Genomic DNA, 60,948 nt, shown 5'->3' on the forward strand with positions numbered 1-60,948 from the left:
AGAATAGCAGATGGATTCAACCCACTGCAAGGTAGCTACGGACATTACTATTTCTCTTCTAACTTAGTAATTGATGGAAAGTAACCGCCCCCCCCCAAAAAAGAGAGTTTATTTATAAATTGCTTTGGTCCACTTGACAAGGTCAAATCCATTCTTTTAATGATGAATCTCATCTGTTCTGGTGCAGAAAGAAATGTTTTCTTTCACTTCTACGTGTTGTAAGAGCTCATTCATCTCTGTATGTCCTATAAGAAAATCTAGCTACATCAGAGGGAAAAGGAGTAACCAAAAGGGCAACTGATGGCCAGGAAGATATATTAAATTCACTTTCCTGGGACAGACAGTCAAATGGTAACAAGTGATAGAAAACAGGGCTATATTTCAGCATGATGTGTGTTCTCTCCCTTATAATTAACCCCCCCTCCCCTTGTGGGCCATCTGCATTTAATGAGTCCAAACTACTTTGTAACTGCAGATTTTGTTCCCTTCTTCTCCTTCTTCTTCACAGCCCTTATTTATTTGAGAGGAGGCCCAGTGACACCCTCAAAACATACAGCCCTGCCAAAGGAATTTGAAAGAAAGAGCAAATGAATGAGGCAGTGTTGTTTTAAACATTTAGTAGTATAAATAGGAAGTGTGGATAAATACAGAGGTTTAAGTGGCTCTCTGAGTAGCTTTGTTATATCCTTTGCTGACAGTCCAGAGGAGAATTAGGTCAATTAATGTATATAATATTTCATGTTGGCTTTCAACCCAAAGACTCAGGGGATATAGAAATTGATTAATTGAAAAACTGATATTCTCTGTTGGAATAGTTTTTTAGTTTTTTTTTTTAATTTGGAGATTCTACCTGCAGTAAAAGCATACTAATTGATAATCAATAACAGGAGTAGAAAATATGGCTGTAAATTTCTATCGTTGCAAGATTTAATTCAACAGCTATATGATTGAACTATTAGAATTTGAAAAAGCAAGAGAGGAACAATATTGATGCTTTTAAACTTTGATTTTGATGAAGATTCCTGAAATCCTGTGGACAGCCAAGAAAACAAACAGATGTATCATCAAACAAATCAACCCAGGCACAAATGACCTGACTCAAATTCTCCTCCTTTGGACAAATTATACAAAGATCTACCAATCTGGTAAATGCTGCAATACTGGGAAAGGTGGGAGGAAAGAGAAGAGGACAACTAGCAGCAGGATGGACTTAGTTACAATGGTGAGATGAGTATCATTGGAAGACCTGAAAGACCAGGTTAGGGACAGATTGTCATGAAAAAAACCTATCCATGTGGTCACTAATTTGATAGTAAATATACTATCAATCAAATGATTGAACTATATGAGAGCAAATGAATTATAACTTGATTGCTATACTAAAATATATATGCTATGCTGTCGATGACTGTTAAATGTGTTATATCAGGCTTTCACTCAAGCCTTGTCTCTATAACATTTATATTTCATACAATGCTGCACTTTGATTTGTAAAGTTGTTATTTGCCCAGTTTTGTGAGTCCATATTTTCAGGACATCATTTTTATTGCTTTATTAAAACTATTGGGAAAATATCCTATTCAATAATGTCCTTGTTACACCATGAATTGTGTTGAGAATGAGGGGGAAAACAGCATTCAATCTGCAAAGATCTTAAGTTTCTACACAGGAGATAATAGTCATATATCATTATACAGATAGAATATATAAAAGGCAATACAGTAATTGAAACTACAAGCCTCTGAGCTGACAGTTGCTAAAACAATCACATAATTGATTGCAGAGCAATACGTTCTGTATATTTTATAGCATCATCACCTACAAAAAATACCATGGTGGTTGGAGAATCAAGAAAATGCTGACAGTGTAAAGACATGAGGTTTCTAATTGGGTGTCCAATTAACTTTTCACTGTTAGGATACATCCAGTGAACCAGAGAGGCACCAAGAAAATCTAGATTCAAAATTCTCAGCAACAAAGGTCGGTCTGTGACTTAGTTCACAAAGTGCATCATCAATCATTGTAGTTTGGTTTGAGCTTCCTACATCGTGTGAATTCAGGATTATCATTTTTAAATTATAGTTTAATATGTAGTCTATTGAGTACACTCAGCTATCTGCAGTTTTCAATAAAGTATGATTAACAATCAATTTTTTATTATGAAACTGAGCCCAAATTTCACATATCTCATCAAATTGTAGTACATACAGCCCCTTGAGCTTCTAGAGAAATGCAGGATACAAATACAAGAATCTTCTTCATCCATCCCAGTCTCTTTGTCTCAATTTGTGTTGTTCCTAAATTATAGATCAGTTGAAATGTTACTTCTCATGTTCTGACTAACCACATTTTGAAGTTTAGTTACTAGTGGAAAATTCTACAGGAGTCTGGAACATCTGGATACAGCAGATATAAAGGACAATATGGTTCCAAGGAGTAATTAGTTTTATCCTAACAGGCAGAAATAGTTGAACAGAATGTCCCTCATCAAGGCAAAACTTTATGTGTTTCTTTTTCAAAGTCAAAGGGAAGGATTTCCATTATCATCTCAGCTTTCCTCCCATAAAGTACATACTCGATGTCTCCTAAAAGGCCAGTGAAAGCAATACAGACATATGCTTTATGTGTGAGCAAATTGGAGGAAAGGAAGGTCAAACTGCATACTTGTTTTACAAATCTAACAGGATTTTGGCATTGCAATTTAATTTTTCCTGGCCCCAAGTGATGGCTTTCATGAGAAATGTGTGGGCCAAACTGTCATCAGTGTAGCTCTATGCTGCTCACATTCTTCACCCGCTTCAGTTATCAGAATATTGTATCTTTATAGAAAGTAGCATCCTGGATTATGCAGTATTAATGATGCATTAAAAGTCAACCTCATTTGCTTTCTGCTGGAAAATACAAGTCTTAAACTGCTATTTTTTGCCAAAACATATTTAGCTAAATGTTGCAAACCATCCAGAGACTTCCAGACAATTTTAATTCTATCATCACTAGCATCAAAACAATGGAAGAAAATCATATTTTTACAAGTCAATAATCATCATTCAATAGATATCCTAGAACAAGCTAGCACTGCAAAATTGATGAAATTGTGTTATTGATTCTAGTGAAAAATCATGAGATCCTCATTTTTTTTTACTGTATTTTAAAAAAAGTCATCACTGAAGGACCTCATGGTAGATTTGTTAGTATTGCTTGCATTATATTCTGATTTATGGAAAATTTGTTTTGAAGAGTGAAATATTTTTTAAATAAATATGTTTTGTTAAAATGCCACTAGATGCATCGGCTGTCATTATTTTAAAATATAAATAGTCACCATTACATTCCAACATGATGAAGTTGGTCTTGTGAGAAAAAAAATAACACTGTTTTTGTAGTCAGGCAAGTGTAAGGAGACTGATAAAATCGGGTTGTTTTTCAGCCAAATTTTAGGGGAATAATTTTGCTCTATTTTCTTGGGGGTTAATGAAAATAAAGGTAGTCCATCTTTCATGGATTTTGCAATCCAATTTATTTCTGTAAAACAAACATGAAAAAAATATGCTACTAAAATTTAGCCATTTGATTGCTAAATTTTGGCAACCTGTTTTAGAGTGCTTTGAAAACTAAAACTAGGTTTTACAGAAACTCCATGTTAGCTTTGGGAAATAAGTTGCCTATCCTCATTCACAGAAATCAAAAGATTTTGAAAAAATGAATAAATGATGTTCCCTTTTCCAGTTTTCTCTTAGCAACTGCCTGTGAGGTAGATTAGGATGAGCGATGCTGACTGGCCCAAAGTTACTCAGGGATCCTCTCTGGCTAAGCTTAGACTTGAATCTGAGTCACCTGGATCCTAGTTGAACATCTAAACCAGGGATGTAAAACTTGCATCATCATGTGACATTTTCCTCTTCACTAAACTGGCGGGAGGGCAAGGCCAGCAAGTGACGCATCCGTGCCGCAAGTCATGAGTTTGACACCCCTGACTGATCTAAATCATATCATTATACAGGCACCATAATGGGAGAGAAAAAAGAAAAAAATCAAGGGTGCAAAGTTTTCAGTGCTTATCTGGAAGTAAGACCCAATGAAATGGTAGGATTTATATTTGAAACAGGACAAACAAGGTTTTATTTCAGGCTGAAAATCTATACACACCTAAATAACTTAGATCTAAATAGGATTACACAATGATAGTGTGATTTATTATCATCCTCATCCTGAAAAAGCAGAAGAGTCCTTTATCAATGGGGCTCTACATTATATTAACAGTCAACTTTTGACGAAACTTTAATGTTTCCCAGTGGGCTTTGCTATAGCTTAAATATCTTTTTTATATTCAGTATCCTGGTAACAAGCACTTTGAAACAGAGTCCAACAGTGCAAATTAGGCCTTGCCATTATAACAAGCATCATTATTCCATTCCTATCTGAGCTGACAGGCAGACTAGCAATTGACAGAAAATGAGCATGTAAGCACCTTGTAGCCTGAATCACACAAGCAACTATTCACATGAAATAACCCTTCAGTGATTGCATGGTAAATGATCAACCTATGATTCCATAGTTAAGAATTGATCATTTTGAGGTTTGGAACAGGCTTGGACAGCCTGGAACTTCTGAGCCTTTTTTTTTTTTTTTTTTTTTTTGCAGTTCCTGGAACTCTCCTGGCCATAATCTTTTCCCTTTTTTCAAAAGCTTTTTGAAGGAAGGGAAACACAAAAATAGGGCTATAAACCCAAGAATATATTCCACATAGCAGAATAAAATAAAGAAAGTCTTCCCCGAGAAAACCAGAAAAAAGCCCTGTTGTTTTACACAATTTGCTCACCATGTCCTCAAAATCTCCCAAAGTCTTCAACCACATAAAAAATTTTCCATTCCTGAATGAGGCCCATTTTCAATATCTAAGTTTTCAGATCAATGAACAAGACACTCAAGCACGTATTGTATCAGTGATTTGATTCAAAAAATGTGATTCTTGTCTTATGACTCTTTAAGGTCATAAAGACTAATCTAACATAACTCTGCAATCTAATGGCTTCAAACCGACATGGGTTATCTGGTTCCCCATTCATCATGTGGAAAGCTGCCTCGATAGACTTTCATTCATTGCAGCTACGGAGCTGTGTGCCGAGGCATGACAAGTTTAAAGCTGTGTCTGTGTCTCATCACGCTTCTGCTCCAGCAAGATCGTGAATACCTGCTTGTCTAACTGCATCAGGGTATGCCTGCAGTATGTAACCAGAATAATTTAAAACCATAAACATAGTGGGGGAAAGTTTAATTTAAACACAGTCTTTCCAATTAGTTAGAAATGGCAGGAAATTTGCATCCACACCCTCTTCCCCTCAGTTGAAGTAATTTTACACAATGGTTGATTGGCTACAAAGACTCCACTACTGCGGTCTATTGGTAGGAATTTTGCTGTTTAGAACTTATCAAGATTGCTTCGTAAATAATACTAACAATAAGTAACATTTTCTGGGAATGATCAGAGGATATTCTGGCTTTAAAACATTGGAGACATTGGGAAACAAATATTGCTATCCTGTTAATAGTATTGAAAAAAAATTATCTGAAAATATACCTTGAACAAGATTCTGTGGAAATTTTCAAAAGAAAAAAGAAAAACATTTTCAAGAAGAGTTTTGCTACTTAATTGCAAAATGCTTGTATTTTCTCTTCTTATCTTCCTCAATGCAGGAGAAAATTCTCACCAACAAATTCATAGAAATATTTGGATTTATAGCTCAGTAGCACCACTTCATAATAATCATTTATTCCCTTGCAATATGAAAACATCATAAACTTTACTAAATTCTGACATTTTACTTTACATTTTTTTTAAAGTAATTTTATCTGCTACTAATCTGGAAGGATTTTTTTTCATACCCCACCTTTTTCAAAGTAATTGTAGACATGCTTTTAGAAGAAATAAGATGGCAATTAGCAAATGTTTTCAAAAAGAATGCCAATATTGAATTGAAAATTGCAAGCAAAAACAATACATTTTTCTGATAAATAAGTGATTGTGTAAAAACTCATTTAAAGTGCATTATCATTAAGTAATTTTTAACTTGTTTTTAAAAGAAAAAAAGTTCCAAGTTTTCTTGATGAAGAAGGTGACTAATCAGTAATTCTTTAGACAGAACATATATATGTATATATCATTGCAATGAATGAGGATGAATCATTTTCAAAGCAAATCTACCACCTGAAACAATTTGTGTGTTTCTGAACAATATTCTTCCCTAGTATACTATATTATACTCCTCTTCTCTGACCATATGTTCAGTTCTTCAAGCCAATGGACACAAATAAGGTTCATTGCAATCACTGATTCATCAAAGCACTTTCTTTATTGTTTATCGTCTTTTGCTGATTGTTTCAAGAACACGAATGAGAATTAATATAACTTAACCAATTTCTACCTAAGCATGCTATTTTGAGATAACTCCATAGATTTTTGTAATTTTTAACCAGCTATAGGCAGGAAAGAGTATTTCAATGTGTTGAACATGGTAGTGATAGTATGCCTTAAGGTAAAGGTTTCCCTTGCACATATGTGCACATATGTGTTAGTTGTTCCCGACTCTAGGGAGTGGTGCTCATCTCCGTTTCAAAGCCGAAGAGACAGAGCTGTCCGTAGGCATCTCCATCGTCATGTGGCCAGCATGACTAAATGCCGAAGGCATACAGAGCACTGTTACCTTCCCACCAAAGGTGGTTTCTATTTTTCTACTTGCATTTTTATGTGCTTTTGAACTGCTCGGTTGGCAGAAGCTTGGACAAGTAATGTAAGCTCGTTCCATTACGCAGCACTAGGGATTCGAACCACCAAATTGCTGACCTTTCTGATCAACAAGCTCAGAGGCTTAGTCACTGAGCCACCGCATCCCCTTAGAAATGAGCAAATATGCTTCAAGTTTAATTATTTTAATTCAGACAAGAACTATTCTAACATTTAAGATCTGCACCATGAGCATGCATATTTTCTTTAGATTTGTGGTATAGTGAATTGTATAGTTTATTCTACTTTAGAAAAACAAATTTCCCTCTAAGCAGTGAGCTTCTCCCCACAAAAATCCTTCAATAAAACAAGTCCCCTAGTTTATTATCTGTTTTTGTTTTAGATATATATTAGATGTTTTGTCAAGGCACATGGTATGCCCCAAATATGGGAGGGAGCATACTGCTTCTCTTTTGCCTTTCAGCTCTACCCTAGGAGCCTTCCAGGCTGAAACATTTTATTTTGGATTTTTTGCTGATAAATAAATGAAGGGAGACTAGTATAGATGTATTTCAAGCTATTTAGCCCTCATCAGCTAGCCATACCCTTACTGAGATTTGAACTTAGACTGTTTTCACATGTTAGGCAATTATAATAACCTCTAAGCCACAAGGGGTGTGTGTGTGTGTGTGTGTGTGTGTGTGTGTGTGTGTGTGTGTGTGTGTGTGTGTGTGTGTGTGTTCGTAGATTTTCACGGGTGTAGGTATGCTGGTCTTGTTGTATTTGGGTCTTTTCCCATGTAAGATTGAGATTGTCTGGCAACGTTTCAGTGAGGTCTCACTCACCAACTTCAGGCTGGGTTTTGGACTTTTATATATCCACTAGAAATTTTTATTATATTGTGAAGTGTACATGGATGTTGGGGTCTAAATTCCTGTGAGTGAATTCTCAAAGTTTGTGTTCAGTTATCAGCATACATAAGTCATCACTTTGTTTTCATAAGTTTGCATATGTTTAACAGATCCTCAAAATAACTCCAGCTCTCTGGAAAAGGGTGTAAAGTTGAGAAAGGCAGAAAGAAAGGAGACAACCAGCTACCAGGTGGATGGATTCAGTTATAGTGGTGGTGAGTGCACCATTGGAAGACTTAAAAGACCTGATTAAGAATAGGTAATCATGGAGGAAATCTATCAATCCATCCATTAGAACTTGAAAACAAAAGTTATTTTGTATTCAATAGCTACTGCATGTGTCGGGGGGGGGGGAGAAGGGGGTAATCATGGTAATGACTCAGTACATGTAACTCTTCTTCTAGATTTAATATGGCATCCCCCATTCAAACATAATACGTAATGGGTGACTTTTGGTCAGTTGTCATTTTTCAATATCAGTTGCCCCATGGGGTTGATTATTGAAATAGCGGGATTTGGAGGGAAGGCAAGAAGTAAATATAACAAACAAATCAACTATAATATAGCTCTGCAGGATTTGAACCCCAAGGACCCTGCATGTCCCCCACATTTTAAAGTTGTCATTAACCTTAATGTGACAGAAGAAGAATATTATAGACATGAGATTGAATAATCAAATTAGCTATATTGAATTATTACATTTAGGTACTAATGTAATCTAGTAATATTTTTCACTACATTTTTAACTGTGGCCCTAGTATATACTTGAAGATGTAAGTTAAGTGCTTCGGCCGGCATTCCTGCCCTGCAACCTTCTTGCTGCTCTTACCAGTGTGTGGTGATAATATTGGTTTGTTACACTAATTTTGAATTACATTTTCTCTTGAATTTTCTATCCAAAGGTATTGGAAGCTCCCTTGAGTTGAAGGTAAGATGTAAAAGTATGTAATAAATCAAATAGATTCAGAGTGCCACATCTAGCTGATCTGTTGAAGTGAGGAAAGAACGAAGTCTGAGTTGGAGAAAGGTGTGGTCTCAGATTGCATTAAAACATCAACAGGTTCAAGCTGTAAATTTATGTGTATATATGCACACATGTTGTTGTTAGTTGTGAAGTCATGTCTGACCCATCGTGACCCCATGGACAACGTTCCTCCAGGCCTTCCTGTCCTCTACAATCCTCTAGAATCCATTTAAGCTCATGTCTACTGCTTCAGTGACTCCATCCAGCCACCTCATTCTCTGCCATCCCCTTCTTCTTTGGTCCTCAATAATTCCCAGTATTAGGCTCTTCTCCAGTGAGTCTTTCCTTTTCATTAGGTGACCAAAGTATTTGAGTTACACGCAAGCAAACATACTCATAAATAATCACAGGAAAAAGACAGAAAAATCTGCCAGTTGCCATTACCAATTGAAAGGCAGCATTTACATTCTTGGATGATGCTCCAGTCCAGGAATATTTCAGAGTTCTATCCTGTTATTTAACATCATTATGAAGTTGTTGGATAAGCTAATAATATGCTAGGAGTTGGGATGAGATATCAATATACAATTATACAATCTCATTCCAGGCCAAACTACAAGGGTTATGGAAAGTCTGAATCAGTATCCAGAAGCTGTTAAGGGTTGAAACAAGTTCAGATTACATCCTACCATGATCAGAATTTTGCAATAAACATTGTGCTAATATTGATTCTGACAAATATACTATCTGGGGACACATTTCCTCCTGAAAGATCTGGTTCATGGGGCAGAGCTGACTTCACAACTCTTGCTAAACAGTCTCTGGTTTCTGTGCCTGTTGTGGTTAAGATTCTCTGGCAACGATAATGTATGCTTTGATCACTACCGCAATGCAGTCTACATGGGGTAGCTTTTGGAGATAATTTGGAAATTGCAAACTAGAATGTAATACCAATACCAGTTAGATGGCAGAGCACTCTCACCAGTTCAGGTTAATCCCATGTTGAGGTCACTGTGCTTTTTACCAAGAGTTTCCAGAAGTGAAGACAGTCAGTTTGAACATACAGTACCATATCCAATCAAAGACAGTAAAGGCATCATTATGAGATATGTCATGGCAATCAGGAAGAAATAGTGTGTGTCCTCATTGGCTGCATTGGCTGCATTCAGGAGAACCATCCAAAAGAGTTTTTGAGTGGAAGATGATTTAGCCTCTCTATAATTCTAGCCAGACTTTCCTATCACTGAGCTTCACTGCAAACAGTTTAGGCAGATATTTGCAGACAAAACATTTTAAGCTCAAGTGGGTTTTGTGTCATTTGGGCAGTACTGTACCATACCTAGTTTATGCAACACCTCATTTAATAATATTCATTTGTATCAGATATATATTACCTCTCTCTTGAGGAAGTAGATAAGGCTTTTGGCTTTGTTTGCATCCATATTTGCATAGTTGATGCTGTTTTACTACTTGGCCTACAAGGATCCCTAAGAATTTCTTCCTACCAAAGAATACAATTCACACACATTTTTTTTCCAGGCAATCTTTTTCAGCATCTTAAAAGAAGTTATGCAATGGTTAAAGGGTCAACTTTGAACCCAGTTCATTAAACCTATGTCCATGTTTGGCAATCGGTTAAAGAAGTGATGGTTTTGCAGTTCCAGAAGTTTTGAGATGAAATGCATTGTTTTTATCCTTTCCAATCTTGGTTCATTCTTGATTTTGGCAAGGAAATATTGTGAAATAGATTATTGTATATTGGGAGGAGGAGGAAGTGCAACCTTGTTGATAATCTGTTTTCAAAAGCCCTCAAATATTCATCTTATGAAATGAAGTGTCATTGGAGTTAAAACAAATCTATTTTTTAAAATAATAATATTATTTTAGCTTTGTGTTTTATACCTAACATGCTTTTAATGTTGTTTTTATGACTGTTTTAACTGTATTTTTTCAAGGCACTCAGAACTAATAAGCGGTAGGTATCATATCAATTTTCCAAATAAACGTATAGGTAAAGTCAATGTGCCTATATTTGCCTTCTTAGTAGGAAGCATGCAAATAGCAATTTAAAGACCCAATGCTTGGTTGACAGTATATTAATAGTAGAAGGAACTACTGTACCATAATGTGGTAGTCAGCAGTCTTTGATGCAGTGTCTCCTCTTGTCCTCTTGTAATTTTATTGCCAAGATTTTCTTTCTGCAAAGAGATTGTCTTCCCTTCCTGTCTGAAGTTCAGGGGTTGTGAGAAAAAAAGCAAGAATGAGCAAAGGCTGGCCTGTATCCTGTTCTACTCAAGGCCCAATCTCAAGTATTCCTTTATTTCAATTAAGTTGTATTTGCCTTTCTGAACTTGGGAGAATGTTTCTTTCAAAGAAGCGAATATTTCGTTCATCTGAAGGAGTCCGGAATGTGACAGGGGAAAGGGAGGAGAAGTAAATCAAAGCAGATAGCAATTCACCAGATGTAAAGTATTTTTCTTCAATGCCCCCTCCCTCTTCCATCTTCCCTCCCTTCATCCCAACACACAAGCCTTGTTTTTTTCTCTCCTACCAGAAGTTTCAGAATGTTTGCTGACAATTTAATTCCTTCATATAACAGAGGCACTGACATCCTGTAAAGGAGCAGCAGTTTTGCCTTGCTCCTGATGAAAAGCCAGAGGGAGTTTTGCCTTGAATCATCTGCAACTCAACATACCACACAGACAAAGCTTGACTAAGATGGACTGCAGTCAGTTTGAAAGGTCAACTCAAGTTTGAACTATTATAGATCTTCTTCCAACTTTGCAAACTCATTTTTCAGCTCAGTAAAACTCTGGAATTGGCAACATTTCCTGCATTTTCTTACCTTACCTTAGGATGCAGAAGAAAAGGGATTCCTGAGAGTTTTGAGTCATTTCATCAAGATGCCTTTAGTATTGAAGAATGGCTCCCAAGCATGAAATATATAGTCAAGGGTTAGTAAATAGTACATGATGAACTGGATTGAGAGCCTTTGAGCAGAATTTTACTCAAATGGACTCCCTCCCTCTCCCCCCCCTCCATAAAAACAATGGTCTGGACATGGTATAGGAGGCTGCAGGGAATAAAAGAATGGATGAAACTCTTTTGCCTTTCACTGTCTTTCATGGGTTGTGACCTGCAAAACTCTTTGTGAGTAGAAGCACACATAAAAAGACTACCTTGAATTTAGATTCAATACAAGAGAGAGAAGGAACGGGTCTCTTTAAAATGTGAAAGGGGATAAATCAAATATTTACTCAGTTACTACGGACATGTATTGTGGATGGAAAAAACAATTTCTACAGATACTGGGAGTATTCATAGTGTTTTATGTGCAGTATAAAATCCAGAAGCTTTAAAAATGTGGGAACCACCAAAACTGAATTAGAAGTGATATAAATGTGTAAAGAAGAGGAAAGAGTGGGAAATGAGTAATAGTTGACAAAAGTAGGAAAGTAGGAAGCAGAAATTCATGAATCATTTAATCATTTCATTTTTTTTTCTTTCTCCTAATTTATAATCTTATCCCAATAACCGGACAGATCCAATCCTTGACAACAAAATAAATATCCATTAAATATTTTTGAAAGTATATTAAAACTTTAAGAGACCCTACTTATTTATTGTTTTCAAGATCCCATTGAAAAAAGGTACAGAATCTCTTTTTCTAACTTTTCTTTTAAAAAAAGCGTGTCCCACAATTGCAGAAGAGCTATCAATGGAAATAAGTGATATCTAGAACTCCTTTTTTCTCCCTTTTTTATATTGATGCTATTGGTTAATAGAGGTATCCTACTGTTGAGAAATAATTGGGGGGAAAAAATTCCTATAAGAAAATCAGAGCAATTTTTCTTTCTACACCAGGGGTGTCAAACTCTCAGCATCACGTGGTCATCACGTGACATATCATGACTTTTTTCCCTTTTGCTAAACGAGTGGGCATGGCCAGCACGTGACACATGTGGCCTGTAGGCAATGAGTTTCACACCCCTGGTCTACACTCTTAACAGAAAGTTTGTCAAAAACTATTTGTGTCTATGAGTATTTGGACTTTGCATTTTCATACTACCTGTACCAAAATAAGTTATAAGTTTATTTCAAAATGTACCATATTTTTCAGCTGTCATTACAAGTGAATGGATTGTTATAATAAAAATGTCTGGTTTTGATTGCTACTAAATATTATATTAAAACATAAAACTGAATTATTATAGTGCTTTACACAACTGCCCTCAAACATCTTATGAATGTGCATATCATTTTAGATTATCAATCTCTCCTGATTGTCATTAAATAACTATATAAAAATTGTATTTTCATCTTTCTAGAACCATTAAAATTAGCAGAACCTATGTAGATTCAATGATATTTTTAAAAAATCCATTGTATCTTTATATATTGAAGTACATGTTCAATATAGAAGGCCTATTAAGAAAACAAATATGTTATAGATAAGTTTGCCATATATACTATCACTTCTTAATTCCTCATTACTCACAAGATGTTTAATATAAACATATCAGTAATAATATTTGATAAATTTGATCAGTAACTTGGACCAATGGGGAAGAATGCAATTCCTGTATTAAAACACATCTAATTCTTTTTCTTTCTTTTTTTGCTCAATCTATCTCTTCACACTTAAATAGCAAAGCCAGTAAATATGCAATGTTGCTTCTGCACCAATTTGTCGTTCCTCTAACACTTCCTTTTTTCCTGTGGTTGTCTCCCCTTTTCCATTACTGAGATGCTCCTTCAATTGAGCTATATCTTTTTGCACTGTTAATCATAACTTTGTCTGGGCATATTTTTGTAACTTAAGTAGAGTCTTCTACTCACAATCTTAAAAAATATTCAAAAATAAAATTTATTGGGAGGACTGCAAGGAGTGACAGGGGGAAGGAGTGACAGGGGGAATTCAACAGCCAAATGATTTAAGTGTGAAGGATGAGACAGTTGTGTTAAAATGCTATCCATTATTCCTCAGTATGCAAAAAAGTACGCCAACATAAAATTTGCCTGAGATGTACCCAGCATCAACAGCAGCCATAGATACTTAAAATTTGAATGTGGACCAGGTAAGTGAAGCAATCGATGCATTCCTTTGACTTTGTTTCTTTCCTACTATAAATTATATGCCAGCAGGAAACCACAGCCAATTGCTCTTCCTAACTTAACTGGGACGTGTAGATAGAGACTTGGAGTGGTGCATTCAGCACCATGCCAATTTGCCCAGAAAAAAAAAGATCAGAGGTACTCTGTGCCTGTGACCTGTCAACTGGTCAATGTCTCAGCACTAGCCTGCTCTTTTTTTAAAAAAAAAATTACAGGCTCAGAAATTCCTTTAAAAGAACTCTAAACCTGTGTCTAAAAATAGCCTGGCTGACAAGCCACAGATGGAGGAGCAGAGCAGGGTGAAGCGGGAGGCAGTAACTGATGTGTGTGCTTTATTCACATCTACCACAGCAAGAGAATGATAGCAAGTCCCCATGGTCAACAGCTTCTGAAAGGAGCTCCTGACAAACCCCCCCTCCCCCAAATAATAATAAGAAATTACAGTTGCACTGTACTTTTTGGCAGAAGCAGTCAAAAACATGTAAACCAATCAATGGTGACAGAACCAGCAACGTCCGCCTGACAGAACCAACCTTCTTTACAGATTTTAAATCAGCCTTTTGTGAAGCACAGGACTAGCATTCTGTCAAGAAAGTCCTGCTTTTTAATCCCATGTCTAGGGTTCTTCCAAATGTCCACTGAAACCATATTTTTGAAAACAAACAAACAGACTGAGGTAATATTCTTTCAAAAAATCACTAAATTTATGTGCCTAAGGCTCATGATTTGGAAAGGACTTTGGAAAGCCCTAATCAGGTGTCATGCATATAGCTGCCTCTCTGGAAGCCTATTTCCCATTTCTTCTCAGCCCAGACCAACTGGTCATAGAGGACCAGTAACCAACATGGCCAATAGAAGCTAGGCAGATTCTGGCACTTAAATAGGTCATCATCAAAATCAAGGAGATTGATTGTAGATCATATTAAGGCCTACAAATCAGCAAATAACTCATATGTTTAGTGGAGATGAGACAAAAGCAGCATCATGAAGACAAGTCATATAAAAAACAGTTTGCAGGACATAGTTTGTGCCACGGTGGGCCCTTCCTGTTAGATAGAGGAAGCAACCTAGATAGCCTAAAAGAAAACATGGCATCTGGTAAGGCATTCAAATACAATATTTCTCTTACTGAAACATTTTGCTGCATATTTTATGTTCATATGCAAAATTATACCTACAAATGTAGTTTGATATACTTCCTTTATATGTAAATATGTTTTATGTGAAGCATTTCCTGCAGATCTATCTTTTTTTTACCTGTTGTGTTACACAAACTTTCTTAATGTCATGCAGCAAATATAGACTTTTTATAACATATAAGGAATTGACATACATTGTAGCTGTTCAGAGGTGCAGAAAATTAGCTCACTTGAAAGAGCAAGATGGCAAATTTGAAGAAACAGTAAGAAATTGCCCTAGTGGTACTTTTGTACTATATGCCAACAACCCTGAAATTGTATATATTGTAAAGCAGATATCTTTTAAAGTTCCAGAAAAACTCATCATGTTCATGGGAAATAGTTTTTACAAAGGATGCATTATCAAATAAATAAATGCACAACTTCTGTTTGTTAAACAGAAAGCGGAAAACATTTCATTCAACACACCACTTATTAAAAGTTTCCTTTAGAAAGGAAACTTTTCTAAACATTTATTGTAACAAATGCATTTTTCTCTGTCAGCCCTGCTTATGAGTAAGCCATCTACCTTGATATTGCACTGATATCAAGTAATATGTAGCACACATAATTGTTTAATAGGTTTATTATTTTTTGCAGATTTTACAATTATATTTCATCAACTGGTACAACAAAACATATTTTGCTATTTTAAGAGGGCCTTTGGAGATTTGCATGTGGTGGTTCCATTCATATACATTGATGCTTAAATGCTAAATAGCATATTGGGTATTTATTCAAGCAGGCTTCTTTGTACATCCTGATCACTAGCAATTCTTCACACAGCAGCTTATTGTTGAGTCCTTTAATTATAAAAACAAGAATGGTGGTGAAGGAGAAGAGCTTTTTTTATGTCTGACCTTGAAATGGAAAGAGATTCTGTTATATTACATAGCCCAGGAAATATTAGCAGTATGTTCCTTGGCTTTCATTCGTAAAACTGCAATACTGGAAGACCTCCGTTCAAATTCTGGCTTGGTTTCAAATGCATGTCCATTAGTTCCAGAAAGTAAAGAGTCAGTAAAAAAGTTATTAAGGGGAACATGGCTGAACTGGCTCTGATGATTTGAAAAGCCAGAGTACCCGGAATCTGTCCGAGGCGAATGGGAATAAGGGGTCATACAAGAGGAAGTATCCCTTGGAAGCATGCAGGAAGTCACCGAACTGCTAGCTGCATTTCCTGCCCACAAATTATTCTGAATCTGGAACATATAAACAAGACAAAATTAAATGTATATTTCAAACATCTTTTTCTTCCTTTAGTTTCATTTTTCATTGAATCTATTGTCAATAGTGCTGGCAATAAAATAATATTAAGTTTATGCAATTTAAAAATAGAAATTCAAATGAGAACTGTACTTTTCTGAAGAAGTTGACAAAGTAACAAAGCTGATTTTAGATATTCTGTCTTTCACTAGGGAACTGGGTATCATTTGATGACTTGCCTCAGGCTGGAAAATAGCTTTGGCCATGTTTGGTCATAAGTAAAATTCGACAGTGAATGTAACACTAATAAGTTTGACTAAATACTTGGTAGCCATTCATGGAATGTAAAAGCACTTGTTTTATTGCCCCCAAAATTAGGGCCTATGTTTTCTGAGGAAATCTGTATTTTGCTTACAGTCCCTTCACAATAGATTGAGATAGAATTTTAAAAGAAACTCTCAGTCAATGTCATGAGCAACTTTGTGCTCTATTTTTTGCAGGAAGACTGATACCAATATGATGATTCTCCTGCAGCAATGCATGTATATAATGAAATATTTTTCTGGGCAACTCTGGTTTATAAGTCTGACATGTGCGTATATTAATGAAACATATATTTAATGAAAAAGAAGGATACATCTGCATTTCATTTCAACCTTGAAAATAAAGTATCTAATATATTTAGAACTTTTTTTTTGTAACTGTTCAGAAATATATATATTTCTATTGATGGGGCAGCTTAGTGATGCCTTCTGAAATTTTTCATTATTCACAGGAAAATGGCATAAGTTCGAGAAGGTTCACACACACACACACACACTATATAGAATGGTTACCACATACTCCAATCAGATCTGGATTTACATAATGGCCTGAAAGCCAATAGTTATTATAGATAGTGTCTTTGGGTACAATAAGTGTCACTCTTAAAAAGTATTTTGGAAAATTTATTCTCTCCCTGGAGAAATGCAGTCAATGATCACTTAATTCATCTGCACATGGAAAGTGTAAAAGATTTGTAGGAGATGTTTGTGCACAGCTGTAGATTCATTCCTTAGTTTGAAATTAGCTTTGTGTACATTTACAACTATCCTGAAAATCACTGCAGAAATGGAAGCAAGCTATAAAACTAAACAGCAATATATAGGGAGAGTTTAACCCTGTCCTCTGATCTTGGATCTGGACCAAAGAAAAAAATCAGAATAGCAACTACTATTGTCTGACAACAAAATGATATGATAGGTTCATTTCAGCTGTGGTGGGGAATAGTCCCATACCTGGAAACTTCATTTATGGAGATATTTTCAAACAATTGCAAGCTGGAGAGAAAGTAACTGAGGAAAAGTCATTTTTTGTTATCCTAATCAAATTCTCAGGTGACTAAATGAATAAACTGGAAACAGGATTACATTCTGTTTGAGAATGTCTTCTGCACATATAAAACTGTATATGCACAGGAGCTGCAGCAATAAATAGAAAATTTCATCAAGGGCTACAAAAGTGATTGTACATATACATCAGAGGTGGGTTCCTACCAGTTCGCACCTACTTGGTAGAACCGGTTCATCAAATCTACCAAACCGGTTAGAAGAGGTTCCACCAGTGGACCCGGAAAGCAGGCCACACCTACAGAAGAGGTTCCAAAAAAATTTGAAACCCACCACTGATATACATGTGGTTGTACATTTGCTGATGTCTGAGGTATATTTCTGTTCTCTTTTCTAATTGATTCACAGCAACATTTGAATGGCAAGAATGAGAATACAAAGTGCTCCTTACTCACATGCTCCTTAGCATCCTTCCCTCTTTCCATATATTCCATTCCTCAAAAATCCTCTTGTATAGATGTTCCAACATCCAATGGAGCACTTCTGGAATGTCAGAGAAGTCATACTGGCATTCCTTATGTCTAGCAAGTACCACTTTTATGGTTGCTAAAAGATCACCATATAATCTCATGAAAACCACTTACTAACCCATGGTTGGGCCACATTTAGGATTATATTAATGTGGATGAAGGTATGTTGTCCCACTTGCCTCGTGGATGTCACACAAACCAGCATTCCCATCCCAGACCCACTCATATCTGTCCACACATCCCCAAAGCTCAAATACTGCCAATTGTGGTGCTTATTTGCTGGACATATTTAAATCAAAGCAGAACTACGAACACTTCTGCTGTTAATGTATTTTAGGACATTGATAATATTTACAATAATTAAATTCTTAAAGTTATGGTTCCAATAGCTCAAAAATTCTAGTAAAGTCTAACTATTCATCCTTTTGGGGAGGGAAAAGACAAAACATTTGGCCATGATTAGGTTTCAATTAATTTTGTTCAAAATAAATATAGAACATTCCACATGGCAACTGTTATATCAATAATTATCTTAGACTTCCATTAAAGAAATGATTATTAATATCAGTATAACCCTAATTTGGGTTAGCCTTTTCAAAAAACTGGCACAGAAAAAAAATGCAAGAATCTTGCTTGCAACACCCAGTTCTAATTAAACCATGCAAACCAATTTCCATATAAGTGGCTAACAAACTCTAAATAACTAAGTTCCTTTTTGCGTTAGCATCAGTAGCAAATTTTAGTTTCGCGTGCCATCCAAGCTTTCTTAATATCTAATGGATTTTGGCTTTACCATTTACCATTTGATCTAACATTTTATCAAGGTTTGTATCTGAACTTCCAAAGAACATTAAAGGGATGTTAAAAACACATGGGAAATGGACAAAAACTGAATTCATGGCTGATTTATATGACAAAAACAAGCCTATGATTTTATATAGAAATTTATCATTTGAGATGATAACACAGGGGTGTCAAACTCACTGCCCGCAGGCCAGATGCATCACATGCTGGCCACAGCCACTTAGCGGGGGGGGTCACAATATGTCACGTGATGACGCCATGATGACACGAGTTTGAAACCCCTGTAATAACACAATGTAAATTTCAACTCTTTGAAACACAGAAAAAATCCATGGAAGTTTATTTCAATATATGATTACTATTGCAAGATTATTATATGCACAGAAATAAAAATATTTTATACTTCCCACTATGAAAGAATAGTTGGTGGAACAAATAGATTTTGATGAATTCCTTTGATTAAAAAATATTTACTGATAACTGGCTCTTATGGACTTTTTGCATAAAAATGAAAAATATGAATTTGTGGTTATGGTTTTGATGATTACATAGGATTATAGAAAGTAGGGTGCTATGATGTAACTTTAGAGAGAGAGGCTAAAATATATTTGTATTTATAGCTACCATCAAGAATATTGGTTGCTACTTCTTTATACCTTTTTTATTTCTTTTCTAGTTTTCTTCAGCTTTTTTCTTCTTTTGCACGTTTTGATTTTTCTTTTATTTCTTTTTCTTCATTCCTCTTTACATTGTATTAATTTGTCATAGTTTTTATCTTCTTGTTTAAAGGTTACAAATACAGAGCCTGTAATCCCTCTAACAACACATGGTTTAAGAGCAAGTGGTAAATATCTTCCATGTTTTATTGCAAACTGATCATTTAATTTGCTGTGAAACCTGAAAATTTAACCACAAATTTTATGTCAGACAAAGACTTTAAGAATTTATAAAGCTGGCAAACAACTGTGAAAAATTTTCTTAGTGGAGAGAATATAAATTGGATAATATGAGCACAACACAACACTTACTGCTTGGCTCATGAATCTAGTTGAACTTTAAAACTAATGGTACTGAGTTTTATCTGTTCCACTTCTTTGAGTAAAAGAATACATGCCAAAGACTCACTACTTAGCAAGTTATATAGTGTAAGTATCATAAAACAAAATTCTAAACCTAAATTTATATTGGAATTCAAAATAAATAAAATTCTTTACAATAAGTAGAAAACTCTGGTACATGGGAGGGAAAGAAAACAGTGCTTGAATGTAAATATAATTATTCTTGTTTAAATTTTCTGTGATCCGTGCAGTATAAAAAAGGTAATTCAGGGAGTTTCTGAATAAGCCTACACATAGATCTCACCTCTGGTTTCTGTTACATCACAAATATTTTAAGTTTTTCTCTTGTGGTTAACATGTAATCACCAAAGTATCCTTTAGTGTGTTTGTGCATGTGTGTGTTTATGTCTGAGTATGTTATATAGGGTCTGTAAAATTTTAACAGTTTAACTAATTTGAACATCAACTACAATTTTAGACAATTAATAGGTAAAGATAACTTTAATCTATGGGACCTGGCAGAAGATCTATAATTTGAAGTTATTTTAGCTCTACTATGTTACCCTACTACAAAAAAAATCAAACTAAAGACAATCCTTTATAATCTTAAAGAAATACCAATAAATATAAATTCACATTTGTATTTAAATGCACTTGGTTACAACCATTGTAAATGTGGATTATTAATCAGTTTTAAATATTATTTAATTAACTAGCAGCCTCACTGTCTATGGAGATTCTCAGTCGTCCAGGTCATAGTTGTCTCAAAGATGGTTTTTCAAAAGGCAACTGGATGGGGTTAATTTTTTTCCTTGAGGAAGAAGAAGGAAATGATTTGCTTCTCATCCAAAAAACTCAACTGATGAAAGTTTTTGGATGAGAAATGAAACATTTTCTTCCTCAACGGAAAAAAAACCCAACAGTCAAGTTGCCTTCTGAAAAACCACCTTTGAGATAGCAGCCCCCACTATTTGCTAGATAGAAATACCAAGTCCTGCCCTCCAAATAATTTCTGGACTATTTAATTTTCTTGCTGTATCAGTATGCAGCAATGTAAGTTTGAAGAACAAGTAAAAGGAAAGTGAAATATATAGCTACAAGTAATAGATGCCCTACAAGCTATGAGATTATAGACATTTCAAAAACTTCAAATTAAATGGCAGGGGTAAGAAAAGGTATATTATGCCAGCTGATATCAAAATCTAAATCAAAAGAACAATAACCATCTGGATGTCTTATAGAAAATAAAAAGCTATACACAAAATTGTGTCACACAACATTACATTAGATTGGGATGGTCCAAATACCATCCCAATCCAATCTAATGTAATGTTCTAATGGTTAGTTGTCAACTGTACACTGAACTAGTAGATTCTATTTATTTATTTGTTTGTTTGTTTGTTTGTTTAGTGATTTAGTGATTTAGTGATTTAGTGATTTAGTGATTTAGTGATTTAGTGATTTAGTGATTTAGTGATTTAGTGATTTAGTGATTTAGTGATTTAGTGATTTAGTGATTTAGTGATTTAGTGATTTAGTGATTTAGTGATTTAGTGATTTTATAATTTAATGTTTGATGTCCATTGGCTAGATTATAAAAATTGTAAAATAATTTTAAACAACCTAACCTTAAAAATAAACTTCACTAATTTATCACTGATAAATCATGTCAATATTTGCTCCTTAGTCAAATTGATTACCATTGTATATGGATAATGAAAAAAAGAAAGTTATCAGGCTTAAAGTATCATAGCTTGGAACTTAAGCCAAAACTTAAAGATGATGGCAATTAAAGCTGTGTGCTAGTCAAATAATTCCATGGGCAATATCAGCACAGGCAGTTGTGCAAAGTTCAATGGAGTCACCACAACAAATTTAATTAGGCCAATGGGGACTAGCATTTCCAGGGACTATCAAAAAAGGCCAATTGATCCAAGTTAGTTATCCCTCAAAGACCAAGTCCTGTTTGGAGTTAAATTAACTTCAACCAGTCAACTAAATCCCCCATTTTATACATGAAGAGTAAATATCACATCTGCATACACACTGCAAACAAGCCTCCATGTCTTCTATAACATTAGTGCTAAAGTTATTAGTAATTCCAAGGGGTATGAAGAGATGGCCTCCTGCCTTCCTTCACATTAGGTGAGAGGATCAAAGCATCAGAGAAAGGCTATAGTAAAAAGTTACTTTTCCACATACTTCCCTGATTAGAAATATGACTTCAAATCAGGATGACTTGAATTTCTGGGAGATGCAGTAACAACACATCTAAAAGACAGGCAGGGCAACTATACTACACAAACAAAAACAATATTTGGATGAGGAGCAGGAGGCAGTCCTCCTTTTTTTATTCACAATGTGATTATGATTTTGGCTTTTTTCAACATGTGAGTTAGATTGCACTGAAAGATAGTAGCTGATCTATGAATTCCATGGTCATGATCACTTTGTTTTCTTAAAATAATTACTATATGTCACAGTATATTCATTCTGTCTTCCCTATCTCTCGCTTGCCATGTAAAGAAATCTAAGAAATGGACCCCTCCTAGAATCATATATTGAACCATTTCAAGAGTCAGGAGAGTAAACTATCTGGCCATGGCACCCTAGAATACATGATATTAAACTTGAAGTGCTGGTTTGTAGAATCACAGGTGCACGTTCTTATTGTCCATACTGAATCTTTTATTCTATGCCACACACAGCCAACCTGTGCGGTATACAGGTTTGTAGATTTTTTTAAAGAAAGAAGGACTTTAGCAGTTTTCTTTTTCAAAAACAGCAGTTATTTAAGTCTCTGCTTTGGAGGATCACCGCGGTGGGTTATGTAAAAAAAAATATTCTGAATGTATTATATCTCCATGCCTTTACTTGCATTCTCGTCTTTTAAGAGTCAAAGGTTAAGAGTCAAAGGTCCTATCAATCTGTTTCTCTTGCAGAGTATTAGATACAGAGACTGAAGCAATAGGCTTCTCCAAGGTCCTCCATTCTGGTGGGAAAATACATTAAGCTGATTGGCTGAGCTGTCTGACAGCTCCCTATATAAGAGCAGGCTGTCAGACAGACCAGCGCTGGATCTGTACATAGTTGCTGAATAAAGAGTTGTTGTTGTCACTGAAGCCTGAGGCCTGTTTCCTCCATTCACCCTATCTAACACAAAATTAGATTAGAAAAAAATCAGAATCTCACATTTGCACTTTGTGAAAATCCCTAGAAAAGTACAAAAAGAAAGAGGATGTGCATTGTTTTTTCATAAAGTGATTTTTTTTTCTCTCAGTGTAAACAAACCTATCTTTACCTCAAGTTTTTTTCAAAATACTAAAAAACAGACTTTTGATCAGAGCAACAACCTGATAATTTAGAATTGTGTGCCTTGCTACATTCTGTTGTTTCTCTGTCACCATTACCAGAGAGAGAATCTTGTATCCCCCCCCCCCCAATTACCCCCACATCCACAACTGACCCCATTTCAACCATTGCCTCTATGCCTTCCTGTCTTCTTCATCCATCCCCACTGTATGTTTTCTGGACAACAACCCTGCTCATTATTTTTATATTTAGTTTCACTTTCCTTGACTTCTAGCCTGCAATTTTATAGGAACCAAGAATCAGAGTTTAAAACACAAATTTAGTAACCCAAGCAGCAAGGGAATTTAAGCTATTTTTTAAAAAAAATTAGCAACTGACCTCAATTATTTTTAAGTTGCTGTTTTTTATTTATTCATTACAATAAACCAAAACTTGAGTGTGATGAAATTAAGAAAAGTTCAAAACAACTCAAAACACACTGATGATGTCTCCTCTAATACTAACAAAACATTTGCAACCAAATTGCCAAGAACAAAGCTCAAACCAACAGCCTAGCTACCAACTTGAGCTACTAATATTCAAACACATTTCAACTAAAGAAAAAGACATGTAACACCTAACATCCAAAAGATACAAATAATGCCTCTCCTGGGGTGTGATGCTAGTTTGCCTCCTTGTGGTGCACCCTGGATAGCATGGAAGTGTGAACCAAATGACTAGCAACAATTGGCAGCCAGACTACATTGACGAATTGGCAGCTAACAACAGTTGACAGTCAGACATCTTTGTAGAACTCCTGGCTCTCTAAATACATGACAAAAGATAAGCAAAATGGCTCCCCATCCTGAGCCACATTGCACCACCCCCTTTACGAAGGCAGGAAGCCTTAGTAAAGGAGTACAAGAAAATTACAACTCATTTAATAGCTGTCTTACAACTTTGATATCAACACACAGTGGAAAGCTAAATGGGCTGCTGAACGCCAAGATACAGGCAGTTACATAGATGACCCTACACAAAGGATGCCAAGTTTTGACCTTCCTCGCCAGCATTGGTCAACTCTGAATATGATCCAATCCAACATGGTGTCTGCCAGGATTTATTTTTTTAAGTGGGGTCTTGTCTCTATCCCTCAGTGTGACTGTGGTGCTCCTTGACAAAATATCCATAACATTGTGTCCAAATGTCCATCAAGAGCTTATATCAGTCCATAGACCACCCTGTCCTTGAATGGCTAGGTGGACTGGATGTTAACATGTGAACTACTAAAAGTCCATGTACTTGCCATATGCTAAATAAATAATAAATGTTTCTCCTGAAGAAGTAATCCACTAAATTCCACTGCAAAGCTCTGTCCAGGCTATTTAAGAAAGCCTTTAGGGATTTCCCCCTCCATCATTAAATGATTGCAGGGGTATCTGCAGGAGTGCACAATCAAAGCCCTGTCCTTTTAAACAGATGTCAATCACAGAGTACCATCTTGACTTTTTTTCTCTCATTCAAATTTCAGATGCTCCTTTATAATTGTAATGTTGGCAAGAATGATATTACATAATATATTGGAAGTGAACATTATTGTTAGTTGTTTGCTTTTGTACTGTATTATTTATTGCTTTAACATTTCTATTCCATTGGAATGTACACTGTTTAAAGTCATTCATGAATGAAGTAGATTATTAGCCTAAATAAATAAAATACTGAAAGTGGCTCATGACTCATAGATAGTCTTTACTCTATGTAACCATAGAAGATTTCACTCTATAAGTTTATTGAAATCACAAGAAGGAAAGAGTTTTATATGCATGAATTATCTGTATAGTCACTCATATTTTCTAGTTCTTCTTTCTAATTCAGAATATGCAAGCACTGATTTCATGCTATAACTTTCATATGCTCCAATCACCATAACCAATGATGAGGTGATACACTCCAGAGAGTTGGTAGGCACCATTGTGAGGAAGACTGTGACAAAGAGACATAAGATGTTATAAAATCAATCAATTTGATCTCTAACCATACCCAGTCAAGAAAGAAATCTTTGATATGATAAAAACAATAGGGGCAACTGTTTTACCTTTTTGCATTGGAATCTCCATTCTTTCAGAGAAGTGGAGATACTAAAGCACCTATGTTAGTTTTATTAGGAAACAATATTGACAAAGAAAAGCTGTTGTATTAGCATAATTACAGCTGGTTTTATAATATGTGAGATGACACTAAATCATCTACAAGACTCCACCAGATTGTCCAAACCGAAAAAAGAAGTAGAATTTCCAGACAAAAGGTCAATGCCTGACATTTTGCTAGCAAGCCAGCTTTGGGACTTTGGAAAGAGTTGAAAGAAGTTTTCTCTGACTCTCTTTTCATGCAATATTCCAACAGCCAATTATTTATCTCTGTAAACACTTCAGTTGTTCTGATTACAAATGCTTTCCGACATTTATGGAAGGCAAAGGGGAGAAGAAATTCTCCAAAATGTGTCTGAAGGAAAATAAAATTATACAATTAACAATTCACAGAATGGAATAAAAAGAAAACAGATGGTTGGCTTCATTACTGTTTTTTAAACATTCTTGTTCGAGCAGGTTATAGATTGCCAAAAAGAGTCCCCAAGCATTGTCCTATCATGCTATACAAGGGCAGATTTCTTTTAATAATTAACAACTGCATTGGATTGAAAGAGCAAAATCTATAGTAATTTGGTCAAAACTTTTTATGGTTTTATGAGCTTATGGGTTTCATCTTGATTTCTATTTAAAATGTCTTCCAAGCATCATAGCTAAACCACATCTACTGGGAAGCAGATATCCTGGTGCTGAAACATCTCACAACCGAAGGAACTGCCATCTTTCCCTTGAGTAAGGGTTCCCTGGTTAACTCTGCTGCCTGCATCTCAGCTGTACTGAGAGCTTTGATTCTTCACACAGAATGAAATAGTTCCAGATAAGTGTTCCACGTGGCACACAAAATCCCCAATTTAGATGAAAATCATGTAGGAAAAATGAATTTACTGTATAGCAATTACACAGTAATTGTGCCACTTGTATGTGTGTATGATAAATAAATACGAATTGTGCATTTTTGTCTTCCAGAAAAACAAAACAAAACAATAAACATTCAATGTTTAATACCTGGGGGTAGCTATCAGTCCGTGGTAAAACAGATATATCATATGTGGCAGCAAAATGACTTTTTGCTTGTTGGATTTGCCCATAACGTTCTCTCTTTCTCCATTTTGCTCTTCGGTTTTGGAACCAGACCTATGTCAAATAAGAAAATTGTTAGATTGTCTAAAAGACCATTTCTGCTGCCCTCCTTCTTAATTGTTTTGCCAGCCCATAGATCAGTGATAAATTACTTAAGTCCCAGGATTGCAGTTGACCCCTGAACATCCTGCATGCATCCCCCAGGTACCTGGAAAAATTATGTCCACATCATAAATATTAATTGGCAAAAAGATAAAGTGTTATAATCAAAATAGTAATATAAAGTTGTTAAAATCAAATGGTAATATGAACTGCATTACATTTTAATTTCAGTCAAAAAAAGTGTGTTAAATTTTAATATGTAAAGATAGAGTTTCTTAGTTCACGCACTACTTTCTGGACCATGGGCCCCACATGTTGTCAGTGCGAACCCTGGAAGGAGTTTTGCTTGAAATTTCTTTAAGTAAGATAGAACTCTATCAGGAAAATGTGATTATAGCCATAGGATTTCTTCTTCTGATTCTTCAAAGAAAATACATGTCTTAACACACCTTACAAATGTCACGAGAAGATACTTTCCTCTAGAATGATAGAGACCTTGTGTATAATCTGACTTGCAATGTCTATTACTGAATAGCAGTGGAAAATTTATCCCAATATATTTATTTCATTATTACTATCTGTAAACTTTTGGCTCTCTGTAAATGCTAAATTCAAAATGGGAGATAGAATGTTTCTACAATAAACTTGCACATGGGTAATTTAGTGATTAAAAAATATACCAAAAGTTGATCTACAAAGAAAGAGGGGAATCCTGGGAAATGAAACAAAAACAGAAAGGGTATGGAAAAAACAGTAAAAGTCCTTTGTCACATTAAGGTATTAATTCCAAAGAAAAGATTAAGACCGGCTTTACTACTGATGCTGACTTCATTTTCTTTTCTTTTCCTTCCTACAGATTAAAACTTTCATAGTCACTTTTAGTTTAAACATTTCTTATTAGATTATAAGATAAAATACAAAATATAAAAGTAAATAAGAAGAACAGTGAGGTGGGGGAAGAGTGAGAAAAAGGTGAGGAGAGACTGGGGAAAAGAAAAGAAGAAACATTGACTTCCAACTCCCTCTGTTGCAGTAAAATAAAGCATTAACATGAAACCACGACTTTTTGTTTTTCTATAATAGTATAAGTTAGCCATTTCTATAAAAACATGTCAATCTAATCGATAAAACCCAAAATCAAAGTTTCATTTTTTTCCCACTTCAGGCACAAAGTTCGGAAGAGGTCTCCATGTGGCAACAAAGCTACATATTCTTTCCTTTAACCAAAACATTCAATTTAGCCATTTGTACCAACTCCATCTGCTTCTGTAGCCATCCGTCCATAGTGCGAATCAAAATGTCCTTCCATTGCTGCTGTCAACATATATAAGATGAAAGTTCCAATTTTTTTCTCCAAGTCTTTTTTCATTAAACTCAAAAGAAAAGTTTCTGGTTTTATTTTTATTTTTGTTTTAAGAATTCTTTGTATTAAAATACGAACCTTACTCTAAAATTTCTCTTCTTTATCACATGTCCACCACAAATGATAAAAAGTTCCTTCTTTGCTTTTTACACTTCCAACATTCATTTGAAATACCTTTATACATTCTAGCTAATATATCCAGTGTTAAATACCAGCGATAAATCATCTTATAAAGATTTTATTTTAAATTGTAAAGGTAAAGGTTCCCCTTGCACATATGTGCTAGTTATTCCTGGCTCTAGGGGGGAGTGCTCATCTCCATTTCAAAGCCAAAGAGCCAGCACTGTCTCTGTGGTCATGTGGCTGGGATGACTAAACACCAAAGGCTCATGGAGTGCTGTTACCTTCCCACCAAAGATGGTCCCTATTTTTCTACTTGCATTTTTACGTGCTTTCAAACTGCTAGATTGGCAGAAGCTGGGACAAGTAACGGGAGCTCACTCCATTACATGGCGCTAGGGATTCGAACCACCAAACTGCTGACCTTTCTGATCAACAAGCTCAGCATCTTAGCCACTGGCCCCCCTATTTTAAATTATAATTTAGTGTAAATTTTAAACCTTTCATCCATATATTTTCCCACTGTTCAAGCATCACATTGTATCCAAAATTCCTTGCCCACTGAATCATACAATGTTTTACATGTTCATTTTCCAAATTCAATTTCAATAACATTTTATAAATCTTACCAATAATATGCTCATCACTACACACAGTAAGATTTCCAATTCATTTTTAGCAAAACCAAACCCATAAATCTTTTTATCTGATTTCAATCTTTCTTTCAATTGTTAATATATAAACCAATGGCAAACATAACCACCTGATTCAAGTTCTTCCCTTGACTTTAGTGTAGGGTCACCAGACTTGAAAGATAATATTTCACCATACATCCACCAGTCTGGCTTCGTCACCATTTCTTTTCTTTAAAAAAAAAAAAAAGCTTCCTGAGATACCCAAAGAGGCGACTTCATAGAGAATCTTGTTTTATATTTATTCTAAACTCTTAGTATGGAATGTCTAGATTAAAATCAACATTAACTTTAACTTTATCATACCATAAATAATTGTGCCATCCAAACCTTAATTCGTGGCCCTCTAATTCAAGTAGTATCACTTTAATAGTCATTTTAATGTTATATGTGTAATGAAATATTCTGCAGAAACCAGTGCAGCCAACTTCCATTAAGTATTGTACAGGATTACTGTTGGAAGAAAAGATCCTGCATGTCTGCACACTTTAATCAAGCTAAATCTGTCAAATAAACTGCAATTATCTGACTTAGGGTACTCTTTTCCCTCTTACATTCTTTTTTGAAATGTGACCCTTATTAATTTAGTACAAAAGATTTGTAGCTCTTTGTTCCCCAATGAAACTACTGGAAATATACTATTTCTGTTTCGTTTACCTGGCCCAGTCGGAGAATACAAATGGATGGAATAAGCAGTAATGGGGGTGGGGTAATGGCTACTCAGGGCCACCCACAGAAAAAGACTTCATGTGTATCAGTAGCTGTGTTGATTACCACTCATGGTTGGTATCTAACTATAGAGCAATCAACTATGATATTGCAATAAGACATCAAGAAATTATTTAAAATCGAGTTTTTTCTTATTTTGTCCAAATAAATACCAGGATTTAAAGTCACATAACAAGTAAGTGCCATTTAAATATGGACATGAATATACAAAGACAAGGGACGCGTGGCTCAGTGGCTAAGACACTGAACTTGTTGATCAGAAAGGTCGGCAATTCGGTGGTTTGAATCCCTAGTACTACATAATAGAGTGAGGTCCCATTACTTGTGCCAGCTTCTGCCAACCTAGCAGTTCGAAAGCATGTAAAAATGCAAGTAGAAAATAGGGACCACCTTTGGTGGGAAGGTAACTGTTCCATGCATTGTTCATGCCAGCCACATGTCCACTGAGACTTCTTTGGATAGCGCTGGCTCTTTGGCTTTGAAACGGAGATGAGCACCGCCCCCTAGAGTTGGGAACGACTAGCCATATGTGCGCTGGGAACCTTTACCTTTACCTTCATACAAAGACAAGAGCAACCATAGTTTTACTTCCATTCTTTGTGCCTTGGAAATAAAGTAATAGTCTCCCACAATTGTTAAAGTAAATATTTCACTTCCAGTAATTTCTAGGAGCTTTAGATCATATTCAGTCTTGAAGGAAGTCCTACTGAGCTTTACCAATATTTTCATGAGTTGAATACTCTTTTGGTAGATTAAAAAGAAAAAAGAAAGAAATACTACCAAATTATGATTAATGGAAATAAGGGAATCTTGAATCTATACACGATATTGGGGAAACAGTCTTGGGATTTCTTGTGAAAAATAAGTAGAAATGCTGAGAGGTGAATAAATTCAGTTTTAATAAGCCACTCCAAACAGAATTTAAAACATTTTCAGTAGTTAATTCTAATCTAAAATCATATAGTCTAATAGGAAAAAAAGCTTATTGGAATAGTCTCTTATTATTCCAGCAAATGCTTAACAAATTATAGTTCCAGTTTTATAAAACTGAAAGGAAAATAGGTTTTGCCAGAAATTTCTAAATTGGCACCAGAATGGTGTACTCCAGTATTTGTTCAGTCATTTACATATATAAATACTGTCAACATTATTACTCCTTCAGGCTGGAAATGGAGTACAATTGTTCCAACACATTAAAAGGCAATAAAAATGAAATGATATCTTGTATTAGATACAGCATTTAAAACTGAATATAAAATGTATAAGTAAGAAAAAAGGAAGAAGCATTTTTCCCCAGAAACAACAAGCTGTAACTATGCTCCTTGAAGAGTCTTAATATAAGAATCACCAGTATTTTCTATACAGACCTAAAGACTGAAAGGGATGATTTTTAATCCATATTTCAGCCAATGGATAGAGCAACAATGAGAGCCAAATTGTTCTTGCCAAAAAATGCTGAACGAAGTGCAAAAATTGCAATGTGACAACTGAATTGGGATGAAATTGGAACCAGGTGGATCTCCCTCAAAGGACATAAAATATTAAGTTTAAAAATGGATATACTTTGATTCAGGGTTTTTTCACGTAGTTCTTTGTATCAAAACTTAGCTTATTTTTTTCACTAACAATATAAAATCAGAAAATTCTAGTTCTTGTTTGAGCAAAGGATTTGTTTTCCCCGCTTATAAAGTTAGACCTGAAAACTTTCAAGAGTATTGCCAGTAAAAGAAATCAACAATAAGCTATTCAAAACCAGAGTTTTGGTATAAGTCTAAAAGTCTATAAATATCTATGGAGATTCTCAGTCATCCAGGTCATGGTTGTCCCAAAGGTGCTTTTTCAAGAGGCAATTGGACTTTCTGCTTTTTCTTTGAAGATGTTTCACTTTTCATCCAAGAAGATTCTTGGATGAGAAGTGAAATGTCTTACAATAATATAATAGCAGAGTTGGAAGGGATCTTGAAGGTCTTCTAGTCCAACCCCCTGCCTAGGCAGGAAATCCTATACCATTTCAGAAAAATGGCTATCCAACATCTTCTTAAAGACTTCCAGTGTTGGGGCATTCACAACTTCTGGAGGCAATTAATCCACTGATTAATTGTTCTCACTGTCAGGAAATTTCTCCTCAGTTCTAAGTTGCTTCTCTCCTTGATTAGTTTCCACCCATTGTTCTACACTCAGGTATCTTGGAAAATAGTTTGACTCCCTCTTCTTTGGGGCAACCCCTGAGATATTGGAACACTGCTATCATGTCTCCCCTAGTCCTTCTTTCCCTTAAACTAGACATACCCAGTTCCTGCAACCGTTCTTCATATGTCTTAGTCTCCAGTCCCCTAATAATCTTTGTAGCTGTTCTCTGCACTCTTTCTAGAGTCTCTACATCTTTTCTACATCTTGGTGACCAAAACTGAATGCAGTATTCCAAGTGTGGCCTTACCAAGGCATTATAAAGTGGTATTAACACTTCACGTGATCTTGATTCTATCCCTCTGTTTATGCAGCCTAGAAATGTGTTGGCCTTTTTGGCAGCTGCTGCACACTGCTGGCTCCTATTTAAATAGTTGTCCACTAGGACTCCAAGATCCCTCTCACAGTTACTACTATTGAGCAAGGTAGCACCTATACTGTACCTGTGCATTTCATTTTTCTTGCCTAAATGTAGAACCTTACTCTTTTCACCATTGAATTTCGTTTTATTCGATAGTGCCCAATGTTCAAGTTTGTCAAGATCCTTCTGTATCTTGAACCTATCTTCTGGAGTGTTGGCTATTCCTGCCAGCTTGGTGTCATCTGCAAATTTGATTAGTTCCCCTCATCCATCTGACTTGAAAGAGAAACCAAAAAGTCCAGTTGCCTCTTGAAAAAGCACCTTTGAGATAAGTCTATAAATGGTTTATAGACATTTATTGACAAGAAAAAAATGCCTCTCTAAGTGTTTGACAATGTGAACAATATGAATTTGCTACAGGTACACCCAAGTACAATTGGAACCAGAATTTAGGGCACTAAGCAATGCAGTTGTTAAGCAAGCAATGAAGTGATCAGACCCAGTTTTGGGACTATTTTTATCACAATCATTAAGTGAATTATTGATTGATTGATCGATTGATTAAATTTATATGCTGCCCATGTAGCTAAGGTGACTTTCATGGTAGTTGAGTGAATCATATGATCATTGAATGAATCTGGCTTCCCCTATTGATTTTGCTTGTTGGAAGCCATTTGGAAAGGTTGCAAATTCTGATCACAGTATATACTGCTTCATAGTGCTTTTAGAGCCCTCTGTAAGCAGTTTACTGAGTCAGCATATTGCCCCCAAAAATCTGGGTCCTCATTTTACCCACCTTGTAAGGATGGAAGGCTGAGTCAACCTTGAGCCAGTGAGATTTGGACTGCTGAACTGCAGCTTGCAGTCAGCTGAAGTAGGCTGCAGTACTCTAACCACTGCACCAACTCAGCTGTCATAAACACAAGCCAATTGCCAAATGCTTAAATTGCAATCACATGACTTCAGGGTTGATGCAACATTCTAATTTTGAGGGTAAGTTATAAGTTACCTTTTTTATCACCATTGTACCTGTGAACAGTTTTTAAATGAATGGTCATACGTTGAGGACTACCTGTACAGAATGGCAATGAAGCAACTGGCAATTCCAAAGTGAGAATTGGCAGATATGTATCAATTTCACATACTGTAGGTTCTTCCCTATCACTAACAGGTAAAAGTCAACTTGTGGATTTATTTTTATAATTATAACTTAATACAGACATAGAAATAACCAACTGTTTTCAGGCAGATGATGTTTCTCTTTTAAAAATCATAATGGAATTAACTGATTTGCATATTGGGTGATCATAAAAATCATTTACAAATAAATTAATTTTTCCATGTGTTAGGACTGCAGTTAATGCCCTCACCAATCATTGATTAAAATTATTTTTAAAACACTCTGAATACCTAGTCATGTATTTGTGAAATCATAATTCCGATAGTTCTGGAAGCCCTTGGGGTGGCGCATGTGACAGGGCTGTTATGTGAGCTCCACTGACTGCCACTTGGTTTCCAGATCCAATTCAAGTATTGGTCATCACCTTTAAAACTCCTGTATGGGAATCTAAGGAACCACCTTGCCCTGATGGAATTAACCCACTTTACTCATTCCAGTGGGAAAGCCTTCTTCAGATTCCATTAATCAAATATTTTTTTGCTGGTAGAGTGTAGGAAAAGATACTTTTCAGCTGTGACTCCTACCCTCTGGAATATTCTGCCATCTGAGGTGAGATCTACTCCCATATTCCTGGCCTTCTAGAATGGCCTAAAAACTTGGTTCTGCCACTAACCTGGGGTCCTGACCGAGGCCTGCTATATTGGGAGCGGCTAATGGTGTACAAACATTACTCACCCCCAGGCTGCCCACCAACTTGGTTTTTAACTTTTAATCTTTTTAATCCTAGTTTTAATTGTTTTTAGCACTTTTAGACTTTTTATTATACAATAAGCTATCCAGAGCCGCTGTGTTAGTGAGATGGGTGACATAGAAATTTAATAAATACAATAAAAATAAATACACTACTGGTTAAACATATTTTACATTTTTTACTGTACTCTAATTTTCTCTGTGTAACAGACCAGAATAGTCTGTAAAATATTTTAGTACAGCAGTTGGAACTCAACATTCTGGCTTTTTCAATTATCAAATTGTCCAGTTTGCTGTTTCAGTAAGAAAGTTATATGCTCCCTCTTTGTGCAAGACTGCAAGTGTTCTGAAATAAGGATTATAATCAGATAAGGGCTGTTTTCTTAAATGTTTATATGTGTGGGATATATACTTTCTCTTTTTAAAAAAATGTTGGTCTTTATTGTTTATAAAGCATTGTTTTATTCCTGTGTGATTGCTTATCTATTATTTTTGCTACAAGCAATGAAATGGTAATTCATAATATTCAATATGCTTAATGTGACAAATGGCTCATATTAAATTTATTGGAGTATAGTCATATCAACTATGTTTAATCAATTTGGTTTAAAAGAAATATTTTCTTCTGGTCCTCCCTATTTTTTTGCACTGCTACACATCTCCATCATTTCATTCATTGAACAAATTGCAGCCCTTGGTTCAAAGCACTGAGGAGAAAGACAGCCAAAAGTTACTTCTTGACCTATGATTTAACAAGCATCTTTAAATTTACAACACTGTGTGGATAAGATATTATCCTTTCGTCCCTTGTTTACTCTGATCTGGATTTTAATGAAATCCTAGAAACTAGCAATGTTCTGAACTTGACAGATAACATCATAAGCTACTCCTAAGACATGCAGTGAAATATGTTACCGGCAGAAAGACAAAGGACTTCTTAATGGAGACCTTTTCTGAAGACAGAATAAGAAAGAACAAGGATGGCTAAACTATGGTCCAAGCCCAAATCCATAAAACTCCTTTTTATAGAATAACACAGTTTTGACCCCCAATGGCTTTTGGGTTTCGGGCAACTTTTAGTTTAATATCATGCCACCCTCAGGATAATTTCAAAAGTCCTTTTCAAATAATCAGGCTGGAGCTCAGACAGGAAGGGTTTCCATAACAAACATCATCCACTTGACTCTGAGAGAATGTGGGCAAAGGTTAAGATGACCATTTTCTACTTCATACCTCAATTCAGGTGTCATTATCTGGAATAGCATATGGTGCTTCCACCATGCATTCTTGATACAACAGGATATTTAAAGGACTTATCATCACCTTACGATCCCATGATTCTGATGAACTCATGTTTTAGAACATTTGCTTTGTTGCATTTCACAGATACCGCTTTTTGTACAAACTGAAAGTGCTTTCACAAAATGAAACTGCTGCATCGAACAAGTCTATTGACACTATCTTTCTAATAGCATTTGCTCATTTTGTATCTCTGTGACACATTGTTCTGATGCACTGATGATATTACCTAGTTTGGTAATGAAACATCTGCAAGAAAATCCACAAGCTCACATTTTTCATAATTCTCACAATATGTCATACTTTTTCATCATTATTAATCAAATGATGATTAGCATTTTTAGCAATACAATGTTTTTAATTAAAGTGTGCACACTGATTTTTTAGATATGGTGTTATTACACACTTGATAGACTACAATATAGTATGTACTTTCAACTTTTTCTTCTTCTTTACTTCCTCTTTTACCAGTTCAATTGTCAAGGGAGTATATATTATATATACTATATATAACTTTTACATTAAATGGGAAAGTAAAAAAAGATGTGTGACTCACTTTATTTTCAATATTCACTTTATTGCGATAATCTCCATAATATTTTTAAGATATGCTTATATGATTAGATTCCCATAATATGTTCTCTGGAGAAGTGGAGTGCAGAATTCTCATAGCCTTTGGCAAAATAGAAATAGTAGAATAGAATAACAGAGTTGGGAGAGACCTTGGCGGTCTTGAAGTCCAATCCCCTGCTTAGGCAGGAAACCCTATACCATTTCAAACAAATGGTTGTCCAACCTCTTCTTTAAAAGTTCCGGTGTTGAAGCATTCACAATTTCTAGAGGCCAGTTGTTCCACTGATTAATTGTTCTAACTGTCAGGAAATTTCTTCTTAGTTCTAGGTTGCTTCTCTCCTTGATTAATTTCCACCCATTGCTTCTTGTCCTGCCCTCAGGTGCTTAGGAGAATAGCTTGACTTCCTCTTCTTTGTGGCAGCCCCTGAGATAATTGGAACACTGCTATCACGTCACCCCAGTCCTTCTTTTCATTAAATACAAATATACAAAATACAAATATACCCTTAAGGATATGACCCTACAACCAATAGACTTCCAATATCTGAGAATATTTTGTTCTGCACAATCATTTGTAACTGGATCGCTAACATTTTCAATCATTTTTATTTTAAATATGCTAAATATGGCAAGCAAAATAAAAAAAAATGCAGGATCCAATCTGGGTCATTCACCAGGATCAGAAGGTTTAGTCTTCCAAGCTTTGGGACTCATTCTGGAGCCCAGCCTCAGGAAAATCTCTCCACCGGATTGTGTGCTTTGGGCTATTCTATGTATAGAATAGTGTGTGTGTGTGTGTGCGTGTGTGTGTGTGTGTGTGTGTTTGTTTGTTTGTTTGTTTGTTTATTTATTTATTTATTTATTTATTTATTTATTTATTTATTTATTTTGTATTAGTATGAGGACTTGGTAGCACAAAGAAATAATAACTAATGTCTTAAGAGCTGGCCATCAGCATCTCAATTAACCAATAAGAAACCACACCCAACCAGGGACCACATAAATACTGTGAATAGAACAGCCCAAAGTTCACATTCCGGTAGAGAGAGATGTTCTCTGAGGATGGGCTCCAGCACAATTATGAAAACTCAGAAGACTAAACCTCTGGTCTCGGTGACCCACCCAGATTGATCCTGCAACATTAGCCTTCATTCATGGAAATCAAAAGTACCAATTATCATTTAATCTAGTATTTTTCAGACATGACCATTTTAAGATAAGTCCACAAAACCTAAAATTGCCAAGTTTGAGAAGCAGTGATCACAGTGGTGGGATTCAAAAAATTTAAAAACTGGTTCTCTGCCCTAATGACCAGCTGGGTAGGCATGGCTCGGTGGTCATGTGGCCATGTGGGCATGGCAACATCACTCAGGTCGATGGGCGCTTCTCCTTAGCTGTTACAGTAACAATGTAATAAGGATTAACCCGAGAGGCAGTTTCTGTAAGGAGGGCAGTAAAGATTACGCTAGAAACAACACCAGAATGTTTCCTTCCTGCCTTCCTTACAGGATTAGCTCTGTAAAGTGGAAAAAAACAAAATAAGATTTCTTCCAACTACCGGTTCTCTGAACTGTTTAGAAAGTTAACAACTGGTTCTCCGTAATAGATGCAAACTGGCTGAATCCCACCACTGACTGATTACATTAAGGACAGAGGAGGTATGTTTTTGGATAAGTGGCATGCTTTGAAATATCTGTTTACCAGAGACAAACTGGTGAGGTTATTCCTTGTCACTCTTTCAGACCCCAAAAGTAAAAGGAAGACATATTTCCAAACAGATGTGAAAGCTGTCTTCAAGCACCATCTTTAAGAATGCTTGTGGACTGGTTGAAGGCTCTAGAAGCAGTCTTGAAAATAAAGATGATGCCAGAGACTATTTTACACTATCCAGCGTTCAATTTTTTAAACAATTAAAATATTTTTTTTAAATAAATAAAGTCAAGCAAGTCAAGGAGTCCAGTGGCACTAGCAAGTCTCCATAAACACACTGGTGAAGAAGGCCCTGCATTGTCTGTCCCTGGTCTACAACATTAACACAATCAAAACATTGTGCTTGGAAATATATCATTTAAAATATAGTTCCATAAGTAGAAGGCATTTGTAAAAGCAAACTTTACAGTAAAACTCCATGTGTACCAAAAGGCAGCCAGAAATGAAGTTACACAGGAGAAGATTATATCCCTTGAAGGGAAAATGCTAAGAGAGCAGAGCACCTCAGATGGAGTCATGATGAAAGTCACTTAATCCCGTCTGTGGGGTTTTTCTGTGTCCGTTCTCTCTCTTCCCCCTCTCTCCCTCCCTCTCACTCTCCCACCCTCCCTCCCTCCTTCTCTCTCCTCTTTGCTTCAGAGTAAGCTATAAAAGGTGTTTGAAGTGTACATTTTATATTAAAATGAACATTGAATGAAATATAACATTGAAATTACTAAAAGTAGATTATGGTCACCTCAGTGGCAGCCAAAATCTCTTTTGCTCAGTCTCTTTCTTCCCTCCCCCTCTCTCCCCCTCACAATAGTAATTGAAAATTGGCAAGTTGTCGGATAAAAATTCCTGATCCTATCTTCTTTATTTATGCAATCTCAAGGGAATGAGAAGTCCTTGTCCATGCCCAAGACATTTCTATTTATTTTCTTTCACAGAGATGTACATTTTCTATAGTTTCTTTTATCATGTTTACATTTTTGACCTGGGGGTCATGTATGCAATTTAGGCTGCTTTCCTTCTTTTTATTGACTTCATTTTGATTGTATATGAGTTTTAAAGTGGGGCATCTTTCTATGCATTTTTGAATATATGTGTTTCTCTATTTTTCAGTTTACTTACTGTGACATGGGTATTCTGATGTTGTTTGGAGGTGGGGGGCAAACTGCAATTTTGTGCATCTGGGACATAATCCCTACTGTTACTTTTATTTAGTATATTGGACAAATTTTTGTCTCTGGTTTGAATTAGTTAGCTTTCTGAAATTAGGTACTGGCTTCCAAAGAATGGTGGTGTGTTTTGCAATTCAATCCTCACCTTGGTCATTTTCGTATAATTCTGTTTTGTTTTGTTTTGTTTTGTTTTTACTTTTAAAAATAAAAATAGCCCAACATTAGTAAGACTATCAACAGCTAAAGAAGTAGAGAAAAGCTGGGAAACAAAAATAGGAAACTTAAATAAAAAATCATCTTGAAGAAAAACAATTGGCAAAACAAATTGGACAGAATACAATGTCTTTGCTATATTTTATGCAATCCCAATTTTTCCCTTCTTCCATGCTGATTCTAAAAACTTGCTGATCCAGCCAATTATTCAGCTACACTAAATAAAAGAAGCACAGTATTTTTTTTGAACCAACTGAAGTTTCCAAAGGCAGTCTAACCACGTCAAACATATTGTAACTAGCTGATATGAAGCAGATGGAACATGTTCTTAAGGTTTGCTACTTTTGTGTTCTCCAGTATCAGTACAAAGGCTTATCTGCAGTTCTCAAAGAAATATAAGCTGGAATAGTTGCTTTATTGAGCAGCTATACCCAAGTCATGAGAGGACTGGAATTTCATGAAAGCTAGTAGCTGCATGTGACCTTCCAAAGTTATTGTTGCAAGATGTATGTTAGCATGGCAAATTGCACAAATAATTTATTTCATATTTGTTCCTTTTCAACTGAATGACTGACTATATTCTAGTGTTACCACTATCCCACCACATTCATAGTTAGCATTACATAATGACAAATCTGCTGCAAATAGAACACTCCTTAAGGGCAGTTAAAGATTAGCCAATTAAGAAACAATTAAACCACTTGAAATTACATTCACTGCATAAAGTGATTGCCATGCTGAAACACCAGAATGAGAATTAATTTTCCACAGAATCTCTTGAAAATTTAATAGAACAATTTTGAAAAGTTCTCCCAAACCATCAAAAGGAGATACACAGCTAATAAATATATTATGAACATATATATAGCAACCACTAGTCAATAAAGTTTACCCAACTGCATAATCAGTTGCAGGAAACTTTTTTTGTTGTTGATAAATTTGTGCTGTATGAAGGCTCTGGGAAATGTTGTTGGGTTTTTTTTTTTTTTTTTGCCTCCCCTTTGTGTCTGCAGCAAGCAAATAATTCATAATATTTAATATTTAGGGCCCTGTTGCTGTAAATGTCTTGACCATCTCCTTAGGCTGGGTGTAGTTACTCCTCTGACATGCAACAGAAAAAGAAAATAATTTCAATAAATTAGATTCAGGCAGGCTCTTTCGGCATGTAAGCAGGATGAAACTAAAATTGGATCTTGATGAAATACTGGCAAAACGAGATATGCACTGAATATATTCAGCCAATCGTTTGGTTAATTTAAATTAAACAATTTGCTTGAATTTTAGGAAGGAACTCATAGGGGAAGAAACCCACATTCTTTAACCCGGACACTCCCCCAAAATGTTTCTGTTTACATCGATTTACTCAAAACCGATTCTTGGCAAAGATAAAGTAACCATTGCCTATATAAAATGAAGCAACAATCTGCTGCTTGTTATCCCTGCCTAACCAGATGCTGGTCTCTAATGATGTAAAGCCTTTGAAAATTGCTTAATATTATGATGGAATACTGTTGCCGCTCTGTGGAATTATGATCCCCATTTTCTTACATTGGCCTTTTTCAGTAGACTGATCAGAGATGCAAAAATCTAGGGCATTTACTTCAATAGCACGGAAATCTCTATGTACACAAAGAGTAGAGTAAACATTCTCAGAGAAAAAAAATGAAACCAGCAATTTTGTTCCAAAGAGAGAATATAATATATACAAGCCATAACATCCCTCTCTCTCTGGCTCTGCCACTCTTTTATCTGTCCATAATGACTTGAGAAGCCTTAGCAAAACCTAAGCAGCTGCCTTCTGAATTAGACCAAATCTTGCTATTCCTTCAAATAGTAAGATGTGATGGTGTTAGTATGAACAGCATTCTTTGAATGCAAAAACAAAATCATAATCTGTAATTCTGATAATTGTGTCCAGCAAATTTTGACTTAGATACACAGTTTACAAAAATATTGATTATTGACACTATTTTTTTAATATTTGAGAAACAGGATGCTTTGGGTGTTAAATAACTACTAAATATTCTGGATTTAATGAGATTTTAAAAGTATAGTTTTACCTTGCTTAAATAAGACTGTATTTAATTATACCACCAGGAAGCTGTGAATGTTAAACCTACCTAAGGAATAAAAGCCATCTGTGTGACTTTGTGCCAGTTACCCTCTCTCAACCAACCCACCTCACAGGGTTGTTGTTGTAGGGAGAATAGGAGAGGGCGGAAGTATTGTGTTATGTTCACTCCCTTGCATTATTTATAAAATTAACAAAGGCAGGATAAAAATAAACAGACTAAATAAATAATAAGAGGCATTCTATAAAAGACAAATACCCATCCCTCTCCAATCACTGCAGAAGATATGGTCTTAATCCTATTTAGAATAGATTAATTCAGATTGATGCAATTACTTCAATATTCCAGATTTATGTGAATTTTTGTTTAGTTTTATTAAAACCGGAAGGATTAAACTCAGTAGTTTCTTTTTTAAAGCGTGATTAAGTCTGGATCCAAGATATCTTATTTCTTTATAGTTCTCTACAGTTTAAGGCATATTTTTGGATTTGTTGATATATTCATTATCAGCTATTTCCCAGTGTACTTAGTACTATCTGAAACCTATTGTATTCAATGGCATTTTCTTTACTTAGCGGGATTTTTTATAAATTTGTCCCGGAGATATTTAATTCATAAGAAAATACATATAAGATTGCAATATAGGTAGTCCTTGATTTATTACCACAATTGAGCTCAAAATTTCTGTTCCTAAGTGAGGCAGTTGTTAAGTGAGCTTTCTCCCATTTTACAACCTTTTTTGTCACAGTTGTTAAGTGAATCACTGCAGTTGTTAAGGTAGGAACATGGTTGTTAAGTGAATGTGGATTCCCCATTGACTTTGCTTATCATAAAGTCACAAAAAAAGCAAAAAGCATGATCCCAGGACACTGCAGCCATCCTAAATATGAGTCAAGTGCCTAGCATTTGAATTTTGATGTGACCATGAAGATGCTGCAATAGTCGTAAGTGTGAAATATGGTCATAAATCATTTTGGGGGCATAGTGGTAACTTTGAACAGTCACTAGACAAACCGTTGTATATCAAGGACTGCCTATATTAATACCTGCATCCAACAAGTCTCTGTTAGCACCCCATAAGTGTTACGATTTGACAGAATACATGAATTAATGCAGCCTCAACTAATGCAACAACCCTTTCAGACGTATTAGATTATAAATCCCATAATCTCTAGTCTGGTAGATGGCAATAATAATTGTAGTCTGACATCTGGAAGATATCAACTGAAGAAAAATAAAGTCCTGTTTGGGACAGAATATATATATAATGAAATAATTCCAAAACACAACCTAATTTCTTCTAATCTATACCATCACAACATGTAGGAAGTTTTCAAGCTTCTAGTGGCTCAAGTATTACTGTGCCTCCACTAATTTCAGTGGGAATAGCTGCCAGGAATGGGAACTGGATGTGGTAGTTTTAATTAGTATTGCAGCAGATTACCAATATAATATTTTGCAAACTACGGTATATAATGTTCAACCTGATACTGCCAGCTTTGCCAGGGATATGAGCTCCCAACCTGCATTAGTAGTTCTATGTAAGATATATACACTTACAAATACAAGCATGCCATACATTTGCTGTTCACCATATATATGTTTAAGTATATGCTTAACACATCATAAAAATCATGCTTGTAATAATGAAGAGGAGGATATGTATATATACAATAATCTGAAGCAGGCTTAACTGATAGCTTACACTTGCATTTGAAGAAGCACAAGAATACTGATTAGCAGAATGTTAATTCTGCATTACTACATTAATCTTGACAGTTTAATGCAGCAGATCCTATGAACAGAATTCCAATGCTTTTAGTGAAAGATCCAGAACTCTGTACTTTTCAAAATCAGTCACTGATGATGCTATCGACTCATTAAGTGTGCAATAAAATGTTGGCATCACACTTCAATAGAAAGCCAACTAAAGTTCGTGGAATTATATAGATTTCCAGATGGTAGAAGAGTCATGTGTAAACTTCAGGGCCAAGTCCAAGATTTCTCAGCTCAGGAGGAGCCAGATAATGGTACTCAAAAGACTTCAACCGCTATGAGTATGCCAAAGGTTAAAATGCTTGACACTGTTCAATATTTCTTTATTCTACTTTCTAAAAACATTTCAGAATCAACAATAATAAAAAAATACAATGACTTTCTATAACGAATTGAATCAATTCACTAGAGTTGTTTTATTATTATTTTATTATTATTATTGTTTAAGCAAATTATCATTTTCCTGAACAGAAGGATAGATATTCCCAATTTCAGAATGCAGATAACATTCCTTTAACTGCCTACACAACTTGGCATTCCTTAATCATTACGTTAAAATAATTTTACCATGTTTACATCAGCTTTATATTTCCAGAGTCCCTAATGTGAATAAATTACATAGGAATTGGACTATGTAATTATTTTTATTGAAAACATGGCTTCTTCTGTTCTATATCCCTCATTAACAAAATTTAGCTCCAAAATGCAGCTCATGCAAGGGTGGTACAAAGGCACCTTAATGAAGCATGGTTAAAGCTGTCCAACAGAACCATTTGCTGCCACAGACAGGGGTTCCAGGGAAAGCAGAGCATATGACAAAATGTGTGTTGTGACATCATAATGCAACCCACATGGCTTACAATGCGGAGATGCAAGCACAGAAAAAGGGATCAAGTTGTGATTGTCCGGGTTCCGACGAATGAACCCAACCAATTCAGCACTCGGAGACTTGCAACTTTCTTGAAGAACTTTTTTCATCCATGCTAAAATGATGTACTCAATAAAATAGTTTTTTGAGAAAGTTGCAAGTTTTGGAGTGTTCAATCAGTTGGGTTCATTAGTCAGAACCTTGAGAGTGATCTTATAATGTACTTTTCCTCGTTTTTTCATGACTGCTGTGAGCAGTGGGGCTTTAGGTGTCACAGTTCCAGTTAAACCCCAAAAGTCCTCAGTTCCTAATTCGGTATGATATCAGATGTCCTAAAGCAAGACACTATGCTTTTGCCATTTCTGGCTGAAGGGAATATAAAACTATCTTGCCTTACCTTACCAAGACCATTAGACAAACTCTTGAGATCATGAAATGAAGAACTGGGGTGGTGGTGGCAGCTAGGGAAGTTACTCAGTGTTAACTAGATGGCATACCTTGCTAGCAAATAGTAAAGTTCTAAATCACCTATTTTATTTTGTCTGACTGATAATTTATACCTTTTGATTTGGTTTTTGCAGGACCCTACTGCTTCAACTGCTTGTTCTAGTCATTCAGTAATTCAGTGTTTCTCGAACTTAGCAACTTTAAGATCTATGAACTTCAACTCCCAGAATTCCCAGGGAGCATGAAGTCACACATTTTTAAAGTTGCCACGTTTGAGAAACACTGAGTCGATTATGTTGTTCTGTTTTGGATGGAACTGAGGCACCTACCTGAACTCGAGCTTCGGTAAGTTCCGTTCTCAGAGCCAATTGCTCTCTGACATAAACATCGGGGTAATGTGTCTTCTGGAACACTTTCTCCAGTTCTTCCAGCTGTAAACTGGTAAAAGTGGTCCGGTGTCTTCTCTTCTTACTGCTGGAAACATTGCTGTCACACTTATCACCAAGTTCATCCAATTCTCTTTTCTCCGGAATCCCTTTCACAGGAGACATTCGGAGGTTGCTGCAAGTGTCCAGGGGTCTGCCCATCTCAGAGTGCAATGCTTGACTCTCAACTTTCGTAATCCCAAAATTCACTGCCGAAGAAAATAAATGAAGTTGGCCTGCATTCATGTTAACATTACCATCATTTAAAAAAATATATGTGAAAAACCATAGATTCCTTGTATGAATAATGTGTGAAATGTTTATAGGTTCACGGTCTACTCGTAGATGAGACTTGTTATGCCCAGATTTCTTTTTATGTGAGTAACTAAAAATTAGTGGATGAGATAAGGGTATTATTGTGGATTTTAAATTTAGACTCATCAGGATCTGATTTTTTTTCAAAGTAAGATGCACTTTTCCACCAGTGCTATTTCTTTTTCTACTAAAGATAAATTGATTCATACTTAGAATGGAAAATTGGATCAATGTAATAGTAGAAACATATGGCACAGTACTAGACATAGCTTCTTAGCAATAAATCTTGTTGTATTCATGGGGAGTTAACTTTATATTAAGTCTATTCATTTAGAACAAGCCTTATTTTCTTCAATAGGGCTTATTCTCCATGAAATATCTCTAAAGGATCAGCTGTACTATGCAGCCTATGTCTACTTTTCATTTACAATGTAGTCAAAGGGGTTTATTTTCAGGTAGGCAAGCAATACTATCAGATATAATCATAACCAAATTTACTTAGGAGTAAGATCAATTGGGGATAATGAAACTTATTGCTGAACAAAGAATATGCAGAGAAACTATCTGAACACATTCTATTTGAGGGGGGAAAAATCAGAGTTTTAAAATGCTTTCCTTTGGATGGATGATTTCCAGTTATTTTATTTTGCAAATTATTTAATAATGAAATTGCAAGTATTACAAGGATTCATTAAAGAATGCAACATACTGAATCAAGGTTAGTAAGAAATGGAAATATTTCACCCAAAAATTAATGTTCTTAGATCTTAGTTAAGTGGCTTTGCTTCCAATTAGTTTCTTTATTACTGCAAACTGGGAGGGGGTGCTATTTAAAATCACAACACAGCCAAACTAGTTATTTCCTATATTTTGCCATGGTCCTACAAGAACTATTTATCTTTTCAAAAACAATCACTGTCCAAGATAAAGCTTAAAGTATTCCCCCGCTCCCACTTAGCTTCTTAACAGATTCCCATGATTCCACATCCCCTCCTAAAAATGTCATATTTTTAAGATAATTGATATTACATGTTGGGGTGGAATCACAAGTTTAGGAGGAAAAAGTTATTCCATCTACCCATAACAGTGAGCATTACAATGAAGGAATTTAACTTGCTATTTTGAAATTGTTTTTAGTGTTCTCTGTCACTCGCAGTAATAGGAGGAAAAAGTTATTCCATCTACCCATAACAGTAAGCATTACAATGAAAGGAATTTAACTTGCTATTTTGGAATTGTTTTTAGTGTTCTCTGTCACTCCCAGTAATTTCACTACACTGGTCTGCTCATTGGGTATGATTTTAACTATGCATGGCTTACAATTTATACTACTGTGCCTACCTCTAGGTGAGATTCCAAGCAAATTCAATGGAAAGTTCTACTGATCAAATATATCTATATATTTACTTATAAATTGTTGCTCTTTTGTCTGTCTCTCTCACACACACGCACACAGACACACAAACAGAGAGTGAACTGCACACATAATAAATAAAATTATATATAAAATTAAATAATTTAAGCGAGATGACAAATGATTTAAATTCTGCCAACAATGTACTTCCTGGTTCCTTTCCTGGTAAAACCTGGATGCCATTTTCTATAAATGCAAACAATAACTAAAGATGTATGAATACTGGCCAAATATTAGGCATTAACAAATAGTAAACTAATTAATACTTTTATGAAATTGATAGGTTCATTAGATATTCCCTGAATTTCTCCATATGTATGTGGGAATGTGTGAGCGTGTGCTGGGAAGTGATTCTTTTTGTAATCATTTGAACTTTTTCCTTAGGCACACTGAACACTGAAAACATTACAAATGGAAGGATAAATCCTTAAGTCTAATAGTAAGTGAAATTATACTATGATTCAAAATTAAACTTACCAAAACATAACAATCATTGAACATAGTTGCTTTATTTGACACATGTTTGGTATGTAAATGTCTCTCACCATAATGCATTAAACATCTCCCTTTGCTGTTTTAATTGCAAAATTTCTAAGACACCTTCCACAGATTCAAATTCTTTATAAACTCCTTTGCTTAGAATAAATTATACATTAGAAATTTGATATTTGTATCTGTTCAGCTATGAAAAGGTCACATTTTTCATTCTATATTCTTTTTTAAAAAATTACAAATACAGTGCTTTAAAATCAAAATTATAGCCAGTTCACTAAGTCTAAAATTAGAGAGCAAATCATCTTTCTGTTGTGAATTATGTGGCAAAGAACACATTGCAAACAAGAAAATAAATGTAGCATTTAAAGAACAGAAATGCTAACTAATCCCAGAAAGCAAGAGGGGGGGGTTACTAGATGTTTTAGGCCAGCCTCTAATTGTTTGTTTTGTTAAGTGATGAGTTTTTGTACTAATTACACAACTAAAGATAAATCCAATCCACTTAAACTGAAGGACTTGATAACAAAGCATTTCTTCTTGACTTGGTTTGTCAGGTTTTAAGACTGAGGTAGATAAGAGGTGAAAGTGAGAGAGTAGCGGAAAATGCTTCCAGGTTTAGGAGGCAAATCTGCAAGTTAGGAAGAGTAAGGGATGTTTTGCTCCTGTTTTTGTTACGGAGTTTTGGATGACCCTGAAGCTCCCGTGAAATAGTTGGAATTAATGGAAGACGTCTTCCCTATAAATCTCCGAAACAAGCTAATTCCAACATACCCTTATCAGTTAGAAGTGGCTGTGTGTGTGGTAGCCTAGCTTTTGGGATGATTTTTTTTTTTTTTGTAAGAACAAAGCTTCGCAAAGGCAAGATGATTCATGCAGTCGCCAAGTTCCAATGACTTTCCAGGGTGGAAAAGTGTTAACAGGCGTGCCTGGCTACCACGAAAGCCTCAGTGCAATGCACAGTTGCTTGGGGAGTCTATTAAAGCCCATTGAATTCTTACTTTTTGCTTGCTAAGTATGAGCATGTAATGGCAAATCAAGGACTTCATTTCTGCAAGAGTCTGCTTGCTACTACTACTGCCGCTACTGCTCCTGGATGAAAGAGGGAGAAAAGACTAATAAGAACCTGGCCCTTTTGATAGTTGTAAGTCCTGGCAGGTTTCTGGTTTCCAACATTTCATTTTGCTGGACTGTTTCTTCAACCTCCAGCAAATAGGCAGAGCGGCGAACTACACAGCGCTTCCAGGCAACATGAAATTAACCGAAAGGGCAGCTGCTGGTTTGGGAGAGAGAGAGAGAGAAAGGAAGGAAGTAGAAGGACCACTACTTAACTACGCAATCGCTTATTTTCCCCTTCATTTAATTTATCTTAGGGAGCAGCGCACAAAATAAAATATAAAAGAACTATTTGCTAAAGAAAATAAGTAGAATAGAAATACGGAGATAAAACTATCTGTGAAGCAGCAAAGGTTATTTAAAAAAATCAATGAAAAAATAATTCAATGTAATCGTGTTGACCAATGCCTCTATAAATGGAGAGTTGGTCCGAGTGAGGCCTTCTATATATGTTACCGGTAGTTAAAAGGGAGGGAGGAAGAAAGCTTTAGAAAATAGATTCTGAGCCACTGACCAGTTGACCACATGCAAAAAGAAACAACAGCAGAATAATGTTCCCCCAAATCATAATTAAGTTGCCTGGTCCTTCAGTTGCTTCGTTCTGCCTAATATAAGTTATCCATTGAGTAGTCTTATTATCTCTCTATATAAACAAACACAAAAATTATGCTCTTATAATGGGCTGAGGTCTCCACTCAGATGTTCCATAGTAAAAGTCGAGTTGACTTATGTACGATTCAGATCACAGCGGCATGGCAGCTAGCTGAAACGGAGGATGAAAATGAAAAGTTGCTGCTGCACCCGGGTCAAAAGTAAAATGAAGTTTCGGGGCGCCACTTGACCCCAAACAACTGCTGCTTTCTCCATCCCCCCTCTCACGCACCCCGCCCTCACCCGGTCCATAATTTTAAGTTTAGCATCCCGGACTCTGCCTGGCGAGCCTTTGCGGATTCACTTTCGTTTTGCTAAAAAAAAAGAAAAAGAAAAAAAAGAAGAAGATGCGATGTTGATGTTTACAAAATAAAAACGGTGGGTTTTCCTCTGTGTAAGATCGACCAGTAGAGGAATCCGGAAAACTTACGAGGGCAGAATTTCGAGCGTAGGGATCAAGATATGGATGTTTGTGTATGTTTAATTTAAAACAGTCTCCACGTTTTCGAAGGATTTCCTAAACGTACGTTCTTCCTAGAGGATCCTAAACAAAAGGCATCTGGAAATTTGTCTGGAAACAGTCGAGATGTTCAAATATTCCCGGGCGGTTTCCAGATCAAGCTTCTGCCTGAGGGAAGACTGGGTGTGCGTTGTGTGTGCGTGTGCAGGCGTATGTGTAACCAGAGTGTCCAGAACGTAACTTGCAAGCCTTGATTAGAAATTGTCAACCACTATAAAATGAAAGGGCAGACGGAGAGGAATACGCGATATGTTGTCTCGATTTTTAAAGCGCGCGGATTTTCTTTCATTCACAATTATAGCAGCCGGTCCTAAATATTTTTCTTTTCCCCGAAGTCACGCCTGTTGATTTCAATTAATTTTGGAGGTTCTTTCTGCCCCTTAGGCCGTCGCCCATTAATAATGCGAATCTGTCAAAAGGCCCCTGCAAGGCATCCGCCCCCCCCCCCTCATCAGAAGACGGCTCCTGAAGCGAACCCGGAATTTAAAGACGTCGGGAAAGTTCTAGGTGGATCGAGCCCCCAAAGTGCCAATTACAGCATCAATCAGAAACTAGCCAACTGTAACATTTTTGTCTGGTCTGTTGTGCTTTCTCAACTCTCCTGATAATTTCCGGTTCAGGGTGTTGTGCAAACCCCAGTGTGTAAATCAGAAGTTAAAATTACTGCCCGGAGCCGGACTGTTTGTGTACTTAGGGGAGGGAGAAGGATTGACAAAAATCACACGCGCGCGCGCGCGCACAAACACACAGACACACACACACACACACACACACATTCAATCGCTTCCCGTTTCCCCGTCCCAAAGGCCAGCTGGGCTCCATTGAGGCGGCTTTTCTTCGCGAAACAGGACCCCGGCCCGGGTTTCGTGGCAGCCATCCTCAACCGTCCCGTCCCCGCCCCCCTTGCCTCCCTTACCGGAGCCGTCCCTAGCCGGGGAAGTCCTCTCCAGCCGGCCGTGAGGAGCGTAGGCAGCCTGACCCACGCATTTGCCTCCGCCTTTGGCGTAGAAGGCTTCGCCGCCGTCCAGCGCTTCCATGACGTGCTCCAAAGGGGCTCCGGGGGCCAAGTAGAAATCGCCGCTTTTGCCCGCCGCCGCCGGGGGGCTCTTGAGGCCGAATTTGTCGCTCAGGAATTCCATAATCCTCGACGGAGCCGCGCTCGCCCCAGCTGCTGCCCGCCCGGCTGCCGTCCTGCTCTCTGGCTGCCGCGACGGAGGCGCCCCGACGGCGCTTTTTATATCTTGAAGCGCAGCAGGGGCTTCTTGCGCAACCCTCCCTGCGCGCAGCCTCCGCTGGCTCCACCCAGCCTGCTGCCCCCTTCCCTCCCCCCTCCTCCAAGCCTCGGCCCACAGCCGGCCAAGGGGAGGGGGAGCGGCTGGGAAGAGCTCCTCGTCGACCGCAACCGACTCACATTTCGGGCCGGCTTCTTCCCAGCCCAGAGGAGTCCTGCCCCCCCCCCCGCCTCCCCTGCCCCGAACGAGGCCGTGTCGACCCGAAAATTTAGCTACGGCTCCGGTAAACGAAGTCAAAGGCGACCGATGAGCAGGGGCGGCAATGAGAGTGGCGACCGCTGAACTGTCGCAAGATTTTTCCAAAGTTTCCTGGTTGAGCCGGTAAAACAGCGCCGCTCCGAAATCGCCCGGGAAACTTCTCTGGGCGCCTTCGAAGAAAGTGCCTTGGGGAAGCCAGCAAAAATGAGAGCGCTGCCAGGCCGGCGTGGAAAACAGCTGCTGCTGTTGCTGCTGCTGCTAAAAATTCGAAAGGACTAGGGGTGACCCGATAGCAGTATTGCAGCATTTGAGGGGCTGCCACAAACAAGAGAGGGTCAACTTATTTTCCAAAGCACCAGAAGGCAAAGCAAGAAACAATCGATGGAAACTAATCAAGGAGAGAAGCAACCTGGAATTAAGGAGAAACTTCCTAACAGTGAGGACAATTAACCAGTGGGACAGAAGTTGCCTTCAGAAGTTGTGGGGGATTCATCACTGCAGGTTTTTAAGAACTGACCGGACAGTCACTTGTCTGAAATGATAAAGGATCTTCTGTTTGAGCGTGGGGTTGGACTAGAAGACCTCCAAGGTCCCTTGCAGCTGTATTCTGATTGAAATTATCTGGAATAAGCAGGTCCTTTTAGTGGCTTCTGTCTGTGGCTGCAGATCCGAAATGAATTTAAGACTGAGTAGGATGCTAATCTAAAGCATCTCCTGTTTCAAAGTGCAGCAGCCTTGTTTCTGAGCTTATTTTCGAGCAACCTTTTTACCGTCAGGAGCAGCTTTGCCGAGCTTTAATAGATTGACAGGCCAAAGAACTTGACTCCGCAGAAACGCGCGTCTGCCTGCCTGCAGGAGCTCTGGGGATCTGGAGAAGCCCTCCGCACTCGAGGAGGGCTCAGGTAGCGCCAACTAAGCCGCGAGGTGGCAATTTCCCAGGAGAGCATCCCACCCACCGAAAGACCTAGTGAGATGCCTGATATCTTGCCCCTTCCATCAAAATATTAGGCGGCTTAATATTTCAAGTGAATGCAGAAGGATGGGGTCTATGTGGATCTGTGGCAAGGAATTGCAGAGAAAGGAGCTATGTACATTGTGAACCCTTTTGGAAATGGGATAGTGGTGGTGGTGGTGGTGGTGATGATGATGATGATAAAACAATTTTAGTGCGATTAACTAAAAAATATCAAACTAGCATCTTGAAGGCTAATGAACTGATTATGAACATTGTAACCTAGGAAAGCCTTTATTCCTCTCTCCCTACCCCTACCCCAGCATCTTTAATCTTTAAGACACTAAAAGTCTCCTACTGTTTATTTTAAGCAAACCTGCTTCGCGCATAAGTGTGGCCAGAATACTAAAATTGGTTTGTTGTTAAGAAAACAATGCTCTTCAATCTAAACCTTTATCTGCTGTTAATTCTTCCATTCCAGAAAACAAATACGGGGGGGGGGTGCTGCAACCATTTCTCCTCTTTATTCCTTCTTGTATCTCCCACGGTGCTCAACCAGTCCCCTACACGATCAATCTCTTATGTTCTTAAATTTCCCCCACTCCGTTTCCCAGGATCGTCGGAATGGTGTGCAGAATAGACACGTTTCGCTTTGGTGTGGCTTTTGGCCCGAAGCCGGTTCTTGTGCTGATATTGCAGGATCGCTGTTCCTTCCTCGCCGCGTTCTTCTTCTCTTTCTTGCAACTCGAGGGATAAGAGAAATCACAAACTCGTAAAACATTGGTGGTATTTTTCCTTATCAGAACCTCCCTTTTTTATAAGGAGAGTTTGGGGGGGGGCAATAGCTGCTGGGTGCGTGCCCCGGGAAGTGGGACCTTGGGAGAAAAGATGTAAGAATGTTCAGTAGGCCAGTTCTCCCACGGCTTCGAAATCACTGAGCATTTTGCTAGGCATTTTACAGCACTCCGGATGCTCCAGGCGCTTCTTGATAAATATTGGAGACAGCTAAAATAAGAGCTCCCCGCCCCTTTCTAAACCTGAAGTAGGAAAGGACAAGGCATCTTCAAGCCCGCACCACTGTAGTCACTTGAGGATATTATTGCTGTTGTTGGTGTTGAATAAATCAAGGCGAGATGGGAGCCAGATTCGTTTGGAGAGAAATGTGCGCTATACGTACAAACCACCCCTCTTGCCTGTGGCTTCTTCTGCGTTAGCCGCAATTTGCCCAGTCCAGACGGGGGTTTGAGTAAAAGAGCTACTGAGTAGGTGACGCTCCTCCATATACTGTAGAATCCCGAACAATGCCAGCATTTCTGTCCCCGACGATCCTCTAAACGGCACATCAATGAATAAGCATTTCCCGGAGTTGGGTACCAAATTCCGAACTATTCCAATCGGAAGAGTCAGATTTTTGTAGGCGCCAGTAAGAGTCCCCTAAAGGTCAGTTACAAAAGTCCTATGCTCATTTGAAACAGCCTATCCTAACTAACTAGAAGTTGGGTTGGATTATTGGCTCAAAGAGTTACGCCACAAAGTAATGGATGCGCCATCGGGGACTGTTTGCTGGCTTTGTGGGGTCTTCCCAAAAAGCAACCATGTCTCACGTTTGTCTCGGGCATAAAACCCTGGCTACTATCAGAAATAGCTGTGAGTGAGAATCAGTTTCTTATTGACCTCGGGACGAAGTTCGGGGTGTGTGTGACATGGTGGCCTCCCGATGCACAAGGTAGAGAGAACCATTCACAAATTTTGCACCGGAAGAAGGGAGGATTTCGGGCAAGAAGCAACTTACTACTTTAACAGTTGGGATGAGATAGTAGCTTTGTGCAGTTACACAAAGGAAAAAGGTGCCTAAAGTTCAGTCCTTCCGGACTGTAGCTTTGAAAAATCGTTCCAGAACCTTAGGATAACCTCCCGAGTTCGGAGTTCCCTCACCCTCCCTTCTCTCCTCCCCAGCCTTCATCAGTCAGAGATATGCGGCTTTCTGTATCTTTGAAATGAAAGTCATGGGCGTCCTCCTCCTCGCCTTCAAAGGCAGCCCACGCGAGGAAAGAATAAAGAGGGGGGAGGAGAGTAAGATGGACCCTCCGATTCGCCCTTCCTCCCTTTCCCCGGGAGGGTTGGGCAGGCCAACGGGTTCAATCGGCCTCTTTCTTTGAAAGTCGCCGGGAATATGAAGGATTCCCCTCTTCTTCTTCCGCTGTCTTGTGTACGGTCTCCACCGGCTTTGCCCTGGATTTAGGGAGGCGGTGTGACCTCTCGCCAGACAAGCTCCCGTGATTTATAAGCCTTGGATGTGATAAGATCGAGCCCAGGGAGGGGCGAGGGAGGCGGACCAGCAGAATGTTTCCCTAAAGAGGGGGAGGGAAGGGAAGGAAAAAGGAAGGAAAGGAAGAGGGAAAGAGAAAGAAAAAGAGTCTGCTCTCCGGGGCTCGCTGAATCGGGAGACAAGAAGCCCCGCTAGAGTCTTTCTTCGCAACTGTTTCTGGGTTACCTTTGGTGCGCAGCTTTGCTCCTCGCCTCACCCCCCAGGCCCTTCGCATCTCCAAAACCGGAGAAGCGCAAAAAAGATCCCGCTAGACGACGCTTGGGGAAAGAAGAAGCCCGGGAGGAAAGGAAAGGGCCCGATTGCTTTTCCCGTCCTGTCCTATCCTGTCGCGTATTCTCCCACCTCCGCCCGCCCGCTCCGACGAGTCAGAGGCGCAATCGCTCCGAAGAGCATCCTCTGAAAGGGCGCCTTCTCCGGCTGCAAAAGCCAGACGGCCAGGCTTCTCCCAGCGGCCGGCAGGCAGATGTGGGGCTGTGTTCCAGAAATGCAGCTTTCCCCGGACCGGCTGCGGAAGGGTGTCGGCTGGATGGGGAGACGGTTCGTGGCGGGAGGGGTGTGTGCAAGAGGAGGAAAACGGTTCCTGAGTTAATCTCGGGAGCCATCCCGGACAAACTGCCTCCCCGCAGCCCGGGCCGGCGGCGAGGAGCCCGCCTGTTGCGGGACGGTGCTGAAAAGTGCAGCTGACGAGTTGCGTCAGCCTTCAGCCTCGGCTCGGCCCCGACCGCTCGCCCTTCAGAGGGTGAGATTGGGGCAGCTAATGATCTCCAGGAGCAGAGTACACCTCGCGACTGGCTTCAGAAGGAGGGGGGAGGGGGAGAGAGCGCTGCTGGCAAGTCGCTGGAAGAAAACGAGGAGGGGGAGTAGGAAGGAAATACAGTAAGTGAAAAGGAGAGCAGCAGTGTTCATTTTTCCAGCGGGGGGGGGTGTTCACCATTCGCCTCTGCTAAAAATACCTGAGTTACCCGAAAGGAAAACCATTACGCATTTAAGATAACTATCTCCCACATTAAAAAAAAGCGAAGGGGGAGGGGGAGAGAAAGATAGAAAAAAAAACACAGCTCTTTTCTCGGTTTTTAAAAGGCTTTTGCAATTAAGAATCAGATACTTTGATTTAAAAGCTTCAGTCCAAGTGTTATAATGCTCTTAGCGCTAACAGCGGGAAGGAAAACGGGGAGCCCTCTCTTTGAGAGCCCTGCTTTCCCGTAAGCGCCCCCTGCCCCCACTCGGCTCACGTTTTCCTTTCCACTGAACCGCACAGGATCTACAGGATTTCACAGATCGAGAACCTCACGCAGAGAGAGTTACGAAGAGAACGTTCCTTCCAACATGCTGACACTCTTCAAATAAGAGAAAAATCACTAGGCTCTCCTACCGTTATATTAAGTGGTCAGCTCTCCTTTCTCATTATTGTAACCCTACCATTTGGTTATACTGCCCACATTCTTCCTGGTTCTCTCTCCCCCCCCTTTCCCCCAGCATCAATTCCCGACAAACTGGGAACTCCCCCTCCTCACCGTTCTAGCTCTTCAAAGAATCGCCTTTTGAAATTGCCCACGAGGAACACCTCGCAATGGCTTTTACGTCAATTTCAAAGCCCGAGTTAATTTCAAGAAGAGTCTCCCAGCCCTCCAGTTTCAATGGAGCTTGTTCCTCCTGTCCGGTCTCACACCCCTGCTTCTCTCCCATCCTCCCACACCCAACATTCAGGAAAACGCTTAAAGTTTAGAGCTGGCCTTCCCGTTGCGTTCTGTCTTGCTTACAAGGAATCGATTTTATTGCCAGCCTTGCAAAGAGGCGCTTATTTGTGGAAGAAAAACGTCCAGGTTTTCTAACTTTCTTCAAAAGAAGCGGCAGAGGAAAGCACAGACTCGCTCAGAAAGAGATCTCTCCCGGATCTCTTTCCCGGATTTTTTGGAATATAAATTTAGGATTATTCACTAAGAAGCCTGGTGAGAATGAGGGATATTTTAAAATGCTTCAAATCTAGACAGGCGAGGTAGGAAGAAGTGGAGCAACCTATTGGACTAGTTCGCATTATGTAAATAAGAACAAAATGTTCCCACCTCATATCTTCCATGCGTTGCTTATTATATGGTCTCCAGATTCAGGTAGGTTAGTGTTTGTGTGTTTGTATGTGTGTGTGTTTCTCCTTGTCCAGATTTCATTGCAAAGATCTCTTATAATTATGCCATTAACAATTATTGTAAATAATCAAAATGTGCTGTTCAACTTGAGTTCTTCGAGTGGTATTATAACCAAACACTTCTAAGGTACAGATTTACCTGGGCAGATGCTAAACTACTAGAAAATGTTTAAGACAGGGTGATTTAAGATGCTGGACTGCGCAGTTCGAAAAAGAAAGAAAAAAAGCTCCCTACTTCTCATTGCTCCCCTGGTAAGGACAGTAATGCTTTCTGAAATACTCAATGTCATTAAGATTCTAAAGATGGAGCAAACTTTTGGGGGACAGGTGAGAAATGTGCTTGGTTCCGCCTCTCTACTTTATCACCAGATCCGATTTAACCATCTCTTAAACTTCCGCCCAATAAAGATCCCGACGTTGCTCTAAGACGCCTGCGAATACCTGGAACTAGGGGAACTTTAAGGTTTGCAAAGCTCTTTTGTTGCCTTCGCGCAGTTCACATTCAACGCGTCTCCTCGAGCTTGAAGGAGTCTAACTCTCGATAAGGGAATCTAGGCTTACACGCCACTGCAACAGTTCAATACGGTCGTTCTTAGTGGTGTAGGCGTACACGCGCACAAATGTACGCACAAATAAAAACAATTTCTCCTAAAAATAGGTGTTAGGTCTGCTACTTATCCCAACAGAGAAAGAAATCATAACAAGCACGTGGTTTAATTTCCGATTGATTGGGAGGATGTAAATCGTCCCGTTGGAAAGAGGGCTATTCAAAGCCTTCGGGGCAGATCTGTCCTCATCCCAACGCTTCCCGTTTCCTTCACACTCCTGTGCTAGTTTTGGACAAGCTCACTCAGCGATGAGCGTGAAAAGAAATTCAGATGGGGAGTGGTGGGGGAAGAGAGCGAGCATAGAGAGCAAGTGGCGTGCCTGAAGATTCCGGCCTGGAGTGAGCCAGAGGAACATCCTGATAGGAAATTCTCTCTTTCAAGAATAAAGCAAAGCCACCCAATTCCGATGGAGTCAGCGGCATGACTCCAGAGGCCCAAGGGCCAGGATCTTCTTAGCACCCATTTCAGTGTTGCTTGTGTCTCCCCAGAGAGCCTTCGAAAGTTTCTCTGCTAATCTTACGTTTTAAAGCAACTTGGCAGCATCTGATAACTTTACAACCGGTTTAAAGGGAAATGGTATTCATGAAATTCCTGGGCCCGCCCACGTTTTAGTCAGAAGAGACCCAACTCTGCCCTGAGAACAGAGCCCCAAGGCCCCGGTCTCTCCTTGGTGTCGGAAGGAAATTGGCTTTCATTGCCACGGCTATATTTAGGGTTCTCGGATGCCCAGTGTAAAGTAGGCACTGAGAAATGGGGACCCAAAGTCCTGCCGTGACGGGGGATGTTCATCGGTCTCTTTCTTTTCCGAAGCAGGAGTCCCGCCGCTTTGAAGGGAAGGACGCGCGCGGGCAGAGAAGGAGCAAGAGGGAGCCCTTAATGCACAAGAACCGAGTTGGGGCCGGTCGTCAAGGCTTGGCCGTTTGCCTAAGCCGTCTAAAAGACTCCAGCACTTTCTTGCCTCCCTTGACTCAGAAGAGACTGCAAGAAAACTCTTCACGACTGGTTTCCTTGACGTATCATCTTTCATCAAATCGAAATGCACCTCTCGGGTTTACGGTCTCCGACATCTTCTCAGCTTAGAGGCGAGCGCGGGGCCCGGTTTGGTCTCGGTCTCGATGGGCAAGTACCCTTCACAGAAACGGCGAAGGTCAGCTTTACTTTAATCCCTCCAGCAACCCCCGCTGGGCTCAGGAGAGGGACCAAAGAAATATAAACCCCATTCTGGATCCAGACCAAAGTCCGTCCAGAGGTCGAAAATCCCACGACGGAGTTGAACAGGATTTAATGCCAAGTTAGCTTGAGGAAGGTTGGAGCCCCCGTTCTATATTTTCTTCCCAACAGCAGTTCTCCAGATGCGCTGAAAAGTTCACATGCAGGGCATGAACCTCATCTCTCTCCCGCCCCTGTCAGTGCTTGTTTCAAGGATCTGGGGATACTATTGCTGAGCACGGAGGATCCGTCGGTGGACCTGCCATCTATTTATTTGCCCTAGACGGATCCGTCGGTGGTCCTCCCCTCTGATTTATTTGCATAGTCGCATTCGCCGTATTCCCGACATATTTACTCCCAAATCCCAGCGAGATCAGATGGGATCTTCTCTGGAAAGTGGGCATTAAACTGCAGCTTGCTTCTTCACAGGTTTACTCCAAATTTAGTTCTGTGAGCTTTGCTCTTGGGGAAGTGGTGCAAGGAAAGGATTTGTAAACCTTGGTGGATGACAATGAATCTACTTTTAAAAAGTACCAGTGTTTTCCCCAACCTAATGCCCCCCACCGATGTTCTGAGCTAGAATACCTATCATCATTGGTCCTTGTAGTTGAGGATAATGGAAATCTACTCCAACATAGCTTGAAGATGTCCAGATGGAATTTATACTGTCCAGATACAATATATAAGCTGTATCTATGAAGCTTATTTATTTGTGAGTAGTGAAAGTGATCTCTATTCTGAAAGACATGTGCTCATATTGGAAGGGAGAGATGTAATTCGAGATAACAATGAGAAAGTCACAGTACAGATTTGGAGTAGGAATCAGTGGAAGTTGAGAAATTCACTTTGCAATCTTGAACAAACAAGTCCCTTGGATTAAAACTGGAAATGTGAATGCCTCTTTAGTCCTTTTGGAAGGGTACCAGAAGAAACTGACCCACGCCCCAGTATCAGGAGAAAACCACGATGCAAGGCATAGATCGGTTTTTAAAAGGAGCATGTGGATTGACCTATTTTATTCAAGATGGTCAAAGTAATCAGTTAAAATAAAATCACCAAGCACACTCACCTATCTTGTCCTATAAAGAATTGTGATGATTTGGGGTATAAAAAGAAGAAAATGTGTAAATGTGAGATTCAAAAGATAATTCAAAATCTCAAATGGTCTTCGATCTACTAATTTAATGTAGTTGATCCCCACTTGTACTTGCCCAGGGAACTATATCACAATCCTGTGCACTAGAAAGGAAGAAAAATAAAATCTAATTTCAAGATAACTCCCCTCTCAATTTTTGGTTGGACAGGGAGCCCCAAATAGAGCAAATTGGCAGCACCAACAGGATCTTTTCATCATTTGTGGAAACTCAGCTGCAGAATATTCCACTGGACATGTGCGAAAACGTAACATCTATGCAAGATGTTTAACCTACTCTATGTCTATGCAAAAAAAAATATTTGTTATTGTGCATCAATTTAAACCAACGGCTAATAATTCATTTGATGTGCTGAAAACTAAAATAACTAAAATATTTTAGCCAACTATTTTTATTACCTCAACTAAAAATTATGCCTATATAGGTGATCACAGCAGAAATCGAACTGTATTTGTCTAATCTATAGAAGTAGGGGAGCTCCATTGCCTTAGTGCCCCCTCCATAGGCCCTAAGTTTAGACTGCCAGTACCTGCCCAAACTTCCACTTGAATTCAGTAAAACAGCTTGCCAGTTGCAGCAGTCCAGCATTTTGGTGGCATGTGTCTTAGGGGACAAAAATGAAGTTAGGAAAAAAGTCAGTGCAGGTTTCTCTCTCCCCCCCCCCCCCATATTAGTAAATGATGTAGCTGATTCTACCATTGATAGACGAGGTCTTAAAATATCTGGAAAACTCTCCTTGTCCTGCTCCAATAGCAATTAGTGCAAGGGAAGCTCCAGATGGTTCCCTGAGTACAACTTCTCTTTCCACTGTTTAAGGTGAAAAAGGTGACTCATTTAAAACCAGGTTTTATGACCCAATCCCCCACCCCTGATATCACTCTCAAAGGGATCAAAAAATTAGCTTGAAACATATACGAAGAAATGAGGTTCCAAATGTGATTCAATCTGGACCGTTCAATCTGGATCTTGCGTCCTTCTCTTAATTCAAACAGCATCAAGCTTTGACTATCCTTTTTCCTGTAGCAGGGCACCCCGGATGGACACTAGAGATGGACCCACAAACTCTTGAAAACTAGCTTAGTCTCCAGTGGAGATGCCTAGTCTCCTAGTCTTTTATCAGTCTTTTACTTGCAAGACTGACCTGCCACATGTCAGAAACCGCACTCTATTTAGCATTACTGATTTAATCAATTCAATTATTCACACATGACACACCCACACAAATACTGATAGAAGACAATATTTATAACTCAGGGTTGAACTGTTGGATTGCACTGATGATGTTACCTAGTTTGGTAATGAAACCTCTGTATCAAACTCAGAGAGCACCAAGGACTCCACGTATACAAATCCTTAGCCAGTTACCCTATATTTAACATTGGTTTGATGATTATTAGATGAGAAGACATTAATATCCTAAGGCATAAAGTATGGCTGAGTTCACATGACATGCTAAAAGAAATCAACCAAACCACATTATGGTTAGTCATTTAAGACCTTCCAGGGAAACATGCACACAATTGCGTGTAGGATGCCTACAAGTCCTTATCTCAGTATTTGAAAAAAAATGCACATAAAATCACAACTCTGAATGAGAAGCCTAAGAAACTTAACTCATAATAAAACATTAACCGAATCCTCACAATTCTCAATCTAATTTGATTTCTAAATTAACCACTTCTTTCTGAGTTTGTGTAATACATAGAACCTTAAAGATATGGGTTGTATAACAAGGCAAAGTTACCAAAAGCACTTAACCAAGGTTAAAGTAACCAAGTTTAACAAATGGAAATGCAAGTACCATCTCTTTAAACAATCTAGTTAAGCCTGTGGTGAAAACACAGCCATCCAATTTTACTTTTTTTTTTAAAAGAGGTTACAGCCCCAGAGGGTGAATTTGCAAATGTCTACCTGGATAGAAATCCCCTTAACTTCTATAGGGCTTGGTCCTCCCTCCCTGGATATCCTGAAACCAGCTTGAGGCCCTATGTCAGTTTCCAGCAAGTATCAGGCAGGAATAGATATATTCTTTGAGGCATTACAATTGGAGGATTCTTTATCTCTTCTGGAGCCAACAATTAAGTATATCTATCTTTCAGGCATTTCATTTTCCTTTGGATCTCATTCCCCTCCCCCAAGTTTCTCCGAAATTCTGAAAATTAGTGTGTCAATGAGCTCTACTTAAAGCAAAGTTTTCTGGTGCAAATTGCTGTGCAATCCAATCCAATTCAACCTACATTACTGACTCTTGT

General features: G+C 37.9%; 1 protein-coding gene across 1 annotated transcript; it reads right to left on the reverse strand.

The window, feature by feature from the left end:
* Nucleotides 1-15,481: 15,481 nt before the first annotated feature.
* ALX1 (ALX homeobox 1) lies at nt 15,482-49,950 on the reverse strand. Its single transcript, XM_014072144.2, has 4 exons — nt 49,728-49,950; nt 44,208-44,512; nt 26,259-26,387; nt 15,482-16,091 (listed from the first exon to the last, which is right to left on the reverse strand). Exons 1-4 carry the CDS (start codon nt 49,948-49,950, stop codon nt 15,777-15,779), a joined length of 972 nt encoding a protein of 323 aa, XP_013927619.1. The 3' UTR covers nt 15,482-15,776.
* Between the last annotated feature and the right edge of the window lie 10,998 nt (nt 49,951-60,948).

The sequence above is a fragment of the Thamnophis sirtalis genome, unplaced genomic scaffold, assembly GCF_051295495.1.
Source record: "Thamnophis sirtalis isolate CommonGarterSnake01/CBP01778 unplaced genomic scaffold, rThaSir2_p1.2 scaffold_9, whole genome shotgun sequence".
Taxonomy (NCBI): Eukaryota; Metazoa; Chordata; class Lepidosauria; order Squamata; family Natricidae; genus Thamnophis; species Thamnophis sirtalis.

Excerpts from the sequence above, each read along its gene's own strand:
- ALX1 (XM_014072144.2), bottom strand. The coding sequence starts at position 49,950 with ATGGAATTCCTGAGCGACAAATTCGGCCTCAAGAGCCCCCCGGCGGCG. Across the intron at positions 44,513-49,727 it reads CCCGGCTAGGGACGGCTCCG|TGAATTTTGGGATTACGAAA; the intron begins GTAAGGGAGGCA and ends TTTCTTCGGCAG. Across the intron at positions 16,092-26,258 it reads GGACTGATAGCTACCCCCAG|ATTCAGAATAATTTGTGGGC; the intron begins GTATTAAACATT and ends TATATGTTCCAG.